We start from the raw sequence: 72,089 nt of genomic DNA, 5'->3' as shown, positions 1-72,089 counted from the left end.
CAGAAAGCAGTGCGAGTCACAGTCATAGACCACTGAAGACAGTTCAGGACACGAGTCTCCTGCAGAATGATGGAACGATGGTGATATAATGGTGAACATATCTGTCTTCCAGGCAATTGACGCAGGTTCCATTTCCGATGATCGTAGTTAATCGACTTTTAATATTCTTTCATCGAAACTATCAGATGTAAACGTCTCATAGAACCCGATCCGTGCGGACTTCTACAGTCCGAGGGGCCTAACCTGCCAACTTGGGTACGAATTCCCCAAATTATTTAAATCGAAGAGAGAGTGTAAAATTATTATTCACACTGGGCTATCAAGTGGATCAAGGGTGGATTTCCTGTCTTTCACATTTTCCCGATGGACCGACCAATGCAGCTTCCTGCTGTCACTATAAACCAGATTCTCACAACAAACTAGGACACACCAAAACACGTCGGATGATGTGTTCACACTGAGTGTTCTCAGTCCACTCACCACTCTGTCTATTTATATCCTAAGCGATCCTTCTCTCCAATACACGATTAAATTAAACCCTTTAATGCGATTAACAAATGTAATCTAGAATCACAGAATCATTCAACCCTGAAACAGGCCTTTCGGCCCGTCACGTCGATGTTGAGAGTCAAGTACTAATCCCACCAGAAAAGAATCTCACTTATCAGCTATTGCCTTCCGTGCCTTGATGATTCAGGTGCTCATCCAGGCAATTCTCTTATATTGTTGGAATACCTGCCTCCACTAGCCACTCCGGCATCGGTTCCAGTTTCCAGCCGCCATCTGCATGAAGTTCTTCCTCTCATGCTGTCTCGGTTTACACACGTCAGGACAGTTTCCTACTATTCTGAACGGCCCCCGTTAATTTGATATGACCTACAAAGACCTCCGTCATCTCCAGCGCTCCATGGAAACGCCCGCAGTCTATCCAGCCCGCAGTCTACCGGAACTCTCCATCTCTGGCAAAATCCTTGCGAACATCCCATGCATTCAACACTCCAGTTAGTTTACAGAATGCCAAAGTTTTCAATTCTCGAATCCGCGGTAAACTTGATGAGTCGGAGCTGGTTTCTACCGACTGGACGACCATGGGCCCAGCGCGCTCCCGCTGCGCCACTCTGCTGTTGGCTGAACGTGGTGCTGAGCTGACGTTTCCCATTCTTTTCCTTCATTTTTATTTGTCGATTCTTTGCTGACGTCACATCGTTCCCCTCGCGAGCTGCTGTTTGGTGGTTTATTTCCTCACGTGTCTCTCTGCCCGTGACTCTGTCTGTCATTCAGTGCTTGCTACCTCCTGCCCCGTCCTGTTATTGCCTCTGCGCTCCGACCCTTCCGGAGGCCTCGTTCACGACATGTCAGCCGTGAATGTGTTGTACGTTATTTAATGAGTCCAGTTTCAGTGGCCCTGCTGTTACACATTCAGTTACTCTTCCACTGTGTCTCTTCCGCGTTCTCTCTTTGCCTCTGGGTTGTTCATTGGGATAGACATCAATGGTTCGAACAATGGACACCAGCTGAGTTGCAGCCGAGATTATCGGAGGACACTGTTATTGGGTATTTTGAACTTTACGATGTGTTGACTCACACCTAGGTGGGTTAATTTATTGTATCCAGAAGTGTCGTTAACATCTCGTGCCGTATAGCTAATTGAATAAATAATAGAATCAAAAGGATCGCAGCAGATCCGGCTGCTGTGCTTTTCTGTCCTGCTGATGTGAAAACTGGGGTTCGAGGATTTCGGCCTACTCCGGATGCTCCGGGAGCAGATCCGTTACCCAGTCTGTTTCGAGATGCTGTTAGCTTGCTTCTCTTGTTTGCATAACGTTTTTTTTTCTTTCTCTTTCTCTGCGCAGTGGTTTTTAGTGTTTTTTTAATTGGGTTATTCGAGTTTCTTGGTTTGTGGCTGCCTGGATGAAGGCAAATCTGAAAATAAATATGTTTTGAATAGTTGAGTCATTACTCATTAATAGAATCTGCCTCTATCTCCCTCTGAGAACGGGACATCCAGACAACTCCGCTCGCTTGCCGGCAGTCAGGGGACCCTACCTGAGGAAGGATACCTTAAATGACCGAGTGGGTGCGGCAAAGGGACACTAGATTTGTCCATTCAGGACACCTTAGGCATTGATCGCCGATACTCTCCAGAACAATCTAATTTCTTCACACACTCAGTGAACCCTGAGATTTGGAATTCTGAGGATGTGCGGCTCAACAGGAAAGCAGTTCAGTCCATGTTGGCGGCAGATGATCTCTCGAATGTCAAGAGTGACTCACCCGATGGAATTTCCAATGAACGCCCTGAATTCATAACAAGACCCTTGAAGCGCAATGCAATAAAGGGTTTTAATTTCCTTATTCCATAGTTTCATCACGAGACGGCGAAGCAAATAATACTTTGGTAGAAGGAATGAAGAAATTTGAAATTACGTGGACAGGGATTACTCTGAGAGGACCCGCCGCTCGCGCAGTGGAACTTGCGCAGTGAAACCTCAATGAACTTCTGGTGTATCGCCTAATCACTCGGCCATGACAACTGCTACCACACAGATAGTGAGGGAGAACGACATTTTCATGGGATCCTATCACTATGTCCCGGGTCGATTGGGCTCAACATCAACGCTGAGGTTCAGAGAATCTGAACTGACATCCTCTCCACATCCACTCTATCCAGGCCGCTCAATATTTGATAGGTTTCCATGAGATGCTCCCTCATTTATCTGAATTCCAATGAGTAGAGGCTCAGAGCCATCAAATGCTCCTTGTATCTTCACCGTTTCATTCCGGGATCATTCTCGTGAGACTCCCCTGGGCCCACTCCAATGCCAGCGCATCCTTTATCAGAAATGGGCCCACAATTGTCTACAATGCTCCAAATGAATCTGATCAATGTCTTACAATTCATCTTCATTATAACCTTGCTTTTAGGTGCTAGTCCTGGCGGAATGAATGCTAAAATTGTATTTGTCTTTCTTACCACCAACTCAACCCGCAACTTATCCTTTAGGGAATCCTGCACGAGAACTCTCCAGCACATTTGCACGTCTGATTTCTGAATTTGCTCCCCATTTGGGAAATAGTCTTTCTGTCAATGTGCCTGACCATACATTATCGTACTCTGTATCCCAGCTTCCACTTAGTTGCCCATTCTCCAAGACCTTCTGCAGACTTCCTGCCTCATCAATATTACCAGCCCCTCCATCTAATTTTCTATCACATACAAAGCCATCAATTTCGTCATCCAGATCATTGACAGATAAGGTACAAGGCAGAGACCCCTCCAGAAGACACCTAGTTACCGACAAACGACTGAAAATGCCATATTTATTCCCAGACTTTACCTCCCAACAGTCGCCAATATATTTTCGATTCTCGTATCTTCCCTGCAATACCATGAGCTCTAGTTTTGTTTAGCAACCTTTTTGCATCACTTGACAAAGGCCTTTTGAAAATCCCAGTTAACAACACCCACTGACTCTCCTTTCTCTATCTTGCCTGCTATTTCTCCAAAGAATTCCAACAGATCTGTGTGGCCAGATTTCTCTAAGAAAACCATGTTGACCGGACTATTTTATCAGACGCCTGAAAGCACATCCTTACGAATGGACTACAGCATTTTCCCAACATAAAATCCATGCCAACCGGTCCGTAATATCTTGTCTTTTGTAAACTTAAAATTATTTTTGCAATTTTCCTATCGTCTGAACCATTCCAGAATCCAGTCATTCCTGAATAATCACTATTAACGCTTCCGTGATATCGTCACCCACTTCTTTCATAAACCCGCGGTGTAGTTCATCTGGTCCAGGTGACATCCGGAATTTCTAACATACTGCTGGTATCAACATAAAATGACAGACGCAAAAAGCGTAAGTTCCTCCGCTAGTTTTGTCCCCTATCCGATTGCCATCGTCTGAAGTTTACTCTTGTATTTTTAAACTTCCTACCTACCTGAAAAACGACTGTCTGTATCCTCTTTCCATCGGGCAGAAAGCAGAAGAGCCTGAAAGAACGTATCACAGGCTCATGGATAGTTTCAATCCCATTGTTTTATCTACTGAATCGTTTCTTAGTACGATAAGGTGTACGTTTGTCCTCACAAGTCACCTCGTTATGATGCAGCACCTTATTATTTACCTGCACTGTGCTTTCCCTGTCGCTGTTACACTTTATTCTGCACTCTGTTGTTGCTTTACCTTGTGCGATCTTAACGCACTGTGCAATGATTTTATCTCCATGGACAGTATGAACGAGAAGGTTTTCACTGTATCTCGGTACATGTGTCTAAAATATAACAGTTTAAATTCCCATCGCGGCCGCAGTAGGGAGCCCGGCCTCCCTTCAGCGCAGCTTTTCCCAGCTGCCAATGAAACACAACAGAAACAAATCTGCCGGATCATTGGCCGCCAGCCTGTCGGTTAACAGCCGGACGCGCTCACCGATGCGCCGCAGAGACAAGTTTTGTGGAAAGTAGGAATAAATGGTTCAATTCTGTGTTGTAGAACGTGACCGACAATCGCTGCTGGGCGGGACTCGGTTTTTCACAATCTACATGACTGGTTTGCATCAGAGAGTCAAACAGAAAATGTTGGAAGTACACCGTAGTCAGGACTCGAAGCTGCGCGAGGAAATCCCAGTGGTTTCAGGGTGCATCGCCAAACAATTCGGCCACGACTACACACTCCCACTGATTTCCCTTCTGGCATTTATCCAAACGGAGGAAGTGCTGCGCCTGGCCGTTCACCTCCTCCCTCACAACATTCAGAGTCCCAAACAGTCCTTCCAGGTGAGGAAACACTTCAGTTGTGAGCTTCTCTGGGTCATATACTGTATCGGATGCTCCAATACGGCCTCATCTACAACTGCAAGACGCAAGATAGATTGGGGAAACATTTTGTGGAACAACTTTGCTCCATCCGCAACGAGTAGGATTTCCCAATGGTCAACCATTTTAATTCTGCTGCGCATTCCCATTCTGACATGTTGGTCGTGGATTCCTCTACTGCCACGATGAAGCCACGCTCGGGATGGAGGAGCAACACTTCATATTCCGTCTGGGTAGCCCTCAATCTGATGGAATGAACGTCGATTTCTCTAACCCGCTAATCTCTCCATTCTCCTCCTTTTGCTTTAATTTTCTGTTCCGGATTCCCTCTTGAGTGTTCACGTTTCCCCACATGTTTACCGCCTCTCTCTAGTCAACCCGCCCCTCCAAACTGATCTCTGCCTTTCAACCCTTTTCCTTTTCCACCAATCACCGCCCAGCCTCTCAAATATTCCTCTTTACCCAGCATATCTAACTTCCATCTTAACCTGGCTTCTCCTATGGCCCCCAGTTTTCAATACTGCACTGTCCCCAATATATCTACCTCTTGTTCTCAACTGGCTCCACCTATCACCTCCCAGTTTTCAATCTCCCCTTTCCCCTACATATCTACATTCTTTCATCAAATTGCTTCACTTATCACCTCCCAGTTTTCAATCTCCCCTTTCCCCAACATATCTACCCTCCTTCCTCACCTGTCACCTCACAGTTTTCAATCTCCCCTTTCCCCAACATATCTACCCTCCTTCCTCACCTGTCACCTCCCAGTTTTCAATACTCCCCTTTTCCCATATCTACCCTCCTTCCTCACCTGTCACCTCCCAGTTTTCAATCTCCTTTCCCCAAGTTATCTACCCTCCTTCCTCATCTGGCTTCACCTATCACTTTGTAGCGTGAACCCCTTCTCTTCCCCGACTCTCTTATTCTGGCTTCTTCCACCTTCCTTTCCAGTACTGATGAAGGAACATGGTTTTTTATTCCTCTCCATAGATGCTGACTGACCTGCTGAGATGCCCCAGTGTTTTGTGTGCGTTACTCTGATTCTTGTGCCAAAAGATACCCATCATTGATCGCCGCCCACCTGGTTTTTGATTCCTTCCCCCCCACCCCCCCACTCCTTTCATTGCCATAGACTGCTGTCCTGGGCATTCCCCACAGTTCTGTTGTACATATAACATAGAAACAAAAGTCCCGATGATAACAGTCAGTCACTCACTTGGTCTCACCAGATCCGCGGCTTTTCTTCTGCCTGATCATGTTCGCCCACTTTGTCTGAAACTGAAAAATACCTTATTTTCTCTCTTTCCTAGTGGTGACGAATGGGGCTCCGCCTGAAACATTATCTGTTTCCCTTTCTACAAATGTGACCGACCCGTGAACTTCGCAGAGGAGCAGCAAGTCGCCGCTTTATTTAACTTGCACGTTGATGTGAACAAGAAGCGAAACGTCCCTGCTCCTGGATTCACAAAACTACCCGGAGAGTCGCAGTGAGATCCGTGAGGCAGTACCAGCGACCGGCCACTGGAGGGAACCGAGGGTCCGGGTCCTGTGTAGCAGCGCAGAACACTTCAGAGTTCAAAGTAAATTCAGTATCAAAGCACAAATATGCTACTATTAGATGCATATTCTCGAGAGGATTCACAGTAAGTGAAAGAAACAAAATATAATCAATGAAAGAGTGCACACAAGACGGACAATCAATGCAGAAAACATAACAGACTGAAAGTACAAAAACGCAAAATAATAATCAAATAAAGTTAACTAATGGAGAAGCAACCCTCCATGGAAAACATCCCCATAATCTGAGCAGACAGGGTGTGAAGGAGACGTGGAACGCTTGGGTCAGAGTTGGAGACATCTTCCCAGAAACAGAGGGGTTCGTTGTGGCATTACAGGGCCAGGTGTTTAACACAAAAATGTTACAAATCCATAATAAAAGCCCAACAAATTAAAGTCGATAATTGCAGAAAATGACAAGAGACACCAGAAACAATCCAACACATTACAGGATGGAGCAGCAGTTTAACTCAATCTGATTGCTTACACAGGGACAGTCAATTGACAAACATCACTGCTTTAAAATGCAAACTCATAAACCTTACTATAAGTACAACCCTGTTCTAGATTAGGGTCAGAGTCGTACAATTATTTTATGACTGATCCATTACAGGACAATCTATAATAACCGTCTGCATATATAATATTACTGGATTAAAAAGCAATTACAACGTACATAATCGATATAGCCATTGCAAGCACACATAACCTACAACAATTAACAAGTGAAAAGCACCAGAACTATACTGAATTGAAAGAAGAAACTGAAAGACGATCGAGCATGAACAGGGTATATATTGTCCCAATGGTAATATCAACAACTATCATCTCAAAGTCACTACACAATAGCATTAAACAGTTAGGCCAGCAAAGCAATATTTCTGTAAATCTGCTGAAAACCACTATACTATACACCAGTAGAATGGCCCGAAGTCCGGAGTTATTGAAGAATGAGTGTGCTTCAGCACCCCCGTACTTCAGGCTAGCGTGAGCTGAGAAAGTAATAACAACAACAACAAAGCAAAAATGTCTCTAGCACGAAATGTCCGGTTTGAAAGTGAGTTGTGGAAACAGTCAGTGTTGGTGTGAGTGAAGTTCAGTGAATTGATCCTTCTGGTTCAAGTGGCGATAACATCAATTTAAACATGAAATACATTGGTGCCCTGTAAGAGTTTCTGTTGGTTTGATCGTCCATGTACAATATATTAAGTTTATGTCAACATGAATGTAAGCAAGACAGGTCGTGGTAGTGTTCTGTTTTCTATATGTGGGTTTTTAATGACTGTATTAGGAACACACGGAGCGTACAGCGAAGGCCAGAGGATCAACAGCGTCCCTGAATAGACTGGAACCACCAGCATTTCGGATACAGTGCCGAACGCGCTGATGGATTGCGTCGTAGAGCCCACCTGAATAAAAGCGGAACTTCAGGTGCACTTCTGGTTTTGGAGGCGGCGAACACAGATCGGTGTTTCGACTGGCTTTTTACAATCTGCATCCGTGAGAGGAATCAAGGCGTCAAAACCGATATAAACACGTAGTCGGCAGGATTCGAACCTGCGCGGGGAAACCCCAATGGATTTCTAGTCCATCGCCTTAACCACTCGGCCACGACTACAAGTTCTTCACAGCTGGATTCAAATCCCGGAGTCAGATAAACAGGGTTGATCCTGAACTAAAAGCGGGGATTGCTGGAAATATTCAGCAGATCTGTTAGCGTCTGAGAAAAGAGAAACCGAATTCACTTTCAGCTCCATGACCTTTCACCAGGAAATCAGTCACTGAATTGGATGGAGTCTCAGTCAGAGCAGAGCAGGATCGGGAGATGTAGAATCCTTCTGTGGGGATTAAGAAACTCCTCGGCTAAGACGACCCTGATGGGAGTATTTTATAGGCTTTCGGATTGTAGCCACGGATCTGGTCTACAATTTACAGTGGGAGACAGAAAAAAACATGTAAGAAAGGTCAGATTACGTCAGAGGGAGTATTTCAAAAAGCATATAGATGGAAAATCAAGTTGACGAATGCATGGAATGCCTCCGAGATATCTGTTTGGTTGAGCCTACTGGGGAATAAACAATTCAGCACTGGGTGTTGTGTATTTTTTGGACTACGTTGTTTTTAAGTTGCCTCTAACTTGGCTGCAGTCTGGACAGCTGTTGTGAACAAGCCAAGGTAGATAATCCATCAATGGATTAAACACACAGTAGTAATTAAAACACGCTGCTGTTCAGAAGCGATTGGTGTTGGAATTCTGCTAATGAGTGGCCTCAGAATGGTCGAAGGCTCCACTGAAGGTTGCATGTAGGACGAAGTGTGTAAAGGAAATGAGGCTAATGTATGTTGGTATTTGCTTGGTGTGGAGAATAATACTCATCGCATTGATACTTCAAGCATATCTGACAAGAAGGGAACTAAGTTGCAAAGTTTTTTTTTGGTTTTTAATGTTTTAAAAATGTTATTAAACTATGGGCTCTGTTATCCAAGACTATTAAATATTATGTGGGTTTAGCTAATGACGTTTTGCAGAATCCATCCCTTTTGGAATAAAGTTTGGAACTGAGGTTTAAAATGGATATGTTTTACTTCCCCTGTTATTATTGCTTTGCTCTTTGTTCTGATGGCTACACAAGGCATTTCCCCCGGTGTTGTTTTTTTTTTGGCCAATTTTAATAAGTTCAGTGTTTGAAAAGCACATGCCATTCTAAATTTTTTTTGTTGATCGTTTAATTTCTTATAGCTATGTTCTATTTTAAAATTATTAATTCCTGTTAAATTCCTTGATATATGGTATGAAATTAGTTACGTTATCATGTTTCTTCACGCTTTTGTTATGACATTATTTTTAAATCCTTATCGGTATTTTTTGATATAGTCATGAATTCTGCTGTTCCTTTTGTGCTATATTCACTGAGACAAAGAGTAATGTGATCCCCAGAATTTTCCGTGGATGGAAAAGGAGGAGATGTTGGCCACGGAAGATTTCAAATATGTAACATAACATAGAACTCGAACGGCTCAAGGACAGTAGAAGCAGACAGAACAAGTATCTTTGTACCAGACATGTACTTGGAAGTGAATATGTAATTTTGTGGAACCGTTTTACATCTTCCATTTTATGAGCTGAAAATTTTGGTATTTTAAAGTAAACACAACGTTGCTTCAGGTAAATTGCGGGTTAAGAAATCTTTTCCAAATTAGAAGTTATTGTGAAGTGTATTTGATATAATATAACATGCAAATGTGTGAATGTTGGGGTCAATCCCTGCCTGGAGTGATTGAAACTGTCACAATGGCGGGGGGAGGGGGGCGGTTGGCGTAGATGGTGGACCCAACAGGAAGACACAGACACTGAAGTACAAGGAACAGGACTTGACTAGGGCAGAGACGTGACAGGATGCAAACGAGCACGAACGAGAACACAGACTTGGGTTAGGACATGGACAAGACAGGGAACCCGGACAAGGAACTAAGCACTAGGAGCCTAGCCTTGGGCTCCGAGCCAGAGACTGGACAAAGAGCCAGAACCTGAGTCTGGACTAGGGCTCGGGCCCTAGAACCAGGCAAGGACAGGACAAAACTACAGGACAAATCGTGGCTGGGGTCTAGAGTCTAGGGGCTTGAGGCTGGGGTCTTGGACTTGGCTCTTGAGGCCTTCAGGCTGGGGTCTTGGCTCTTGGTTCTTGAGGCCTGCAGAGGCTGATAACTCGAAGGCTGAAACTCGGAGACAGACTGCGAACTGTACATAAACATAGAGCCGGGATTTATACTTCGAAAAGCCGGGACTCATCTTTAACACGACACAAACATGAGACAGGACAGTACATAGACAGAGAGCCGGGACTTATCCTCAGACAAGCCAGAACTCAACTTCATCTGCACACCAAGGTGGGACGCGTCCATCTGTCGGGTAACGGCAGAACGGTCAGACGTACCCAACAGAGGCAAAGACAAGACAAGACAAGACCCCATGCAGGGCAACGGCAGAACTGCCTGACTTACCCCACGGAGGCGTGGACAAGACAAGACAGATCTCCCCGCAGGCAACGGAAGAAACGGCTTGACTTACCCCCACGGAGGCAAGGACAAGAAGAGATAAACACCAAAGAACTACAGAAAGCTCCACCTCTGCATCGGGGTTGCTCCGAGTCGCAGTTCGGCCAGCAACCTCAGCTGGCTACAGAAACAACCGGATCCGTACATAGCTCGGAGTGGCTGGCAGCCACTCAGCTGGCCCTGGAAACAGCCGAATCCATACCGCAAAGACAGCTCCGACTACCGACAGCAAGGCTCCATGAAGAGATGGTTCTCCAACGCGACCTTAAGATGGGAAGTGGACGCTCGAGCCTTCCACAGGCAGGTTGCTCCCAGGGGATCATGACAAGACAAACCAACAGCCCGCACTCAACCCCAAGGCTACTTATATTCCAAGCCACAAGATGGGAAACAGGTGCCTATGATTAACTCAATCAAAACAAGGGACATTTGGAAGACCGGGAGTCCTGAGTCCACGGACTGGACTGTGAACCGGAATGCAGACTTCACGGAGCGGACCATGACACAAACTGGTTCCTGAAGGGAACAAAGAGCCATAAATTACCGATTGACGCTTGCTGGGAAGAGGGCAATTAATGGTTACTGACCTGGAGCAGAGTCAACAAACAGGAGAATTCAAGCCAATCAGATGGCCTACAGTCAATGACACTGGAATGGGATAACTGAACTGGAAAATATGAATATAAAAGTGGAAACTTCGAATGTGCTAGCAGCAATAACTCTTTCTAGAAACCCACCATCGCAAGGAAGAACTCCCAAGTCGGTGACTGAGAGAAGAAAGGGTGGATCATTTGGCCAACTGAGATGCCCTAGTTTGGTGATATAGATGAGAAAATTAGTCTGAGTGAGTATTGGTATAGCGGGAACAGCAGAATTCCTGTTCTAAGTTGTTGGCCCGTTGTCGACACAGTTACGTTGGTGTTTATGCAGAGACAATGAAGTGCGAGTTTTGATTACTGTATTTACAGAGTGAATTTCCTAACCTAGTTTGATAGGACTATCGATGGACAGGAACAAAAATACTCTTCAAAAATTCCATTTCTTATCTTGCCTATAAAATGATCTGGTTAATTTTGGAGAAGTTGAAATGTCTGATTGCTGTAATCCTATCTACAAAATGACATTTCTGTGTGATTTGCCAGCAGATCTGCTCCTCAGAATTTTACCAGCTATGGAGAGAATTACAGTATAATCCCAGCAATGTGGTTGTTGGTGGTTATTTTATTTATTCCTAAACTCAACTCATACTTACATATTCATCGGCTTTTCTAAAGAACATGGACAATCAGAATTTTCTTTCCCATTTGCTGATGCGTGAGGCCGGCGCCATTTGCAGGAATAAAACCTGCTGCAGAGTGAGGATTGATCCGACAGAGAGCGGCTCGGGATCTGGTGGAATCACATGGCGCATGGGAGCCGCTTCGCTACTCGAAACTCCCGCAACATGGAGCGACAGTGGTATAGGGATGAGCACAGCTGCCTTTCAATCAGCTCACCCGGGTTCGATTCCCGGCGATCGCCATGAGTTTATACCTGTTTTTCAGCACTTGTCACATAAACGCCTCGGTCTGGAATCACTCAGCCACATCACTTCCTTCTCTATGAAATGACATTTCTGCCCGTCGTTCTTCTGCCATTTTAGACCAGTTTTTCTCTTCCCTATTTGTCTTACCGTCATCGTAAATTGGTGTCGCCCTATCAGAGATGTCCCCCGTTTCACTTCCCACCCATCGTCTCACCTTCTTTGACACAGAAAACTATCTTCTTCTCTCATCATTTCTAATTAAGTGTCAAGATCAGAAAGCGTAATCCTGTTTCATCACTCACAAATGTTTCTTGAGGTGATGAGTGTTTCCAGTATTTTCTGTTCAATCTGTTCAATACCAGACACAGCTTCATGCAGCGGAGAACAAGATGTGTTAGACAAACGCTGAGCACAACAGCAATTGTCGTTTTACCCGCGACGTTCTCAACAAATCTCAGAAAGTGATGAAGTGAGTGGACGGAAATTTCAGTTAGAAGTACAAGTTTTTCTTTTTTAAGTTAAATGTGTGTTCTGTACACAGGTGACGTGACGGCGATTTGCGGTAAAAAAAAATTCTGTTGAAGAATAGCAGACGATGGTTTCGATGTGTCGGCCTCTGCATAACAGGCCCAGCACATTCCCGCTGCGCTATTCTGCTGATAGGTAAATATCTCTGTTCTTCTCCTGTCTTTCTATTTGTTAATTTTGACGCTTTACCCCGATTATCTATTGTTTTGTTTGTTGGATTATTTTCCCTGTCTAATTTCTCTCGTGTCTCTCTCACGCTTTTACCTTCCTCCCCGTCCTCCTTTCCCTTTTCATCACTTCCTGCCCCGTCCGGTTATTATCCGGTCTCTGTGCTCCGACCCAGCCGGATATCTCGACCCGACATTTCAGCAACGGATCTGATTTTCATTATCATTCTGACCCTATTCCTACGGCCCTTCAGTCAGACACGCTGGTTATCTCCCTCTGTGTCTCCTTGCCTTCCTTCTCTCTGTCAGCGGGCTGTTATTTAGGCTATAAACACAGGTGCTGGAAATCCCGAGCACAGAATGCCGGAGCAAATCACCAGGTGAGACAGCATCTCTGGGGAGGAGTAAACAGTCGGTGTTTCCTGTGGAGATGCCGCCTGGCCCGCTGAATTTCTCCTCCATTTGTGTATGCTATTTCGGTCAGTCTCCGACATAACGAACAGCGACCGCAGTCTGAGGTGCAGCGGAGAATACACCCACACTCCAGGATTTATTTTGTCCAAACCCGAGTCTCGTTCACCTCCCAATCCGTCCATATGATCGAATGAAGATCAGAATTCCGTCAGTTTTCAATAGTCCGCAAATCACTGGGTCTGAATGTGAAAGTGAGCTGCTGTCAGCAGTCCTCTCTCTCCTCTGTAGAGTCCTGCCGTCGGATGTCTTGCGATTCTCGTTCCAGACGGTTTACCAACTGGTTAGAGCTCGCTCAATGATACTCCTGTGAAATAAAAACAGATTGAAGAGGGGTTGGGGAGGTCTCACTGAAGCCAGGAAGTGGACACACCGGTGCGCTTTCTTGCTGTTCTTTGTGGCGTTCAGAGCGCAGGTTTGGTGGTCCTCTCTCTCTCTCTTGAGGAGCCGTTTATTTGCAGTAATGAGCGGTCCCTTGGCCTAATGAATCATCTCTTTAGTCTTGTCCACGTTGAGACTCAACGCATCATTGTGCTGACTGCAAACCTGACGATTGGGTTTGAGTTTTTCAATGTTCAAAATTCAATGCTCACCAGCGTGGAGATGCCGGGGATCGAACCCGGGACCTCATACATGCAAAGCATGCGCTCTTCCACTGAGCTACATCCCCACTTAAAATGCAGAAGTGTTCAGGTCCAAACATTCCTGCATATCACAATTGAGCAGTGCGACACAGATAGTGTCTGATGGCCACAGTCATTCGGCGCCGAGTCTGCTGCACCATCCAGTGCGATCATACTTAATCCTTGTTCAGTTCTCTTCTTAAACACCATGATAATTTTTGTGGAATGAAACCAATTAGACTCCAGCAGAATGATCACGAAAAAGGAAACGCGTACCACATTCTGAAGGATAATTTCAATCTCGCTGTTCTGTCTATTGAATGGTTTCCTTGTGAAAAAAGATGGACGCTTGACCTCACAATCTACCTGTTATGACACTTCACCTTATTGTTTACCCGCACTGTGCTTTCTCTGTCGCTGTTGCACTTTATTCTGCATTTTATTATTTATTTTCCTTGTTCTCTCTCAAGGAACTGTGTAATGATATGATGTCTATGAATAGTATGAAAGAGAAGCTTTTGTCGCATATTGTATCTAGGTACGGCAGCAGAAAGGGAGCACGGACACTAAACACGGGGACACAAAGAGACAATTCCAAACTCAACGATAGATAGTTTCTTCCCTTGGCGCAGCAATGCTCCACTCTCACTCCAGCGGTTGAACTTGATGGGGATACTGACGAGGATGCAGGCGAAGGTTTCAGGCAGGAAGGGAACGGAACAGTCCAGCAAACAATCCCTGGTTTGCAGAGGTATTTATGTGCCAGACCGAATTGAGAATCGCCCCTGCTATTTCTGCACTAACCTTCAACAAGGACAAAGGGATACCTTACGAGGCCATGAAGTATTTACACCCCAATTTGCCCCCTCTTTTGCAATCAGAGTATTGCCCATAACCTCACTAATGTTTTACCTTAGTTATATAGATCGTGCGTCCGTTTCCTGAGAAAATTAAAGTAAAACAATATTCTTTTACGTTCTCCCTAATCTCCTTTGGTTCCATTTACAGATGTCCACGCTGACCATCGTGAAGGCCAATGTTGTTCCCTTGCTATCCTTTTGCTCTTAATATATCTGTAGAATCCCTTGGGATTCTCCTTCCAGTTGTCTGCCAAAGCAAACTTATACTTTCCTTTCCTCTCCTAATTTGCCCTTTAAGTGTTGTTTGCATTCTTTGCATGATTAAAGCATCATGCGTCCCTCGTCCCTGGTCTATCAAGGTGAACACTCGTGTCCCAGTCTATCGAAGAGGGCGAAATCCTCAAAACTGTCAAAATATGTAAGCACATCATTCTCATTCCACCGCTGGCTATTGATGTCACTTTCTGCAGAAAGAAGGAGCAGGTCGTTGTTCTCCATGGCCAGAGACACCGCATCTGTATCTGTATCAAACAACCGAGTTAATCATGGGGCGATACATTCCCCAGTCTTTTGAACAATTTTGTCCCGCGTATCCACCTGTTCCTCGCCTCGACGCCCCAGTCACTTTGTGTCGTCCCGTCGCCTCCCATAACTGAACAGGCTGACGCGCTTGGGAAGCGGATTCATCTGTGCCGGATGGACTTCATTGCAGAGATATGAAAGAGGTAGCTGAACAGATGGTGCATCTTTTCAAGAATCACTAGATTCAGAAATGTTTCTGGAAAGTGGAAAATTGAAACTCTCTCTCCACCTTTCGAAGAATGGAAGGGGGCAACAACCATATGGCCTGATTTCAGTGTTTAACATGATGTTGGAGTCCATTAATAAGCATTATTTTACAAATAAATTATTTTCTTGTTAACTGATTTTTCGATAAGGAGACAATTCAGACATTAGGTACAAATGGAGTTAGGTGCCCTTGTGCAGGATTCCCCAAATGCTGACTTGCAGCTTGAGTTGGGAGTCAAGAGGTAAATACAATGTTCGCATTCAGTTTGAGAGGACACAGGTACAGTGTAATCTCATTTTAGAAAGGCAGAGACGAGTCACGATCAAGTGATGCGTGGATTTATTCAAGAGGTAACAAGTAGGCATGGTGCAGGGTTTATCAGTAAATTTGAGTACGTTTCACAAAACAGGCAGGTCAAAAACATTTGTACACATTACTCTCTGTACAGTGTGAGAGTGTGGGTTTCATTTCGTACCTGTCAATCTCTGGTGTAGGTGAGACTGGGGGTTCATTCTGTACCTGTCAGTCTCTGGTACAGTGTGAGAGTGTGGGGTTCAGTCTGTACCTGTCATTCTCTGGTACATTGTGAGAGTGTGGGATTCATTCTGTACCAGTCAGTCTCTGGTACATTGTGAGAATGTGGAGTTCATTTTGTACCCGTCAGTCTCTGGTACAGTGTGAGACTGTGGGCTTCATTCTGTACCTCTCGCTGTCTGGTACAGTGTTAGAGTGTGGGGTTCATTGTGTACCTGTCAGTCTCTGGTACAGTGTGAGTGTGTGGGGTTCATTCTGTACCTGTCAGTCTCTGGCACAAATTGAGAGCGTGGGGGTTCAATCTGTAACTGTCAATTTCTGGTATAGTGCAGAGGTTTAGTGCACAGTTTACCTCGAAGTAATGTTAATTCAGTTTCATTACTACAGTTGATAAATTTGTTTAAATCTTCTTTGAACAATTGGACACAATGATCCGCATGAATACAGTATCTCAGAATCAATGCTATCAGTCAATAACAGCATCAGACACAGGAGCAGTGTTATGCGACTGGGCCCATGGAGTCTGCTCCTCCATTCGATCGTGGCTGATTTATTATCCCTCCCAACCCTATTCTCCTGCCGTCTTCCCATAATGTGTGACACTCTTAATATTTAAGAACTTACCTACGTCCGCTTTAAATAGACCGAGTAACTTTACCACCAGAGCCGTCCGTTTTTAAGATACAAATCACTTGGCTTCCTCAGCAATGAATGCCACAGATTCCTGTCTTCTATTTCCGTAGATAATGCATTCCGTTCGGTGCAGTCCTCTGCCACAATCCTGTCCCAGAGAATAAAGCTGTGGGTCTGCGCCAATCTTTTCACCTCCTGCCCAACAGTGTGAAACAGCATCCGCATCTCACCAAATGCATTCATCTCCCTAAGGTTCAAAGTTGAAAGATTAAACGAAATTTATTACCGAAGTATATACTCGTAACCACATGAGCATCCACTGTAAATACAATGAAACACAATAGAATCAATGAAAGACCGCACTCAAGAAAGACAGCAAACGAGCAACGTGCAAAAGACTATAAACTACGCAAATACAATAAAGAACAAACGAAATATTAATAATAAATAAATAATCAATAAATGCCGAGAACAAGAACAGACTTGAAAGTGAGTCTATGGGTTGTGGGTACAGTTCAGTGTTGGGTAAATGAAGCTATCCATTCTTCTTCAGGAGTCTGATGGTTGCGGGGTGATGGACATGTTGATGTGTTACCTCCTTCCTGATGGAGCTGTGTGAAGAGAGTATGACCTGCATGGCCGCGGCCCTCTATTCCGTGTAGATGCGCTCAGCGGTGGGGAGGGGCATAACTGTGCTGGACTGGGCTCTATCCATTACGCTTTCTGGGCTTTTCCGTACAAGGACACTGGTGGTTCCATGCCAGGTCCTCTTGCCACCAGTCAATATACTCTCCACCACACATCTATTGAAGTCTGTCAAACTTTTAGATGACATGTGGAGCGCTGCCGTGCCTTCTTTGTAACAGGAGGCATGTGCCGGGCCCAGGAGAGAGAAATGAAATGATAACACTGAGGAAGTTATATTTCCTCCTTCATCCTTCCCTCGCTGCTGCTCTCTCGTCCCTCTCCATCCGCACTGCGCTCTCACTTGGCTTTTGGCATAGATTCCCTTCTCACTTCTTTCATTTAATTTCGTGAGCTGAGTTTGTCAACTCACTCCTATAATGCTACTTCCGTGATAGCTCAACTACCTAAAATGTTTCCACTGCTTCTTACGGTGTTGTCTTCCACAGCACCGTCTCTTCAAAGGCATAACACGCTGCCAGGAGGTTATGACCATCGCATATTTATTGATGTCCGCATGCAACGAATATTTAGACAGGTCCTCTGAGGTATTTCCAGACCTGTTTTTTTTATATCCCTCTGTGTTGTCACATTTACACTTTCAGTTTTCCAGCGTAAATGCGCGCGTGTGTGTGTGTGTGTGTGTGTGCGTGTGCGTGTGTGTGTGTGTGTGTGTGTGTTTGCGCGCGCGCGCCTCTGGTGTGTGTGTGTGTGTGTGTGTGTGTGTGTGTGTGTGTGTGTGTATGTTTGTCTGTGTGTGTGTTGTTTGTGTGGGTGTGAGATTCACCAGCAGTTATAATTTCAATTTAATATTTGGGAACTCATTCCCAGACCAGAGAAACAACTCATATCAAGAGTCTGCCTCTGGGAGGGAAAGGGTCATTTTCGTAAATCAAAAAAGGTACTTTAATTACATTTTCTGTGGCTGGTTTTGGTATGTGTTAATAGCTTTTATTGAATTAATCAATCCGAATTTTATTTCTACAACATAAGAACATTTCTCAGAATATCTACTTAAAAAGCTGAGAAGATGGCTGCACGACGCAGCACGCAGTGGCCACTCCGGAATGAATATCTGTAATCTGTCAAGTAGGGTGCCGTGCACAATCCTGATTTGATGGAGGCGGACGTGAGAAACACAGAGGAACATCTGGTGAAACTTCTGAAATGCCAATTTCGCTGTCGCTCTACTGTGCGATCCAGAACCTCCAGAGGGGAGGGCCCCGAATACTCAGCGTTGCCTGTTGCTTGGCGGCTGGGGCCAGGGTCGAAGCTCTCGGCAGAGATGGTGCCCGATGCTCGGTGTCGGAGGGCTGATCGGAGTCTCGAGGTTTTTGGACAGAATCGGCTGTGATCGAATGCTTCCAAGGTGCTGCATCGGCAAGTTTGTGGCGCTGGAGCTTCATGGCAGGTAGAGTTTTTCATCCTTCTACCGTCTGCGTGAGATGATGGGGCTATCAGGACTTTGAGACATTTTTTTTTACAGTGCCCATGGCCTGCTCTGTATCAAATTACGGTATTGCTTTGCACTGTTGTAAATATACATGTATGTTATAATTATGCCTCTTTTTGTCAGTTTTGGTCTTGGTCTGTCTTGTATTTCTGTGATATCATACTGGAGGAACATTGTATCATTTCTTAATGCAGGCATTACTAAATGACAATAAACGAGGACGGAGTATCCTCATAATCTAATCTAATCAAAAATTTGGGGAGATGTTATGAGGAAGCAGATTCAGCGGTTTGCCAAGTGAGATAGAAGACACGGATCAACACACACAAAATGCTGGAAGAACAGGCAGCATCTATGGAAAAGAGAACAGTCGACGTTTCGGGCCGACACCCTTCAGCAGGACTGGAGCAATAAAAAGATGAGTGGTAGAATTAAAATGTGGGGAAAGGAAAGGATGAAGCCAAGTGAGTTGTGAAACCGGGAGGGGCTGGGCGGAACAAACAGTTGGGAAGTTGTTTTGTGAAAGAGATACAGGACGGGAAAAGAGGGAGTCTGATAGGTGAGGACAGAAGGCCGTGGAAGAAAGGAAACGGAGGAGGAGCACCAGGGGAGGCGATGGACAGGCAAGGAATTCAATCCCCGGCATCTCCAGGTTGGTGACTGTGAATTTAAAAAAATCGGTGGGAAATCCCAGATGTTGAAATTCCGAGCAACACACACAAAATGCTGGAGTAACTCAGCAGGCCAGGGGATAAGCAACTGCCTGCCTGTCTTCACACCGTCCCACGTGGAGAGTTAAAACCCGACCCTTACTGTTTCAGTTACAAAGCTGTGGTGGTGAAATGGAAAACCCGCCCTGCGTGGCAGGGAGGTGCGAAGCATCAGCGATACTCCACATCTCCCCATCTGTCACTCACTGGTCCGGCCGTGATGGTCTGAACATGACACCAACAGGTAATCCCGGTGGAGGAGTTGCTGCGTTTGAGGTGAGTGCTTGCAGTACATCAACGTCGCGAGTTCCGCTCACAAGGTGAACTGCGGGTTCAACACTGAAGGAACTCCGACATTCATTCAATCATCAGGACAGGATTAGGAAGTTAATGGCACCTCGGCTGAAAACGTCCTATTTATTAAAAATGAGCTTACCAGTGGGATGAATTGTCCGTCTGACAATTAAGTAAAGTAAAACACATTTCGCGGGTGAAATATCGGGAACGAGGTGCAAGACGGGATAGAACACAAAAGGCACGGAGATAATAACCGGGTGGGCCAGAAAGTGGGGAAGCAAGAAAGAAAGTTGGAGAAAAAGAGAAAGAGGAAAAACAGGGAATGAACAAAAGAAATGAAGTACGTTTGAGTTTGTATACGAGAAAGAGACGGAATGGACCCAGACATATACTGGCACAGACCCAGACCATGACATGTACAGACACAGGCATATACAGACAGAGAATCAGACCCAGACATTTACAGACACAGGCATAAACACATACATACATTCACACAAAACATCGCGCAACATTCACAGTTCTACAATTCTTAATAATCCCTGTAGCAGAGTGGCGCAGCGGAAGCGTGCTGGGCCCATAACCCAGAGGTCGATGGATCGAAACCATCCTCTGCTATATTCTCTGTTGGCGGCAGCAGATATTCATCCTCATGTTTTGAAACACCAATGTGTCACATCATACATCCAGAGAGGAAACCGCATTTCAATTGAAATTCTTCATTTATTCCTACTTGTTTAATTCTTGTCTCTGTGGCGCAATCGGTGAGTTAACCGAAAGGTTGGTGGTTCGAGCCCACCCAGGGACGCTAGTATTCCGGTATTTTTTTCTCTCTCCTTTGTAACCGAGAAAATGTTCAGCAGCATCTATGGAATAAAGTACACAGTCGGTGTTTCAGGCCGAAACCCTTCTTCAAGATCATGAAGCAGCCTAGCCTACTGAGTTCCTCCAGCCTTTTGTGTGTGTTGCTTGGATTTCCAGCATCTGCTGCACATTTTCTCGTTTGTGATTCGACTAGTGCACGACGAAGTCTCTTCCATGGAATTGGATTGGATTGAATTGACTTTAGTAATTACGTCCTTCACATACATGAGGAGTAAAAATATTTACGTTACGTCTCCGTTTAAATGTGCAATGTGCAATTTATAGTAAATATGTAATAGATATTACTATATTTATTACAGTCAATATGACAAAAATACGATTCTATCAGCTTGAATTAATCAGTCTGATGGCCTGGTGGAAGAAGCTGTCCCGGAGCCTGTTGGTCCTGGCTTTTATGCTGCGGGACTGTTTCCCGGATGGTAGCAGCAGAAACAGTTTGAGATTCGGGTCACTCGGATCCTCAACAATCCTTCGGACCATTTTTACAAACTTGTCTCTGTAAATGTCCTGAATAGTGGGAGGTTCACATCTACAGATGCGCTGGGCTGTCGGCACCACTCTCTGCAGAGTCCTGTGATTGAGGGAAGTACAGTTCCCATACCAGGCAGTGATGCAGCCAGTCACGGTGCTCTCAATTCTGTGCCTGTAGAAAGTCCTTAGGATTTGGGGACCCATACCAAATTTCTTCAACCGTCTGGGGTGAAAGAGGCGCTGCTGTGCCTTTTTCACCACGCAGCCGGTATTCACAGACTCGTGAGATCCTCGCTGATGTGTATGCCGAGAACCTTTCACCCTCTCAACCCCAGATCCATTGATGTCAATAGGGCTGCGTACTCTGAAGGAGTTTGAATCTTCCCTTCGACGGGAATTAGTGAAACCCTCTCTCACTGCTCCCCCTTTGTGATCTCAGCTCTTGTTTTTCTGCTGTGTTTCATTACCAGCTGGGAAACTCTGCGCTGTCCGGAGGCCGGCGCTCCCTACTGCTGCCGCAACGGGCTCAGGGGGAATTGAATCTGTTCTACGAGTTTCAGTCATATACTGTACCGTAATACAGTTAAAAGCTTCTTATTCTCACTGTTCAGAGAGATCAAACGATTACACACTGTATTGGGAGAGAACAAGGTGAAGCAATAACAAAATGCAGAATAAAGTGTAACAGCGACAGAGAAAGCACGGCGCAGGTAAATAATAAGGTGAAGCTTCGTACCGAGGTGGATTGTGAGGTCAAACGTCCATCCTACCTTATGGGAAACCATTCAATAGACACAACAGTGGGACTGAAACTATCCCTGAGACTGTGACGCGTGCTTTCAAGCTTTTGTACTTTCTGCCGGATGAAAGAGGGAACGAGAGAATATCTGGGGCAGGTCATGTCTTTGGTTAGGAAAATATATGTTCGATTTGACCAGAAAGTGTGTGTTTCCTACAGCGGAGTCCGTGGAACTAACGGACTTCCCGGGTCTAATGCTGTTTTTCTCATTCAGTTTGGGGTCCTCGATCATCCTACATGAGGGACCACCACCATCGTACATGAGGAATTCATCAGATCCATTAGAGTGAATTTCACTCAGAACAAATTGCTCAGGAATTAGAGTTCTGCGTTCATAGCGCTCGGCGAGGGTTTTTTTTAGACTGAAAGTGTACAACCTGCAATGGCCGGGAATGGAAACCGTGTCAACTGCTTGGGAAGCAGCTATGCTCAACACTATACCACCATCTCCACATGATGCAAACCAGATTCGGTTACTGAATGGTCTCTGGGGCTATAAGATTCTGTAACTCGATTCTCAGTGTCTGAGCTGTTTTCTGAAGGATCGTTCCTCACTCTGTTGCAGTTCCTTTTCCCACCAGTGGGTGTCGCGACGTTCCGACAGACCGGAGAAACACAGCACCTGGGATCCGACTGAAGGGAGAATCGGCCCGAGAGATTCGAAGGGCTACAAATGGTTTCCTGCTTCACGTATCAGTAAAAGGGAAACAAATCCTGATTATAAATATCCGTTCAAACAACACGCAGTTAGACGTTAATGGGATCCCCTCCTTTGCCCAGTCCTTGAACACAGTAAGTGACTGAATCGCTAACGAATCCTGAGACCCGTCCAGTCACACAGTGAGGAGCGGATGGGTAAAATGCACCAGCTCTACACTCAGCAAACAAACATCACAGTGACTCTATGAGTACTCCTACACACTGACATCCGTGTGATAGGTTCCATACTCTTGTTTATTCCTCGCTGGTTCAGTGGTTAGTATCCCCGCCTGTCACGCGGGAGACCAAGGTTCATTTCGCCAACGAGGAGACCGTTTTCCTGCTTCAAATGAAGACGGGATTATAATATGAGACAATCTAGTGTGCAAATAGCCCAAAACTGGAGTGTTTCCCGAGAACAAGGGACATTCATCATTTTGTTTTCACTTTTCCCTCACGACGTCTGTATCTCAAGGCCGTTTGACGTTACACTCAATGACCGAATCCGTCACTCCGAAACATTATACAGAGACTGCTGCCGTGAGATATGAACTCCCGCACTTTCCCAGCACTCGTGCCGACTCTCTCAGTTTGTCTGGTTGACTGTATGGAGAAGACAGGCAAAGGAACAGCTGAAACACTTTGGAGAGAACGATGCCATGGAATGTGTAACGCCGGGTTTAAAGCCACCCTGCCCCTCCCGCAACACTGGACCCTCTGAACAGACGCTCAGAAAATGAACTTGTGGGCGGGGGGAAGGTATGATTGATTTTGTGACGTCATTACAACACGTGAGCATTCGTTTCGTTGCTCCGCCCCTAGACCTGATTGACAGCAAAATACCTGAAAACGGTGCGAGTTGCTGATTGGCTCAGTGGCGTTGGTGGCGCTGGCTGTGAATGTGCGGGGATGATGGGAAATAAAGTAAGTTCAGGTTGGGGGTGGGGGCGAAGAGTGTCTGGAAAAGGAACCGGAAATAAAGGGTCCGGGTGAGTGCGGTAAGAGGTTGGAATGAAGTTGGATCTAGATCTGCAAAATGGAAAAAGGAAAACAATATTGCAATCATTTCAAGGGATTTGAAAGGATACTGAAAAAAGGAAAGAAGACTTCAAGGTATTGTTTAAATTTTACCCGAAACAGATTTATTTTACCAATCCCATTAAATTAACTGCAGCAATACACAAAATGCTGGAGGAATTCAACAGCATCTATAGAAAAGAGTTCAGTCGACATTTCAGACCGAGACCATTCATCAGTCCTCAGTTCCTCCGGCATTTCATTTGTGTAGCTTGGATTTCCAGCATCTGCACGTTTTCTCATTTGAAATTAACTAAATTTGATAACTATTTTAGGGAATATAGATTGTGCTCAAACCTTAAGGGGAGGTGATGTGCTAATCGTTAAGATAAGAAACTGTGAGAAGGCATTACATTTGAAGACTTTATTTGGTATCTGTGTTGCCTAATGAAAATACAGGTATCGGGGTGTTAGGACAGGTGTTCTGGTGGAGATTTCGATAAAGAGATTAAGAATGTAAATAGATTACAAGTGCAAACACGAGGATATCTGCAGATACTGCAAATTCAAGCAACACACACACACAAAAGTGCTGGTGAACGCAGCAGGTCAGGCAGCATCTATAGAAAGAGTTACAGTCGACGTTTCGGACCGAGACCCTTCGTCAGGACTCGCCCGAAACGTCGACTGTGCCCCTTCCTATAGATGCTGCCTGGCCTGCTGCGTTCACCAGCATTTTTTGTGTGTGTTGCAGAGATTACAAGTAGTTTGAAATGGAGAAAACATGGACAGTTTAACTGCATTGATATATTTTGATGAGGTGAAGCTTTCAAGTAAAGTTAGTCTGGGGTATGTTAGTTATAATGCACGAGCACATATTCCACCTCCGCTTAGATGTCACAATGTCAGAGATTTGGGCATGTTGTGGCAGTATCTCCTGGGAAACTAAGGTGTAGTTAGTGTTATGGGAAACTTAATATGAAGATTATGAAGGTGTAAAGTTTGACTGGTGTAATTGTAGAGGAGAACATAGTGCAGTCTAGTCATAGTCATAGTCATACTTTATTGATCCCGAGGGAAATTGGTTTTCATTACAGTTGCACCATAAATAACAAATAGTTATAGAACCATAAATAGTTTAATAGTAATATGTAAATTATGCCAGTAAGTTATGAAATAAGTCCAGGACCAGCCTATTGGCTCAGGGTGTCTGACCCTCCATGGGAGGAGTTGTAAAGTTTGATGGCCACAGGCAGGAATGACTTCCTATGATGCTCAGTGTTGCATCTCGGTGGAATGAGTCTCTGGCTGAATGTACTCCTGTGCCCACCCAGTACATTATGTAGTGGATGGGAGACATTGTCCAAGATGGCATGCAACTTAGACAGCATCCTCCTTTCAGACACCACCGTGAGAGAGTCCAGTTCTATCCCCACAACAAGTGTATGTATCCCCACAACAAGTGAAGTGTATGAGGTGTTTGTAGCAGAAGCATTTGATTCAACAGGTAGGGGTACTAAAGTGGTAAAACTCTTGTGGAGAGCTTTTGATTGATTTGTTGGAAAGCATATGTCACTCTAGATCACTGAGGGTTGTATGGTTGGGGAATTTTGTGCACAGTTCACTGTGGGGTCATTCATGGAACTGTTTGATTGTAGAAGAATGTTTAGGTATTTCCAATCTTGTGTGCTTTAATGATGGGAGGGGTATGAAATGTAATGTTTCTAATCATCTGAAAACTGCTGTAAATTTAACTCCTGTTTCAAACATTCTGGCTGGAGTGACTGAATGAGATGTTATGGGTGAGGAGACAATGGGGAGTGATTATTTTCCTATATTTATAAGCATGGGTTTGGAGTTATATAGGGTGCAGGAGACTGTTCTTAGGAGGTGGAATTTTGATGAAGCAAACTGGGAGAATGTTGAGGATGATATGGGTTTCTGCAATGAATGGTGATGTCACATTATTCATCAAACTGCGGTGGAAGTGATGCCTGTTAAAAATGACATTAATAGGAGGAAGACTGCACCTTGGTGGATGGGGGAGTGTGCAGAGGGAATTAGGGAGAGAAATAAGGTGTTTGGGAGAGTTGAGAATTATCACTCTCTGAGTGACCTTATTAAGTATGAAAGGGTACAAGCTGTGGTGAGGAAAGTGGTGAAGGTTGTGAAAGAGGTTCACTGGAGGTCATCTTGTGATAGTATTGGACAGGATACTAAACTTGGAGGTGTTTGGGGAATGATTCAGAAAATCAGGGGGTGGAGTTCATCGGGTTAATAACATTTCCAGTATTGATTAAAGAAGGTGATTGTTAGAACATAGAACAGTACAGCACAGTACGGGCCCTTCGGCCCACAATGTTGTGCTGACCTTCAAACCCTGCCTCCCATATAAGCCCCCACCTTAAATTCCTCCATATACCTGTCTAGTAGTCCCTTAAACCTCACTAGTGTATCTGCCTCCACCACTGACTCAGGCAGTGCATTCCACGCACCAACCACTCTCTGAGTAAAAAACCTTCCTCTAATATCCCCCTTGAACTTCCAACCCCTCACCTTAAAGCCATGTCCCCTTACATTGAGCAGTGGTGCCCTGGGGAAGAGGTGCTGGCTATCCACTCAATCTATTCCTCTTATTATCTTGTACACCTCTATCATGTCTCCTCTCATCCTCCTTCTCTCCAAAGAGTAAAGCCCTAGCTCCCTTAATCTCTGATCATAATGCATACTCTGTAAACCAGGCAGCATCCTGGTAAATCTCCTCTGTACCCTTTCCAATGCTTCCACATCCTTCCTATAGTGAGGCAACCAGAACTGGACACAGTACTCCAAGTGTGGCCTAACCAGTGTTATATAGAGCTGCATCATTACATCGTGACTCTTAAACTCTATCCCTGGACTTATGAAAGCTAACACTCCATATGCTTTCTTAACTACCCTATCCACCTGTGAGGCAACTTTCAGGGAATCTGTGGACATGTACCCCCAGATCCCTCTGTTCCTCCATGCTACCAAGCATCCTGGCATTTACTTTGTACTCTGCCTTGGAGTTTGTCCTTCCAAAGTGTACCACCTCAGACTTCTCAGGCTTGAACTCCATCTGCCATTTCTCAGCCCACTTCTGCATCCTACCAATGTCTCTCTGCAATCTTTGACAATCCTCTACACTATCTACAACACCACCAACATTTGTGTCATCTGCAAACTTGCCAACCCACCCTTCTACCCCCACATCCAGGTCGTCAATAAAAATCAGGAAAAGTAGAGGTCCCAGAACAGATTCTTGTGGGACACCACTAGTCACGATCCTCCAATCTGAATGTACCCCCTCCACTGAAATAGAGAAGGTTGAGTTACTGGCTTGGTCATTTGCTGCAAGTCACAATCAAGATAATTTAAGTGAAGAGCCTAAATGATGTCAAGATGAGGTTTTAAGTGAATACACTGATGTGTTGAAAGCCAGCTGTAACAATGATAGTGTTAGTTACATAGAGTTTATTTGTGTGAATGTAAGAAAGCTATTAACAGTGCAAGTCAGATGGCTGTAGGATGGTATGTTTAAACATATAGCTTACAACTCTTGAGATAATATTAACAATTTGGAATCATATTTGGAGTTTAGACCATATTTCCTCCTTATAGAAAATGGTAGTACCTGTTCCGAAACCTGGAAATCCCCACAGGATCCTTCTAATTATAGACCAATATCATTAACATCCTATCTCATTTCGGTAAACTTACAGAACGTATGGTAATAGAGTTGTTGAATTATATTTTGGAAAAGAGAGGTGATGGAGCATTTTATCAGCGTGGATTTTGAAAGTGTAGAATGACATTGGATTCAGTTTTATATTTGGAAGATGATATTGGGAAAGCACTTGTAAATAAAGAAGTTGTAATTGCAGTATTTTTGTATTGAAAAAACATCGTATGTTATGAAAGGATTAAATTGTAGAAATGTGGAGTGAGAAGAAGGCGACATTATTTTTTTCTGAGTTTTTTATTTGTATGCTCCAGGCAGTTAAGGATGCGTAAGGTATATTTGGGCTTCTATATGGTGGAGAATGGGACCCCATAAGACAGTATTTGTAGCCTTTATTGTTTAATATTATGATTAGTGATATTTTTTCTGAGATAGGTACTGGGGTGGGGAAATGACTTTTTGCAGATGATGCAGATTTATGGATCAGAGGTAGAAAATTCAATTGAGTTGTATATAGAATGTGATTAGTGATTAATAAGGTCAAACAATGGGAATATAGATGGGGTTTTAAGCTTTCAGTAGCTAAAATACATTTTGTGTTTTACAAAGATGATCAATAGACCTCTTTATTGATCCATATCATCCTCAAAAACAATTGATTTGAAATTATATGGTCAAACTCTTGAATAAGTGTCAGTGGTAAGATTTTATGGCATGTGGCTTGATTACAAGCCAACAGGGAAGCACCATATCAGTAAAATAATTGATAAATGTAAAGGAGCACCGAATATTCTTGGGTGTCTGTGTACGTATTGTTGGGGCACTACTGGCTCATCACTGTGACTCTGTAAATAATTGATAAGTGTAAAGGAGCACTGAATATCCCTGGGTGTCTGTGTGGGTATTCTTGGGGAGCTATCGGCCCATCACCGTGACTCTGACAGGGAACCAATGCTACCAGAAATCCACCGAGCTGCTCATCCGCAAACTTCCCTTCCAGCATCTGGTGCAGAAGATCAGGCAGGACTTCAAAACCGATCTATGCTTCCAGAGCTCGACCATCAAAGGCCTGTAGGAGATTAACGAGGTTTACCCTGTCGGGCTCTTTGCACCATCCACACCGAGCGAGTCACCCTTGTGCCCAAAGACATTCAGTTGGCTCGCGGCATCCGCCGGAAGCAAGACTCAGCCTGGCCTCGGCAGCAAACACAACAAAATGCTCTTTTAAAAGCCACTAACCTGGATGAGGAAAGGGCTGTCGCATTCTCTTCATGACACTGTTGTGGTGTTGACACACATTATCCCTCTGATCTCCCCCATGGGAGTTTTGGAGTTGTTTGATGGGAAATCCCAATTCTCACACCAACTGATCTACTTGTTTTGGTCTCAGCTCATTTCATCAACACATCAATGTCACACTTTAGCCAAAGATGACCATCCACACCAGCAATAACTCCATCATCTCACAGTCAGTGTGAACTTACTGCTCACGGTTCCTACATCCACGCCCAAATCACTCAGTTGTATCACAAATAGCAAGGGTCACAGAACAGATCCATGTGGAACAACACTTGTCACCAGCATCTGATCACAAAACTACTCTCTGCCATCACTCTGTCTCCTATTGCAAAGCCAATTCTTGATCCAATTTCCCAAATGGCCTGACTGAGGCCCATATGAACCGTATCAATAAACTTCGTCAGTGCCGGCAGCCCTGGGTGAGGATGGTCAGGACCCAAGTGCTGGAGTATCAGAGACTAAAATCCAGACACGATAGGAGACGGAAACAACGACAGGGTTCAAAACCTGTCTGTGTCTGGAGGGAAGAGCACTTTGAGTAACTCCTTTGCTCCAAATAGGAGAAAAATAAGTAAATAGAAGAGAAGTAAAACATTACAATAGAAACTGCAGATTCTGTAGTCTGAAGCAAAAGCAGAAAACAGGAAACTCCAGACCTGAGTGTTCTCCACTTGTACCAGGAAAACATTTGGAGCTGTAGCAAAGCAGGAAATTTTTGCCAACTTACAAAACCATCAGGCAAAGTCAGCAGAGTCTGGTGAAAGTGACTCCATGTTTAACAAACGCATTTGAGTGGTTGAAGCTGTAACACCAACTGTGGATAAAGGGACCCAGTGACGCACTGAACCGAGATGTCCAGGACACGTTTGATATGCCGCTCCATCACAGGGGATTGGGGAAAATGAGAGCTGACCGTGATTTCTGAACTTGCTGATCACAAACACTGATGGAATCTGAGTTGTGAAGAGCGGTGAGGAGTCTACAAAGGGGTAGATACAGGTGACGTGATAGGACACAGGTCTGACAGCTGGGATATTGTGGGGGAGGGAGAGTGTGAACTTGTACATGACCCTCTGGCTAAAGAAATGTCTTCTTATCTCTTTCCTGAAGAGACATCCTTCTATTCTGAGTGTGTGCCATCTGGTGCTGGACTAACCCACTACAGGAAACATCCACTCCACGTTCACTCAAGTGGTTATAATGTCATTCTCTCCTCATTCTTATGAACTCCAGCAAGTACAGGCCCAGAGCCATCAAATGCTCCTAATATGTTAACCTTTTCATTCCCGGGGTCATTCTCGTCAACCTGCTCTGCACCCTCTCTGATGCAAACACATCATTCCTTGGATAAAGGGCCCAGCGTTGCTCACAATACTCCTTGCGAACTGACAAATGTCAGTATGGACAAGTGGGCCCCCTGTTTTCACATTTCTGTAAGAAAAGTAACTAATTTTCATTCTTATATTTTGCTGATTTTAATGTAATCTTCTTCCTCAGTTGTAATTTCTATTTCCCTTCATGGTGAAAACTTTGCATTCAAAGTCAACAACATCTCCTCCACAATCACCATCAGCACTGGTGCACCACAAGGTTGTGCTTGGCCCATGACTCTACTCACTTTATACCTGTGATTGTGTGGCTAAGTACAACCCCAGTGACATATTTAAGTTTGCAGATGACACCACTGTTGTTGGATGAATCAAAGGTGGTGACACATTTGCCCTCAGGAGGGAGATGGACGATCTGATTGAATGGTGCCACAACGACAACCTCTCACTCAATATCAGCAAAACCAAAGAGCTGATCACCGACTACAGGGGCAGGAAACCGGAGATCCATGAGCCAGTCATCATTAGGGGACTGGAGGTGGAGAGAGTCAGTAGCATTAAATTTCTGAGCATTATCATTTCAGAGGGTCTGTCCTGGGACTAGCAGTAAGTGTCACTATAAAGCAGGCAGGGCAGTGACTCTACCTGCGTGTAATCAGCATGACATCTCAAACTTTGACATATATAGATGCAGAGTGGAGAGTAACCTGACTGGTTTCATTATGGCCTGATATGGAAACACAATGATCAGGAATGGAAAGGAAAATGTCTACATGAAATTTGTGGAGATGTCAGGTGTAATTTTTTTTACACAGAGCATGGTGAGTGCGTGGAATAGGCTACCGGCAAAGGTAGTGGAGGCGGATACAATAGAGTATTTTCAGAGACTCCTAGATAGGTACATGGAGCTTAGAAAAACAAAGGGCTCTGGGTAATGCCAAGTAATTTCTAAAATAAGTGGGCCGAAGGGCCTGTATTGTGCTGTAGGTTTCCCATGTTTCTAACTGGTGGATGCATCCCAGTACATCACAGGCAAAGCCCTCCCCATCATTCAGTACATTTACAAGCAGCACTTCTACAAGAAAGCTGCATCCATCATCAACAACATCCTTCATCCACCTCATGCTCTCTTCCACTGCTGCCATCGGGAAGGACGTACAGGAGCCTTCGGTCCCACACCAACAGGTTCAGGAAGAGTTATTACCCTACACCAGTCATGCTCTTGAAATGGTGTAGGTATCTTCACTGAACTGATTGCATATCCTGCACACTCACTTTCAAGTACTCCACAATTGAATTGCACAGTAATACTTATGTTTTAGTATTTGCATGATCTGTCTTTTGCACATTGGTTATCTGTCAATCTTTGCTGTTTACAGTTTTTCTAAATTCCACTGTCTTCATTTCCCTGTAAATGCCTGAAAGAAAATGAATCTGAAAGTAGTAACCTGTTGCACCAGATGTCCCAACACAGGGGACCACTGCTACACTACGATAAGGAATGTCTATTGTTTGCTCCCGAGACCACATTTTGTCAAGTTGGATCATTTGACTGCACTCGTTCTACCTGCACACAGACAGAGCCTAAGGAACAAGTCTCCAGAGATCAAGGGGTGGTGTTGAGAGGCAGAGGAACGGTTACAGGATTGCCTTGAGTCAGCAGGCTGAGCCATGTTCAAGAACTCATCTCAGGACCTGAAGGACGACACCGGGGTCACTACAGACTTTACTAAAACAGCTGTGGAGTCGTGTGTCCCCACAAAATCATTCAGGCTTTTCCCAAATCAGTAGGCCTGGATGAGCAATGAGATCCGGAACCTGCTGAGTGCCAGGTCAGAGGCATTGAAGTCTGGAGATCAGGAATGCTACAAGAGGTGCAGGTATGATCTCCAGAAACCATCTCTTTGGCAAAGTGGAGATTCCGGACTAGACTGGAATAAAAGAGAGATGCTTGACAGCGGCAGCAGAGTTTGAATGCCAGAATGTCCTGCAAAGGTAAATAGTGACAAAGGGGACAGATGAGCTCAATGCCTTCTGTACTCACTTTGTCCACCAGAAGAGGGAGGAACCATCGCGCACCCCCGTGTCTCCCGATTGTCATTTGGTCTCAGTATCTGAAGATGACGTGCAGGCTGCCTTCAAGAGAGTGAATCCAAGGAAAGCATCCGGTCTGGATGGAGTACCTGGCCGAGTACTGAAGACCTGTGCTGACCAGCTGGCTGGTGTATTCACGGATACCTTCAACCTCTCGATCTGGCAGTGTGTGGAACCCATCTACTTCAAGGAAGTTTCAATCATATCGGTGGCCAACAGGAGCGTGGTAACCTGTTTAAATGACTATTGCCCAGTGGCACTTACATCCACAGTGATGAAGTGTTTTGAGAGGCTGGTGTTGAAGCATATCAGCTCTTGTCTGAATGGTGACTTGGATCCTCTCCAATTCACCTACTGAAGCAACAGCAGATGCTGTCTCGTTGTCTCTTCACACAACTCTGGAACATCTGGACAGCAAAGATGCAAACATCTGGATGCCCTTTATTGATTACTGCTCAGCATTTAACACCATCATCCCCTCAAAACTGATCAGTAAACTCCCAGACCTGGGCCTCAATACCCCCTTGTGCAATTGGATCCTGGATTTCCTCAGGTGCAGATCCAAGTCAGTTCATATTAGCAAAAACAGCTTCTCCACAATCTCTATCAGCACAGGAGCACCACAAGGAAGTGTGCTTAGCCCCCAGCTCTACTCACTTTACACCTATGACTGTGTGGCTGAGTACAGCTGCAACACCATATACAAGTTTGCTGATTACACGACAATCAAAGGTGGTGATGAATCAGCAAACAGGAGAGAGATTGAAAACTTTGCTGAGTGGTGTAATAACAACGACCCCTCACTCAATGTCAGAAAGACCAAGGGACGCTTTAGTACACTTTAGGAGGGAAAAACCAAAGGTCCATGAGCTAGTAATCAAAGGATGATCAGAGGTGGAGAGAGTCAGTAACTTTAAATTCCTGTGTGTCACTCACTCAGAGGACCTGTCCTGGACCCATCGCATAAATATAATTGTGAAGAAAGCACAACAGCACTCTACTTCCTCAGGACTCTGCCTACGTTCAGCATGTCATTGAAAACCTTGGCAAACTTATATAAATGTGTGGTGGAAGATGTGCTGACTGGCTGCATTTCGGCCTGATACAGGAACACCAATGCCTTTGAGTGGGAAATCCTGCAAAGGGTAGTGGATTCGGCCCGGTATATCACAGGTAAAACCCTCACAACCACTGAGCACATCTACATGAAACATTGCCGTAGGAAAGCAGTGTCCATCAGCAAAGATCCTCACCACCCAGGCAACGATATTTTCTCACTGTTACCATCAGGTAGAAGGTACAGGTATCTAAATTACAATATGAATATTACTGTGTATAACACACTCAATTCCAGGGAATGGGGGAGTGGGTCACTGTCCCTGGAAATCTCCCACTCTCCCCATTCTGTTTACAATGGTCGCAAGTTTTTCAGCCGCTCTGCTGATTGACAGCTCCGTCTGCCCCGCCTCCCCGGCTGCCGGGTCACTGTCACGTGACTCCATGCGATTGTTGACCCGTGGCGCGCTGACGTCACAAAGCCCTACAGTCACCGTCGACGTTTCCGTGGAAACGGTCCAGTGCGGGAAGTCCGAGATGGTGGAGCCGGTCTCCACTTGTTGGGGTTTCGGCTCCGCTGTGGGATCCGCCTCTCCTCTTCCTGCCCGCGGAACAGTGAGTGTCTGTCCGCGCCTCACTGCACCGGCTCTCTGCCTCAGGTACAATATTTAAAACATATTTGCACAGTCACATGGATGGGAAAGGTTGAGAGGGATACGGGCCTAATGCAGGCAGATGGGCCGAGTTCAGGTCGACATCTTGGTCGGCGGGGATGAGTTGTACTGAAGGGACTGTTTCATTTCTGTATAAACCAGTGACTCTGTATTGGGAGGTTAAATCATGGCAGGATGTACACAGGTCTCTGAGGAGTTTCTGCCCCTCCCTCCCCCCCCCCCACACCTCTCTGGTACTGATTTAGATACCAGCTATTCTTTGTGTGAAATATTTACCCCTCAGATCCCCTTTAAATCTGTCTTTAAACAGTTTTGTCCTACTCTCATGGGAGGCAGTTCTTTGATTGTCAAGGCAAGTAGAACACACAACCCTGTCTACCTGTGATGCCACATACAGGGAACTGTGTAACAATATTAGAGGCACATGCACGGGGCTTCTGTGAGCAAGGCCCAGAGGGATATGAAACTAATGCAGGAAAGTGGGATTAGTACAGCTGTGCATGATGGGCCAGAGGGTCTGTTTCTATCCTGTACAACCCTGACCACAGCAGTCCTCCACTGCAGTGGGGTTTGTCACCTTTATTCTCAGCTGTGAGCTTGTTCCACTGAGCCCCTTATCCTCTGAGAAGACATTTGCAACCTCCCACTGTGACCAAGCTGCCAGCCATCTCTCCTAATATCACCCAGAGTACTTCACCAAATTCCCATAGAAAACTGTTGTTACTGGTGCATAGGGAATGGCAGCATTTTGGTAGCCTTTTGAGGGGTTGGTTCAGTATTTGACCATTAATACCTTTGTACAACAACAATCCCATCATACTGGGTACTGAATGTTTTAGGTATGACCATCCTGAAGTTCTGTGTTTCAGGTTCCCATTGCACTTTCACAGTCAGTGGTTTCTGCATGTCCATACTGACCATTGAGAATCTGTCCCCACTAACTCAGCACTTGGTCTGTCTCCTATCCTGCCTTGGTGATTCAAATGCTCATCCAGATGGTCCTTAAATACCAGCCTGCACCACCCCTTCAGACTGTGTTCCAGATTGTAACGTCCCTCTGGGGACAAAGGAAACATAGAAAACCTACAGAATAATGCAGGCCCTTTGGCCCACAAAGTTGTGCCAAACATGTAGCTACCTTTGAAATTACTAGGGTTACCCAGAGCCCTCTATCTTCCTAAGCTCCGTGTATCTATCCAAACGTCTCTTAAAAGACCCTATCGTATCAGCCTCCACCACCATTGCTGGCAGCCCATTCCAAGCACTCACCACTCTCTGCGTAAGTAAGTAAGTATGTAAGTACGTAAGTAAGTAAGTACGTACGTACATACATACATACATACATACCCTGACATCTCCTCTGTACCTACTCTCAAGCACCTTAAACCTGTGCCCTCTTGTGGCAGCCATTTCAGCCCTGGGAAAAAGCCTCTGACTATCCACACAGTCAATGCCTCTCATCATCTTATACACCTCTACCAGGTCACCTCTCATCCTCTGTCGCTCCAAAGAGAAAAGGCCGAGTTCATTCAACTTATTCTCATAAGGCATGCTCCCCAATCCAGGTAACATCCTTGTAATTCTCCTCTGCACCTTTCTGTGGTTTCCACATCCTTCCTGTAGTGAGGTGACCAGAATTGAGCACAGTACTCCAAGTGGGTCTGACCAAGGTCCTATCGAGCTGCAACATTACCTCTCGGCTCCTAAGTTCAATTCCACGATTGATGAAGGCCAATGAACTGAATGCCTTCTTTACCACATAGTCAACCTGCGCAGCTGCTTTGAACGTCTTATGGACTCTGACCCCAAGAGCCCTCAGGTCCTCTACACTGCCTTGGTCTTACCATTAATACTATATGCTGTCATCATATTTGACCTACCAAAATGAACCACTTCACACTTATCGGGGTTGAACTCCATCTGCCACTTCTCAGCCCAGTTTTGCATCCTATCAGTGTCCCGCTGTAACCTCTGACAGCCCTCCACACTATCCACAGCACCCCCAACCTTTGTGTCATCAGCAAAACTTACTAACCCATCCCTCCACTTCCTCATTCAGGTCATTTATAAAAATCACAAAAGTGAGGGTCCCAGAACAGATCCCTGAGGCACACCACTGGCCACCGACCTCCATGCAGAATATGACCCATCTGCAACCACTCTTTGCCTTCTGTGGGCAAGCCAGTTCTGGATCCGCAAAACATTGTCCCCTTGGATCCCATGCCTCCTTACTTTCTCAATAAGCCTTGCATGGGGTACCTTATCAAATACCTCGCTGAAATCCATATGCACTACATCTACTGCTCTCCCTTCATCAATGTGTTCAGTCACATCCTCAAAAAGTTCAATCAGGCTCGTAAGGCACGACCTGCCCTTGACAAAGCCATGCTGACTATCCCTAATCATATTATACTTCTCCAAATGTTCATAAACCCTGCCTCTCAGGATCTTCTCCATCAGCTTACCAACCACTGAAGTAAGACTCACTGGTCAATAATTTCCTGGGCTATCCCTACTCCCTTTCTTGAATGAGGGAACAACATCCGCAATCCTCCGGAACCTCTCCTGTCCCCATTGATGATGCAAAGATCATCGCCAGAGGCTCAGCAATCTCCTCCCTCGCCTCCCGCAGTATCCTGGGGTACATATCATCTGGTCCCGGCCTCTTATCCAACCTGATGCTTTCCAAAAGCTCCAGCACATCCACTTTCTTAATATCTACATGCTCAAGCTTTTCAGTCTGCTGCAAGTCATCACTAAAATCATCAAGATCCTTTTCTGTAGTGAATATTGAAGTAATGTATTCACTAAGTACCTCTGCTATTTCCACCGGTTCCATACACACTTTCCCACTGTCACACTTGATAGGTCCTATTCTTTCACATCTTATCCTCTTGCTCTTTTCACATACTTGTAGAATGCCTTGGGGTTTTCCTTAATCCTGCCCGCCAAGCCCTTCTTATGGCCCCTTCTGGCTCTCCTAATTTCCTTCTTAAGCTCCTTCCTGTTAGCCTGACAATCTTCTAGATCTCTAACAGTACCTAGCTCTCTTAACCTTATGTAAGCTTTTCTTTTCTTCTTGACTAGATTTACTACAGCCTTTGTACACCACGGTTCCTGTACCCGACCATAACTTCCCTGTCTCATTGAAAGGTACCTATGCAAAACTTCACACGAATATCCCCTGAACATTTGCCACATTTCTTCCGTACCTTTCCTTGAGAACATCTGTTCCCAATTTAAGCTTCCAAGTTTCTGCCTGATAGCCTCATAATTCCCCTTACTCCAATTAAACACTTTTCTAACTTGTCTGTTCCTATCTCTCCCAATGCTATTGTAAAAGAAATAGAATTATGATCACTATCTCCAAAATGCTCTCCCACTGAGAGATCTGACACCTGACCAGGTTCATTTCCCAATACCAAATCAAGTACAGTCTCTCCTCTTGTAGGCTTATCTACACATTGTGTCAAGAAACCTTCCTGAACACAGCTAACAAACTCCACCCTATCTAAACCCCTTACTCTGGGGAGGTGCCAATCAATATTTGGGAAATTAAAATCTCCCATCGTGACAACTCTGTTGTTATTACTCGTTTCCAGGATCTGTTTGCCTATCTGCTCCTCGATATCCCTGTTACTATTGGGTGGCCGATGAAAACCACCCAGTAGAGTAATTGACCCCTTCCTGTTCCTAACCTCCACCCACAGAAACTCTATAGACAATCCTCCCATGACGTCCTCCTTTTCTGCAGCCACGACACTATCTCTGATCAACAGTGCCACGCCCCACCTCTTTTGCCTTCCTGTCTGTCCTTCCTGAAACATGTAAAACCCGGCACTTGAAGTAACCATTCCTGTCCCTGAGCCATCCAAGTCTCTGTAATGGCCACCACATCATAGCTCCAAGTAGTGATACATGCTCTAAGCTCATCTGCTTTGTTCACAATACTCCCTGCATTAAAATAGACACATATCAAACCGTTGGTCTGAGCACGTACCTTCTCTATCACTTGCCTGTCCTCCCTCACACGCTGTCTCCAAGCTTTCTCTATTTGTGAGCCAACCGTCTCTTCAATTCGGTCCCCACCCCCCCAACAGTTCTAGTTTAAACTCTACCTGTGGGATTCAAGTGCAACTCGTCCTTTTTGTACAGGTCACACCTGCCCTAAAAGAGGTCCCAATGATCCAGAAATCTGAATCCCTGCCCCCTGCTTCAATCCCTCAGCCATGCATTTATCCTCCAGCTCATTCTAAGGGTCTCGGCCTGAAACGTCGACTGTACCTCTTCCTAGAGATGCTGCCTGGCCTGCTGCGTTCACCAGCAACTTTGATGTGTGTAGCTCATTCTATTCCTATACTCACTGTCACGTGGCACAGGCAGTAATCCTGAGATTACTACCTTTGCTCTCCTGCTTCTCCACTTCCTTCCTAACTCCCTGTAGACTGTTTTGAGGACCTCCTCCCTGTTCCTACCTATGTCAGTGGTACCAATATGTACCACGACCTCTGGCTGTTCTCCATTCCACTGCAGGATGTTTTGGACACGATCTGAAACTTACCAGACCCTGGCATCTGGGAGGCAAACTACCATCGGTCTTTCTTTCCTGCGTCCACAGAATCGCCTAACTGAAGAGTCCCCTATCACTGCTGCCTTTCTCTTACTTTCCCTACCCTTCTGAGCAACAGGGCCGGACTCCCACTGTTGCTTCCCCCAGAAAGGCTATCTCTCCCCTCCCCCCCCGAACAGTACTCAAACAGGAGTACTTATTGTTTAGGGGGACAGCCACAGGGGTACTCTCTGGTACCTGACTCATCCCCTTCCCTCTCCTGACTGTTAACCACTTGTCTGTCTCCTGTGGTCCCGGTGTGACCACCTGCCTATAACTCCCTTCTATCACCTCCTCGCTCTCCCTGACCAGACAAAGGTCAACGAGCTGCAGCACCCGTTCCCTAACGCAGTCCCTTAGGTGTCGCAGCTCAACACACCAGGTGCGGATATTGCCATCCAGGAGGCTGGGAGACTCCAGAACTTTCAACATCTGACACCGAGCACAGAACACCGGTCTCACATACATACTTCCTTTCCACAATTAACGCAGGTAAACCTACCTTGTCTCGTTACCACCTAAGCCCGTTGAGCCAAAGCCCTCTCACTCTGCTGCCCGCTGGATATGGCGGTCCTCTTTTTAACCTTTTCCTGCTCTACTGGCTGATGTCACGTGCCTGTGCAATCTTGCCTCTCTTTACTCCAAGTAGTAAAATACCTTCGCTCGAGAAATCCTGAGCCGTGCCATTCGCAGCCTTCTTGCTTTTCCTCATCGTCTTTAAACCACACATTTCTCTCATTAAATTTTTGTTGCACACACCTCATAATTGTCTGCATTAAATTCCATCTGCCATTTTAACAGCTGGACAACATCCCATGTCAGTATTTGCTAACCTTTCTTGCTGTCCACTGCACCCCTAATCTTGGTGTTATCTGCAAACTTGCTGATCCAGTTTACCACATTCTCATCCAGATCGTTAATACAGATGCAAAACAACCATGGACCCAGCACCGGGAAGTTCAACCAGGGCAGGATGTACACAGTGAATGGGAAGTGTTCATGAACAGAGACTTTGTGCGTTTCTGCCTCCACCACCTCCTCTGGCAGGTCATTCGGGAGACCATCACCGATCCTTATCCCTCTCAAACCCCCCTCCCATCCCACTCACAATCTAGAACATCCGCATTAAATATACCCAATGAATTGGCCACAGCCGTCTGTGGGGATGAATTCAGAGTCAGAACCAGAATCAGGTTTATTACCACTGGCGTTTGTCATGAAATTTGTTAATGTATCAGCAGCAGTTCAATGCTGTACATGATAATATAGAAAGAATAAATAAATTACAGTATGTGTGTGTATGGATATGTTTATTTTGTAGATTGAAAACAGTGCAAAAACAGAAATAACATATATAGAATACATCTAGAGCAGTTTTGTCTGTTTTAAATTGAGAAATCAAATGTCTTCAAACTCCTTATGAAACATATCTGCTGTCATGCCTTCTTTTTACTGTAGCTGCATCGATATGTTGGGACCAGGTTAGATGATCAGAGATATTGATATCCAGGAACTTGAAATTATTCACTCTCTCCACTTCTGATCCCTCTATGAGGATTGGTTTGTGTTCTCTCATCGTACCCTTCCTTCAATCAGCTCTTTTGTCGCACTGACATTAAGCACAAGGTAGTTGCTGCGACACCACTCAGCTAGCTGGTATACCTTGCTCCTGTAAGTCCTCTCCTCTCCATCTGAGATTGTACTAGCCATGGTTGTATCCAGCATATTTATGGACGGCTTTTGAGCTACGCTTAGTCACACAGTCATGGGTAGAGGGGGAGTGGAGCAGTCGGCTGAGCACAATCCCTGAGGTGCACCAGTGTCAGTTTGATCGTCAGCAAGGAGGAGATATTAATTTGAATTTGAATTGACTTTATTTCTTGTGTCCTTCATGTACAGGAGGAGTAAAAATCTATACGTTACATCTCCGTCTAAATGTGCAATTTACAATCATAGTAATTTATATTAATTTATAATAAATAGAACAGCCAGTGTAACATAGAAATACACTCAAATCAGTGTGAGTTAATCAGTCTGCTGGCCTGGTGGAAGAAGCTGTCCCGGAGCCTGTGTGTCCTGGCTTTTATGCTGCGGTCCTGTTTCCCGGATGGTTGCAGCTGGAATAGATTGTGGTTGGGGTGACTCAGGTCCCCAGTGATCCTTCAGGCCCTTTTCTCACACCTTTTGTTGTAAGTGTCCTCAGTCATGGGAAGTTCACAACTACAGATGCGCTGGGCTGTCTGCACCACTCTCTGCAGAGTCCTGCGATTAACGGAGATGCAGTTCCCATACCAGGCAGTGATGCAGCCATTCAGGATGTTCTCAATTTTGCTCCTGTAGAAAGTTCTTAAGATTTGGGGGCCCATAGCAAACTTCCTCACCCGTCTGAGGTGAAAGCGGCGCTGTTGTGCCTTTCTCACCACTCAGCTGGTGTGTGCGGACTGCGTGAGATCCTCGGGTATGCTGATGCTGAGGAACTTAAAGCTGTTTACCGTCTCAACCCCAGATCCACTGATGTCAATAGGGGTTAGCCCGTCTCCATTAATCCGCACAGATTGTGGTCTCCCGGTTAGGAAGTCGAGGATCGAGTTGCAGAGAGACCAGGTTCTGCAGCTTATTAATCAGGACTGTGGGATTGATGATATTAAACACTGAGCTATAGTCAGTGAAAATATCCTGACACAGACTGTGTAGATGCACTACCCCTTGGTATGGAAATTATTCCTGATCTTCGTTCTAACAGGATGTCCTAGTATTCTGAGGCTGTGCCCTGTGATCCCAGACTGCCCCGCTGTCGGAAACATCCTCCCCACTCCATTGTAGGTCTTTCTATTTTTGATAGGTTTCAATGAGATTCCCTCATTCTTCTAAAGTCTAGCAAGTACAGGCCGAGAGCCAGCAAACAATCCTCGTGCATGAACCCTTTTATTGCCAGGATCATTCTTGTGAACCTCCTCTGGACCCTCTCCTATGTGAACACGTACCTTTTTAGAGAAGGGGCCCAAAACAGTTCACAATACCAAGTGTGATCGGACCAATGCCTTATAAACTCTGAGCATTACATCCTTGCTTTTGTGTTGTAGTCTTCTTGAAATGAATGCTGACGTTGCATTTGATTTCCTTACCACCAAATCAACTGGCAAGTTTATCAATAGGAAATCCTGCACATCGGAGACGTGCCTGACCCCAGTACCCAGGAGGCGACACCCCGCTGTGGCATCTCTCTTGCTGCCACAGAATCTCCTGCACATCGCCTGTACTGTGAGTCTGCTGTCATCACTGCTGTGATTGACCTTTCCTCCCGTGGAGCATCGGACCAGGGTGTCAGTATCACTGACATGACGGGCTGCTGTTCTCTGGTTTGTCATCCTCCCAGGGGTATCCAAAGGAGTGTACTTGTTGCTGAGGGTCACAGCCACAGGGAGACATGCACTGTCTGTCTCTTCCCCTTTCCAGTCGTGGCAGTCACCAAACCATTTGCAGCCTGACCTCAGGTTTGACCAACCCACTGAATCTCTGGTCTCAGCATCCTGGAAACTCTGGGTCTGTCCATCTCCAGCACCATTCCCACTTCTAGTGGTCACCCTCGTGCATTAATCCTTTTATTGCCAGGATCATTTGTGGCACCTTGTCAAAGAAAGCCTTTTGAAAGTCCAAATATATGACATCAGTGCATCCCCTTTATCCATCCTGCGTGCAATCTCCTCAAACTCTGCCAACAGGTTCATCAGGCAAGACTTTCCCTTAAGGAAACCGTGCTGACTTTGTCCTTTCTTGTCCTGTGTTTCCAATACTTCTTAATAATTGACTCCAGTTCTTCCCAACCACTGAGGTCAGGCTAACTGGTCTATAATTCCCTTTCTGCTGCCTTGCTTTGTTATATGCCTTCCCTTTTGGTTTTACATTAGCTTTGATTTCCTTGTCAGCCATGGTTGTACTATTTTGCCATTTGAGTATTTATTTGTTTTTAGAATACATTCATCCTGCACCTCCCTCATTCTCCCCAGAAACTGTTGCTGCTCTACTGCCATCCCTGCCAGCATCTCCTTCCAATTTACTTTAGCCAACTCTTGTCTCATACCACTGTAACTACCTTAACTCCAATGAAACACTGATATGTCAGACTGTACTTTCTCCCTATCCAATTTCAGGTTGAACTCAATGATACTGAGATCACTGCCTCCTAAGGATTCTTTTACCTTAAGCTCCCTAATCACCTCCAGTTTATTCAATAACACATAATCCAGTATAGCTGATCTCCTAGTACACTCAATGACAAACTGCTCCAAAAAGCCATCTGTTCAGCATTCAGCAAACTCACGCTCTTGAGATCTATTTCCAACCTGATTTTCCCAATCGACCTGCATGTTAAAATCTCCCCTGACTCCCATGAAATCTTGAATAACATTCCCCTTTTGATATGTCTTTTCTATTTCCTGTTGTAATCTGTGGCCCACATCCCAGCAACTGTTGGAAGGCCTGTATATAGCTACCATCAGCGTCTTTTACCCTTGCAGTTTTTTAACTCAATTCACAAGCATTCAACATCTTCCAATCTTATGTCACATCTTTCTACTGATTTGTTACCATTCTTTATCAGCAGAGCCATGCCATCCCCATTGCCCACCTTCCTGTCCCTCTGATACGTGTAACCTTGGGCACTTAGCTCCCAACTACAAACATTCTTCAGCCGTGATTCAGTGATGGTCATGACAATCCGTAATAGGGCAATAAGATTATCCACCTTATTTCTTATACTCCGTGTATTGAGATATAACAGTTTGCGTACTGTATTTGCTACCCTTATTAATTCTGCATCCCTCAGGCACTGATACTCACCCTGCTGGCTGCAGTTATGTCCTATCATCTGCCTGCCCTTCCTGACAGTGTGACTGCATGCGATCTTTGCTTTCTTTACCATCTGTCCTATCCTGAGTCTTTTCACACCTGTTCCCACACCCCTCCCAAATTAGTTTCAACCCTCCCCAACTGCTCAAACAAACCAGCAGTATGCCCACAAGAAAACTAATCTCAGGGTTGTATATGATGACAGAAATGTATTTTGATAGTACATTTACTTTCAGCTTTGAACTTCATAGTAGAGAGCTGTGTGTTGTACTGGTCTGTGTCCTCACTGGCTGGTGCTGTGCTCTGGCAACTCAGTGTGCTTGGTATACAGTGTCAGTATTTTGACAGAAGTGTGTCCTTATTACACAATTGATCTTGTCCATCCTGGAGCTTGGAAGATTCACTGGCGACCAGAATGATCTTTTCAGACTATTATTGGGCAGAGAATCATTCTGTGATCGTCAAGACTATTTGACCCATCAAGTTAATACCAACTCCTGCTACAACATTTCCACAGTCCCATTCCCCACTCTGTCCCCACAGCTCTGCAGGTCATTTCCCCTGAAAGACCTGTCTAATTCCTCTTTAAACACTGGTTGTTCCTGCCACCACTCTGCTGAGTCCCATATTTCCCAAAGTGAAGTCAAGAATGTCCCCCTCCCTGGTGGACCACATATTGTTTCAGGAAACCTTCCTGAACACAAATAATGCCCCATCCAAGCCTCAGGGTGTAACGGAGTCCCAGTTACTCTGAGGAGATATTCACTCACCAAATCTACTCTGTAGTTTTTGCATCATCGCATAACCTGCTAACATATCTGCTTCTGTCTCTTACTGGCTATTGGGAGGTCTGCAGTATAATCCCATCATGGTGATTGCACCTTTCTTATTCCTGATTTCTACCCACATTGTCTTACTGGATGAGCCTCTGGGATGACCTTGACCTTGTGACATTCTGCCTGATCAGCAGTACAGAGCCCCAACCTCATTCACCTCCCTCTGGACTGTCTGAATCATCTGAATCCTGGAATGTTTATCTGTCAGTGCTGCCCTTCTCTCAGCCAGATCTCTGTAATGGCTGAGTCACCATGCCATGTACTAATCCAGGCTCTAAGTACGTCTGCCGTAACCGTTCTACACTGCACTGATATAAACACACTTCAGGCCCTCAGTGCCACTGTGCTCAGTAACTCGGCCTAACTTCACAGTGGTGTACTGGGCCAATGGCACCAACACGGGTGATGCCATCTGACTCAATAAACTGATTAGGAAGGCTGGCTCTGTTACAGGAGTCAAACTGGACACACTGGGGGCCGTGGTAAAACAAAGGACCCTACGGAAAATCCTGGCAATTCTGGACAATGTTTCTCACCCTCTGCATGCCACCTTGGCTGAACAGAGGAGCACCTTCTGTAACAGAATAAGACAACTCTGCTGCTCCAAGGAGCGCTGTATGAAGTCATTCTTACACTGGGCCATCAGGGTCAATAATGAGTCAACCTATAGCCAGGGAAGTGATGCCCCCCCCCCCACCCCCATGTTAGACTGTTGGAGGTAACTGACTTTTTATTCTTTCTCTTGCTTCTCTTCTGATATTTGTATATCTGTGCACTTGTAATGCTGCTGAGACACTGTAATTTATCCACTTGGACTTACTTCCTGTGTTAATCCACATCCGTCAATGCCAGTTACTGACCTCTTACTCTTCCCATCACCTGTCCTGAAGGAGAGCCCAATGATCCATGTAACTAAAACCCTCCGTCCTGCACCAGCTCGTGAGCCACACATATAACTGTACCACACTTTTATTTCTTCCCTCGCTAGCAGGTGGCACTGGGGTTTCCACCACTGCCGCCCCCCCCCCCTCCCCCGACCACAGAGTTTCCACTTTACTTTTTCCCCAACTCCCTGAGCTCTCCTTGCAGGACTTGGTCTCTTTTGTTAGAGCCAATATGGACCACAACCTCTGGCTGCTCACCCTGCCCTTTCAGAATGGCCTGTACTTGTTCAGTTCCATCCTTGGCCCTGGTACCAGGGAGGTAATGCACCATCCTGCAGTCTCTCTCCTTGCCACAGATACACTTGTCTGTGACCCCGGCTAAAGACTCCCCTGTCACTGAGGCTCACCGAGAACACAGAACAGTACAGCACAGGAACAGACCCTTCTTCCCATGATGTCTGTGCTGAACACGATGCCAAATGAAACTAAGTCTCTTCTGCCTGCTTATAATTCATGTGCTTCAATTCTCTGAATATTCATGTGGTTATCTAAAACCCTGTTAAATGTCATTATCATATCTGCTTCCACCACTCCCCATGGCAGCCCATACCCGGCCCTCACCACTCTCTGTACAGAAACAGAAATCTTACCTGTCCTAATGTCCACCTTTAAATTCTCACCCTGGCATTTTAAAGCTGCGCCTTCTCATATTTGATATTTCTACCCTGGCAAAATGCTGTTGCCTGTTTACCTTGTTTACACCTCTGATAGTTCTATAATCTTCTGTCAGGTCTCCCCTCAGTCTCCTTCACTCCAGGGAAAACAGTCCCAGTCAGTCTGATCTTTCCTTGTAACTCAAGCCCCCAGTCCAGGTAACATTCCTGTGAATCGTTTCTGCACCTTTCCAGTTTAATCACATCCTTCCTCTCATGTGACCAGAACTGCACAGGGTACTCCTGGTGTGGTGTCATTATTGATTTGTACAACTGTAATGTGATGTCCCAACTCCTCTCAGAGCCTTTGCCGATGAAGACAAGCATGTTGTGCTCCTTCTTCACCACCTTGTCTGCCTGTGTTGGCACTTTCAGGGAGTAAGGTACCTGTGCCCCAGGTTTCTCTTTCATCAACACTCCTCAGGACCCTCCATTCACTGGGTATGTCCTGACCTGCTTTAACTTCCCAAAATCCATCATTGTGCACTTGTCTGTCACAGTAACAACACTTCTCTGTTTCTCTGCACCAACACCCCGTCAGTAAATGTCAATGGACCATTCAGCTCTGAACCTTGGTCATATATGGTTTTATGAACCACTCACTGCTCCCGTCTCTATTTTGTTGTGTAGTTCAGCACCTCGACCCCTCTCTATTTCTCTCATTTATAATTTATCTCCACATAAATAATAGTTTGACTTTTGATTCCTTCTACCACTCTACATGCCTTCACACTTCACCACATTAAACTCCATTTACCATGTATTCTGCTCGCCAGCTTCCCATGTCCCACTGAAGAGATGAAATGTCCAATCACAACATGTCCCCCACCACATTCCCTGTCATTGCCACCGTGGATTCCTCACTCTCTGCCGCTCCTCCCGGTCATTAATATCAATAATAGATCATTGACAATCCAGAACTGGTTGCTGGGACACTCCACTAGTTATATCATCCGAGTCTGAAACAGACCTGTTATTCTGTCTCAGTATGATGACCAGTCTTCAGTCAGTATTAACACACTTCCTTCCCAGTACTGAGCTCTGGTCTTGTGCACCAGCCTTACATGTGGCACCTTGGCAAATGGCTCCTGAAAATCCAAAAACACCACTTCTCCAACTTCCCCTGTAAAGTCTCAAATCTCTGGTGTGTTTGTCAAACATGACTTAACATTCAACAACCCAGGTTACAGGGTCCAAGACCAGGTTCCAGATGGACAAGGTGGTGAAGAGGCTTTTGGAACACTGACCTTCACTCAGGGCCCCGAATATAGAAGCTGGGATGAGATGTTGCAGTTGTACAACACATTGGTTTGGCCACATTTTGCAAATAGTGTTTAGTTTTTGTGACCCTGCTGTATGACAGACACCGTTCAGCTGGAAAGAGCACAGAGGAGATTTATGGGGACGTTACTGGATCTCAAAGGATTTGTGGAAAGGTGTTTTGGATAATTTTCCCTGTAATGTTGGAGAATGAGTGCTGATATTGCAGAGGTGTATAAAATCATGAGGGACCTGGAGGCTGGAAATGGAATGAGCTGCTAGGGGGAATGGTTGAGTCAGGTACATTAAAAAGGCACTTGGACAGATAGATGGAAAGGAAAGGTTTTGAAGTGTCTGAGCCAAATGCAGAGTAATGAGACAAGGAGGAGGATAACCTTCTTCATAATGTGGTGGTGAGGGGGTTACAGACCACAAGCTCAGATGGGAACTTTGGTCATCGTGGAATCTGTGTGAACCTGACTGTAGACATTGAACTTTTCCAAATGATTTGTTATTTCTTGATAGATTATCAACTCCAGTACCTGAAGTGAAGTTAACAGGACTACAGTTACCTGCTTTTTATCTTCCACCCTTCTTCAGCAATGGTTTTCAACTCCACTGGGACCTTTCTGTAACAGTGAGTTTTGACAAACTTTAATGTCTCTACTTTCTCTACAGACTTCCTGTGAAACCCTCCAGTGCAGGTCGTTGGGACCTGGTAAAGTTTGCTTTTAGTCCCATTAGTTTCTCCCTTGTGATGCCAATTGTTATACATTATGGCACAATGTTGAAATGTCACCGTTAGATATCTGTGGGATGTTTGCTGTGTCCCACTGTGAACAGTAACGCAAATTATTGAGTTAACTTCTCTGCGTGTTCCTTGTTACTTTTAGCTTTTCACTGGTTCCTAGAAAATCTCTGATTCTCTTGTGCACCACCAGCGCCTCCTTATATGTTCTTTGATTTAATATTTCCTTGAATGCCTTTGACCACACCCCAGGATCTTGAGGCCACTCCTACCAATGTTGTCTTTCCCTCCCCCTTTCACCATCATTGTCCCTACATATAAAGTTCCGATGAAAGTTTACAGCATTGAATCTCAGTGGATTGAATTTGGCTTTTTTTGAAACCAATCAATGGAAAAAGACTCTTTTGTGTCAAAGGGAAAACAAATCTCTACAAAATGCTCTCAACTAATTACAAATCTAAAACACAAAATAATTGTCTGTTTAATTATTCACCCCCTTTAATATGACACACCAAATCATCATTGGTGCAGCCAATTAGTTTTTGAAGTTACATGATCAGTTAAATGGAGATGACCGTGTGCAGTCAAGGTGTTTCAATTGATTGTAGTAATAGTACACCTGTAAGTGGAAGGTTGAACTGCTGGTGAGTCAGTATCCTGGGGAAACTACACCGTGAAGACAAATCAACACTCCGAGCTGCTCTGCAAACAGGTAATTGACGAACACAAGCCAGGAGATGGATACAAGAAAATTTCCAAGTCACTGAATGCCCTTGGAGTATAGTTAAGTCACTCATCCAGAAGTGGGAAGAATATGGCACAGCTGTAAATCTGCCAAGAGCAGGCTATCCTCAAAAACTGAGTGGCCATGCAAGAAAGGGCCGGTGGGGCAGGCCACCAAGAGACCTATGATAACTCTAGAGGAGTTGCAAGCTTCAGTGGTGGGAGAGATTGTGCATACATCAACTGTTGCCCGGGTGTTTCACCAGTCGCAGCTTTACGGGAGAGTGGCAGAGAAAAAGCCACTGTTGAAAAATGCTCTCATGAAATCTTGCCTGGAGTTTGCCAGGATTGTGGGGGACTCTGAAGTTAGTTGGAAGAAGATTCTATGGTCTGATGAAAACAAAATTGAATTTCTTGACCATCACAAACACTAAGTTTGGAGTAAGCTAAACACCGCACAACATCAAAAACACACCATCCCTACCGTGAAGTATGGTGGAGGCTGCATCATCCTGTGGGTATGCTTCACTGCAGCAGGCCCTGAAAGGCACATAAAGGTAGAGGGTAAAATGAATGCAGCAAAATACAGGGAAATCCTGGAGGAAAACCAAATTCAGTCTTCAAGAGAACTGCGACTTAGAGGAGAAAATTAATTTACCAGCAAGACAATGACCGCAAGCATAAAACCAAAGCTGCACAGGAATGCCTTAAAACAACAAAGTTAATGTCCTGGAGTGGCTTTGTGAGAGTCCAGACCTCAATCCAATTGAGAATTTGTGGCTGGACTTGAAAAGATCTGTTCACTCAGCAACCCATGCATTCTGACAGAGCTTCAGCAGTTTTGTAAAGGAGAATGAGGAAAATTGCAGTGTTCAGATGTGCAAAGCTGATAGACGCCGATCCATCCACACAGACTCAACTGTAAACACTGTCAAAGGTGCATCAACTAATTACGGATTTGAAGGAGGTAAATACTAAGGCAATGAATTATTTTGTTTCATATTTACAATTAATTTAGATCTGTTTTCACTGTGACACCGTGGAGTCTTTTCTGTTGATCAGTGTCAAAAAAGCCAAATTAAATCCATTGCAAAACAATAAAACATAAAAACTTCAAAGGAGACTGAACATTTTTTATAGGCACTGTATCCACTCCTTCAGCAGCACGTTATCAACAAATCCACCCTGCTCCTTTCCATTTTGCCGATTCTGTGTGGAACATTGAATACAGTGGAATGTCGAATTCCCAGTCCCAGTCTCTGTAATAGCTGTTAGATCAAACATATTCATCAGTACACAATATGGAACAGATGGCAACCTGCCCTTCGTCCCACAATATCTGCGCCAATCATAATAATGAACAGACTTTATAAAGTACTGGGGAAGTCTGACTGGAGTATTGTGAGCAGTTTTGGGCCATTGATCTTAGGAAGGATGAGCTGAAACTCGATGGGTTTCAAAGGATGTTCTCCAGATTGATTGCAGGATGAAACAGCTTGTCATATGAAGAGCGTTTGATGGCTCTGGGACTGTATTCACTGGAACTTTTGAACAATGAGGGGTGGCCCAATTGAAACCTATCGAATGGTGAAAGGCAGTGATAAAGTGGATGTGCAGAGGATCGGAGTGACTAATATCAGGACACAGCCTCAGAACAGAGGATTGTCCTTGTAGAATGTGGAGATGAGGAATTTCTTTAGCCAGAGTGTGGTGAATCTGTGGAATTCATTGCCACAGGGAGCTGTTAAGCCAGGACTTTATGTATATTTAAGGCGGAGGTTGATAGATTCTTGATTGGTCAGAGTATGAAGGGATACAGGGGAAAGTCAGGAGACTGGGGCTGAGAGGAAAAATGGATCAGCCACAATGAAATGTTGGAGTGGAGTTGATGGGCCAAATGGTTGAATTCTGCTCCTATATCTTAGTCTGTGTCACTTCCTCAAACCTCAATCAATGTTATCAAGCGTGATCTGCCCACACAAAACCATGTTGATTGTCCCTAAGCAGGCCATGCCTTTCTGAATGTGCATAAATCCTGTGCCTCAGTATCCTCCCCAGTAGCTTCTCTACCACTGAAATGAGGCCTATAGATTCCTGGATTCTTGTTATTTCCCTTCTTGATCAAAGCTGCAACATTTCCGACACTCCAGTCCTGTGGGACCTCACATGTTGTGATCGAGGACACACAGATCCTTGTCAAATCCCCAGCAATCTGCTCACTTGCTTCCTTCACTGTTGTAGGATATTTGCCTTCAGGCCCTGGAGTCTTATCCATCTTATTGCTTTTCAGACGTCCCAGCACAACCTGCTCCTTAATCTCAAAATGTCTCTGCACATTCGCATGCCTCATTCTGTTTTCATTGCCATTCAATTCCTTCACTTCAGTAAATACTGACACAACATACTCATTTAGTACCTCAGCCACTTGATCTGACTTCAACCACATCATTCCTCCTTTAATCTTGAGTCGACATTTCTATTCTCTGGTTATCCTCGTCTTATTAATACAAATCACAAGGCCTTGGGATCATCTTTGGTCCTACATTACAAGGACAGTTTGTGGCCCCTTTTGGCCTTTCCTATCACCTGCTTTAGCATTTCCCTGCTACCTTTATATTCCAAAGGTACCCAGTCTGACTTTAGCTTCACAAACTTTCCATAACCTTTTGACTAAATTTAGGATCTCTCTGCTTGTCTAAAGATCCCTTACTTACCATCCTTCTCCTCACTCCTCACCGGAACATGCTGACCCTGAACTCAGAGTTGCTGGTCTTTAAACAACTCCCACACATCAGATGTGGACTTGTCTGACAGTGGCTGCTCCCAATCAATGTTGCCTGGCTCCTGTCTTCCTCCGTCCTGACTTGTCCTCCTGCAAATTAGTACCTTCATACAAGATCTACTTTTATTTTTACTTGTAACTAAGAAAAAAGAAACTCGTGATCACTGTTCCCAAAATGTTCGCTGACTCTCAACTGTCACCTGGCCTGGCTCATTCCCAACTGTTCTCACCTCTGGTTGGGCCCTGTACATAATGTTTCAAACACTCAGATTCACTGAAGAAATCTGGCGCATTTTAGAATTAAGCAAGTTCCAGTCAATTCTAGAGAAGATAATATCCCCCCACTGGTTGTTGCGGGGCCAGTACAAACACCCCAACAGTGTAACTGCAGTTTGCCTCTGTTTGCTGTGACATTCCCAGGGAGGTAACCTCTGCATTTTTAACCCCCCACTCACATGTAAAACAATGAACCCCAGGAATGTTGAGCTGCCAGCCCTGTCCGTCCGATAACATAGTACTCCCAGTGTTGAAATAAACTCATTTCAGCCCATCAGTCCCACCATGTTTATTAGCCTGACATTGGCTCTCGTTCTTTTCAGACTGTGTGTGAGGGAGTTTTGTTTTTCGCTGGAGCGCTTTGTGTCGGATGAATCGTTGGAAATTGGCGGTTGTGGTAAAGTGAAGGCGGAGCTGGACGATGAGAGGCCGCTCTCGGCTCTGTCCGTCACTCTGACTCTGTCTCCTCCCCTCTCCGCCTCTGTCTCTCTGCGCGTTTCTCGGGCAGGAGTGGTGGCAGAGGATTGGAGGATGGGTCATGTTATGCAGTAACTTTGAATCGATGGAAGAGTAAACACAAGACATTTGTGCAGATGCTGATGGGGGGTCTCGGCCTGAAACGTTGGCTGTTTCCAGTTTCTCATAGATGCTGCCTGGCCTGCTGAGTGCCTCCAGCACTGCACGTGTATCGCTGCGAGGAAAAGCCCGGGAGCTGAGTCAGGGCTGCTGCTGTCGTCCATTTATTAAAGACTCGGCTGATAACGTCACTGCCCGGCTCAGCAAATTTATCGATGTCACTAAAGTTGGTGATATGGTGGAGTGTGAAAAATGTAACTAACATTACAACAGGACGGTGATCAATGAGGTCACTGATTTGAGGAATGACAGATAAATGTGAGATGTTCCATTGTCATTGACGAATCAGGGCAGAACTACCGTGGGGAATGGTCTGTCCCTGGGAGTGCTGTAAAACAGAGATATCGGGGTGCAGATATCGAATTCCTTCAGAGTGTAAACACAGGTAGGCAGGACGGTGAAGAAGGAGTTCGCCACACTCGCATTCATCGGTCAGAGTATCGGGCACTGGACTGTGACGTCACATTACAGCTCTACCAGCCTCAGGGAAACTACTCTCGGAGCACGGAGTACAGTTATAGTTGCCCTGGGATCAGAGGGTGCATTAAACTGGAGAGGGTGCAAAAGGGATTTAACAGGAGGCTGGATAGGCCAGGACCAGAGTGTATGTGATATAAGAGAGGTGAGAAAATATTGGCAGTCATTGATACAGTCAATAGTGAATCTGTTATCTCCAGGGTTATAGAGTTGGAAGCGAGAGATTGCAGATATAAAGTGAGAGAGGAAAGATTTAAATGGGACCCTGAGGATCAGGTTTTATACACAGAATGTGCTGTTTACATGGACCAAACTACCCCAAGTGGTGGTATAGGTCAGCACAGTTGCAATATCTCTTGGACTGTGGAGAGGGAAGTTTCACAGGGACATGGGCCAAATGCAGGCAACTGACAATGGTTTTGTTTGGCCACTTGGTCAGCATGGATGTGTTGGGCTGAAGGGCCTGTTTCTGTGCTGCATGACTTAGTGACTACATCTGTGCTGTGGCAGAGCAGGAGGGACAGTGTCAGTAGTGAGAAGGTTTGGGGGATGTAGACAGGAGAGTGAATGGTTGAGAATGTGGCAGATGGAAATGAGTGTGGGGAAATGTGAGATCACCCAACCTCAGGAACAAACTTTCAGAGTCATTTCCACACAGGGATGTTCAGAGGGACCTGGGCATCCTTGTAAACAAATCACTTGAGTTTACATGCAGATACAACAAGTAATGAGAGGGGCAAACAGTATTTTGTCCTGTGGTCCAGGAGGAGTGGAGAAGAGGGTACAGATGTCTCACTGGGATTATATAGGGGCCCTGGTGAGAGCACACCTTGAGTATCGTGTCCAGGTTTAGTCACACTTCTTCAGGAAGGATATCCCTGAAATAGAGGGAGTGCAGTGACTGTTCCCCACACTGACTGGGCTGGTTCCGGGGATGGAAGGTTGGTTATATGAGAGGAGAGTGAGTGGGCTGGGTCTGTATTCCCTGGCGTTCATGAGAAAACGAGGAAATCTGTTAGATTCTTTCAGGATGTGACAGGCAGTCGGCAGGGAGAATCTTTCTGCTGAATGAGAACTCCACAACTGAGGAAAATACCCTCAGAATGAGGCATAAATCACAAACACGAGATAATCTGCTGATGCTGGGAATCAAACACAACACACACAAGATGCTGGAGGAACTCAGCAGGACAGGCAGACCCTAAGGAAAAGAGTAAACAGTCGACACTTTGGGCCGAGACCCTTCATCAGATCTCAGCGTGAACGTTCTCAGCCCGAAGCATCGGCTCGTTACTCTTTTCCATAGGTGCTGCCTGGCCTGCTGACTTCCTCCAGCATTTTGTGTCTGTTGCTCAGAATGAGATGACAAGCATTCAGGATGGAAATGAGATATTTCGTTAATCAAAGAACAAAGCATCTCAGTATTCCTTATATAAGTAATGTGGAGCCTCAGTTGCTGGGTTGAGTCAAAGCTGAGATCAACAGTCTCTGGGAGAGATTTAGTCACTAAGTGAGTCCATAAGACCATAAGATACAGGAGCAGAATTCGGCCATTTTGCCTGTCGAGCCTTCTCTGGCATTTCATCATCACTGATCAATTTTTCCTCTGAGAGACAGTCTCCTGCCTTCCATTGTATCCCTTCATGCCCTGACCAATCAAGAATCTATCAATCTCTGCCTATACCCAGTGATTTGGCCTCCACAGCTGCCTGTAGCAAAAAAATTCACGGATTCACCACTCTCTGGCTGAAGAAATTCCTCCTTATTTCCATTCTAAAAGGATGACCCTCTATTGTGAAGCTGTGTGGTCCAGTTTTAGATATTCCCACCACAGGAGAAACCCTCTCCACGTGCACTCAGTTAAGCCTTTTCACTATTTGTTGGGTTTCAATTTGGTAACCCTTCTTTCTTTGAAGTTCCAGTGAGCTGTAAAACTCTCTTCATTAGACAAGCCATTTAATCCTGAGTAAAATTCTCCATTTGTGATGTCATGTCAGCACAAAAAAATCTGGATTTCAGAGATGTTTGCATTTTGGAATTATGGACCAATCTGCACAGCCCTAATCACTAATTTGTACTGCAGTGAACACTGTTAATTTAACCCATGCAATCCCAGGCATACAGATGCAAAATAAAGACAATTCTAAACTGAAAGTAGGAAAGTTGAACCTTACTTGGAGGTAAAGCCTGATTACTAGGCCTCAGAACATTCTACTCCCCAAATGGTCAAAATAAAGCCAAGTAACAAGGTCTAAAATACCCACAACATGCAGAGTTACATGCCTCTCATTACCTTGATCCATGGGATAAACACAAGCGGGCCTGATTAACCCTGGCTGGGTTGTCTGGGCGAGGATGTCTCATGATTAAAGACCCAAAACACCCAATGACCCCAGGTTGCATTACTGACGATGTGTCTCTTTGCAACACCGGTTCATTAAGCCAAGTGGTGTCAGGCCACGTTAATGAAGGGAATGGGCCAGATTGAAGTGGCTACACTACACTACCCTATCCACCATAGCCCCACCTATCTCACCATACTAAACTCCACAGCATTATCTCTCCCAGCCCCGCATATGCATCCACCAGCCCTACCCTCAAACCTAATCCTGAGGTCCAAGGGGGCACACACCCCACAAACCCGATGACCAGTGTAAGGAGAAGGAAGATGCAATAAAGGCAAGTGTTGGACTTGGTTGATGAAGGCATGGGCCAGATCAAAGTGGCAGCGTTGTGTGACACTGAATCTAGAGTGACAAGATGAAGAAGCACAAGAGGGATGATTCTCCCACTGCCCGCATAATCTGTTTGTTATTTTGATTTTGTTCTGATAGTCTTCTGTCTGTTTGAATATTTTGGTATAATTCATATTTAATTTCAGTGTTTCTTGTCAGTGTTGTGTCTCTGATGCAACGTGTCTGTGATGCTGCTACAAATATTTTGTTCCTTTCACCTGTGCATAAATAAACTCGATTTAAACTTTACACTGAAATGTCCAAATCTCTCCTTCACTCTCCTGCAGCCCTCTGTCATGAACTAAATGTCCTATTGTTTAATTTTACAATATTTCATAGAAACATAGAAAATAGGTGCAGGAGTAGGCCGTTCGGCCCTTCGAGCCTGCACCGCCATTTATTATGATCATGGCTGATCATTCAACTCAGAACACCGCCCCAGCCTTCCCTCCATACCCCCTGACCCCCGTAGCCACAAGGGCCATATCTGACTCCCTCTTAAGTATAGCCAATGAACTGGCCTCAACTGTTTCCTGTGGCAGAGAATTCCACAGATTCACCACTCTCTGTGTGAAGAAGTTTTTCCTAATCTTGGTCCTAAAAGGCTTCCCCTCTATCCTCAAACTGTGACCCCTCGTTCTGGACAACCCCAACATCGGGAACAATCTTCCTGCAGCTAGCCTGTCCAATCCCTTTAGGATCTTATACGTTTCAATCAGATCCCCCCTCAATCTTCTAAATTCCAACGAGTACAAGCCCAGTTCATCCATTCTTTCTTCATATGAAAGTCCTGCCATCCCAAGAATCAATCTGGTGAACCTTCTCTATACTCCCTCTATGGCAAGGATGTCTTTCCTCAGATTAGGGGACCAAAACTGCACACAATACTCCAGGTGCGGTCTCACCAAGGCCTTGTACAACTGCAGTAGTACCTCCCTGCTCCTGTACTCAAATCCTCTCGCTATAAATGCCAGCATACCATTCGCCTTTTTCACCGCCTGCTGTACCTGCATGCCCACTTTCAATGACTGGTGTATAATGACACCCAGGTCACGTTGCACCTCCCCTTTTCCTAATCGGCCACCATTCAGATAATCTGTTTTCCTATTTTTGCCACCAAAGTGGATAACTTCACATTTACCCACATCAAATTTCATCTGATTTTATTTTCATTCAGCTTTTGAAATTTGCCTTTCCCTTTTCAATTTCAGCCCGCAGCCCGGCCTGTCTCTGCCCTTCAGTACTTCCTCCCGCATTAAACGACAGCGGTAAACCCCGCCCATTGGCGCCGCTTCCCATCCCCCAGCGTTCCGATTGGTGATTCATTTCTCCAAACAGCCAATAAAAATGCGCAGCATTTCCATCCTCATTAACATACCGCTTTGGGCGCTGCCTATTTAATCCGCGCTCCGGACAGCTTCTGCTTATTATTGTTTTTGAACCCGACGAGGAAATGCCTGATCCAGCGAAACCCGCTCCCAAGAAGGGCGCCAAGAAAGCTTTGTCCAAACCAGCGAGCAAGACTGGCAAGAAGCGCAAGAGGTCGAGGAAGGAGACTTACGCCATCTACATCTACAAAGTGATGAAGCAGGTTCACCCCGACACCGGCATCTCCTCCAAGGCCATGAGCATCATGAATTCATTCGTCAACGATATTTTCGAGCGCATCGCGGGCGAGGCTTCCCGCCTGGCCCATTACAACAAGCGGTCAACCATCAGCTCCCGGGAGATCCAGACCGCCGTGCGCCTGCTGCTGCCCGGGGAGCTGGCCAAGCACGCCGTGTCCGAAGGGACAAAGGCGGTGACCAAGTACACCAGCTCCAAGTGAAGACAAGTTCACTGACAAAACAAACCGGAAAATCAAAGGCTCTTTTAAGAGCCACTCACAGTTTCATTAAAAGAGTTACACAATGTTGAGACATGGAATTGAGGTAAATTTGGAATTTTTTGTTGAAATGCTGATTCAGAATCTTATCCCCGTTAATCAGAACTTGCTGTCCGCTGCTCAGTATAATCCGAATTTCTCTGTTAATTCCTGCCAACTGCCCAGACACGGAATCGTTACACACCCCGTCGCTTCCTCTCGGTCATCAGATTTCTCTGACATGGACGCTAATGTTTCTGGTTTAATTACCGTGGGTTCATTAAGCTTTGTCCCATTTTGGATACTTCTCTTAACCCCATTCCGACGCAAGAGCTGAATACTGTCACGGGTCGTTCAGATTATTTGTTAAAGCTCCACTTTCTGACGGGCGACCCGTTGCTAAACTGACTTGAGTTTACACAATGACCGACCGCGAACAGCAGCTGAGAATCGGTTTTATTCCAATCGTTTATCAATTGAAAGATATCGGTGAACTAATGTCCCAGACACCATCGCAATATTAACTACACTTTGTTTAAGTGCGTCGGACTCCAGTAACGGGGTAAAGAGCCGACAAACAAACTTTTGGCGGTGTTTTGCAAATTTCAGTTTATTTCGGCGGTTAGACGGTATTTTCCGCGCTTCTACAGTTGCTGTCTCTTGACTGGTGAATAAGGCAGCTCTGTGATTGGAATATTTGATTTTTCCAATCAGATCAGGCACTGTTTCACCAATCATAAACGCCCCACTACATTCCGCACCCCCCCGCCCCGCCTGCATCAGAAGGGCGATTTCCAGAAGCCTGATTTCTAATGGTCAAGACTTCAAGTTTATTTCTGATTTATCAAATCTATGTGATGTTATATGTATTCAGGAAACCCGATTGTTATCGCATTTAAGTTCTTCCTTCCAGTGTTATATTGTAATTAAGCGTGATAGATTAGTTGGTAGAGGAGGTGGTGTTGCAAGTTCTTTTTTAAGAGAGGGAGAGGGCATAGAGTTGTGGATGTAAATGAAATGTATGAGGCATTTGAAGACACATTTGATTCCACAGGTAGGGGCAATAAAGTGGTATATTATTATAATGTCGACTGTACCTCTTCCTAGAGATGCTGCCTGGCCTGCTGCGTTCACCAGCAACTTTTATGCGTGTTGCTTGAAATTCCAGCATCTGCAGATTTCCTCGTGTTTGTGTGTTATTATAACCATTGTGGAAAGCTTCCGATTGATTTGTTGGAGAATATATGTAGCTCTAGCTCACTAAGGGTTGTATGGTGTGGGGATTTTAACACATAGTTAGTTCACTGTGGGGTTGTTCTCAGATTGGTGATATTTTGTTTATAGAAGAGTTTCAGATATTTCATATCCTGTTAGTCTTTATGGTGGGAGAGGTGCGAGATTTGATGTTCATAATAGTTCTGAAAATGCTGTAAATTTAACTTTAGTTTTGAACATTGGAGTGAGTAGTGGGATGTCATGGGAGATGAGGCATTGGGGAGTGATCGTTTTCCTATGTTTATAAGCTTGGGTTTGGATTTCTATAGGGGGCATGAGGCCACTTTTAGGAGGTGGAGCTCTGGTAAAGCAAATTGGGAGAAGTTTGAATGTTTTATGTGCTGAGCGTCTGTCTGGGCTGAATGGTGAGGATGATGTGGATTTCTGCAAAGAAACGTTGTGACATTATTCATCCAATAGCGGGGAAGAGATTCAATTTAAAAAGTGCAGTAGTGGGAGAAAAGCTGTACCGTGGTGGACGGAGGAGTGTGCAGAGGCAGTTACTGAGAGAAACGTGGCATTTCCGAAAGTTAAGTATCACTCTCCGCGTGATCATATTAAGTGTAACAGGTCACAGGCCGTGGTGAGGAAAGTAATGAAGCTTGTGAAAAAGATTTACTGGAGGTCATATTGTGAAAGTATTGGAAGGACTATTAAACTTGAAGATGTTTGGGGAATGACTAAGAAAATGGGGGTGTGGGATTCATAAGGTTCCGAATATTGATTAAAGAAGGTAATACAATTGTTCCTGAAGGAGAGACGGTTGAGTCCTGGCTCGGTCATTTGCTGCAATTCATAATCAAAATAGGTGGAGAGACTAAACAATGTAGGGATAAGGTTTTACAAGAATACCTTAAGGTGTTGGAAACCAGCTGTAGCAATGATAGTATTAGTGATGTAGAGTTTATTTGTGTGAATTTAAGAAAGCTATTTATAGTACAGGTCAGACGGCTCTAGGAAAGGATGATACATGTTATTGCATGTTTAAACATATGGTCAACAACTCTCTTGAGATAATATGACATTTTTAAAATCATAATTGGAGTTCAGGCCATCTTCCCTCCTCATGGAAAATGGCAACTGTACTGTCTATTCTAAAACCTGGGAAACCCCTGATGGAAACCCCTCCTAGTTATAGACCAATATCACTGACGTCCCATTTGTGTAAACTTACGGAATGGATGGTGATAGTGTGGTGAATTATATTTTGGAAAAGGGAGGTGATGTGCTGTTGTTAACAGACTGGATTAATTTGAGGGGCAAGTGCTGGTTCCACGCCACATGTTTCAAAAGCAGTCAATGATTTTATGCAGAAAACTCCGCAGCTACTTGAACACAGCAAGCTTCCACAAACAGTGTACTCAATGGAGACGTCAATCCATGGCCTCCTATACTGTCGCAATGAGGCCACACTCAGGTAGGAGGAACAGCATCTTGTATTCTGTCTGGGCAGCCTCCAATCTGATGGCATTAACATCCACTTCTTGATCTTCCAGTCATGCCTCCCCTCGCTCATCATTCCCAATCCCCCTTTCCCTCTCGTTGCCTGCCCATCGCCTCCCTTTGGTGTTCCTCTCCCCTTTTCTTTCATCCATGGCCTTCTGTTCTCTCCTTTCAGATTCCCCCTTCTCCAGCCCTGTATCTCTTTCACCAAACAACTTCCCAGCTCTTTACTTCATCCCTCCCTCTCCCAGTTCCACCTGTCACTTTGTGTTTCTCTCTCCCCTCCCCCACCTTTAAAATTTACTCCTCATTGTTTTTTCTCCAGTCCTGCTGAAGAATCTCGGCCCAAAACGTCAGCTGTACTTTTATCCACAGATGGTGCCTGGCCTGCAGAGTTTCTCCAGCATTTTGTGTGTGTTCCTTGGATTTCCAGCATCTGCAGATTTTCTCCTGTTTATTACTCAATGTCAACAAGCATTTTGTATGACAACTGTCACAGTCCCACTCATTTAGAAATGCGGATATGAAACTCGAGGTTCAGCAGATGCTGGGAATAAACTGTAAAGTGACACACACAAAGTACTGCGGGAACTCAGCAGGTCAGGCAGCAGCTAAACAGAGGAATAAACAGTCTAGATAGGATGAAGTGTCTTGGCCCATAATATCAACTATTTATTTGTCTGCACAGATGCTGCTGGGGGGCACTGAGTCCCTCCAGTATTTTGCAAACATAAACCTCTTTTTTCAGTCAATCAGTTTCCAAATGTTGCTGAACTTCCATTTGCAGCCTCATCCTCCTGGTCTGATTCCCTCCTTCTACTCTATGTAAACTCGAGCCTCCATCACATCTGGAGCTCCAAAGCCCTCATTTGTGCTGACCCCTCTTCTTTCTGCTCCACCATTCTGCTGTCGTACTTTAGAGGAGAGTGTTGTATTGCAACAGCCCGGCAATGTGAGGCACAGCCCTTCGAAATCAGTGAAAATGACACAAAACAATGAACAGAGCGGGACAGGAAGATTTTAACAACACAAGACTTCAGCCTTGGTCCAGAGCTGTGAGGGATGAGGAATATTTGGGAGAAAACCACAGTAAATTAATCCTCTGCAGTTTACAGAAAGTCATGGAGTGAATTCAAGGTAAACCTCTTCATCCCCAGACCGGTGACCAGTTACATCCTGAACATTATAGGGTGAGTTAGTGGTGAACGGCAGGGATGAGTTTGAAAGCTCTGGTGTGCAATAGGAACACAAGCAGGTACCAGCTGGACTGGGTGGCCTCTCGACTGTTCATTATCAGTGTGACAGGGAGGAAGCACCTGAGACACAGGATTTGAAATGGAATTGATCTATTTGTCTATGACAGATCCACAATATTAAACATCAGTGTATTTTAAGATGGTGGGATGAACCCCCTCAATGCTCAGTGACCAGGGTTCAGTCCTGGGTCTGATGACCAGCCACAATATCTGTGGAATCTGACATTAACAGTCCCATATACAGCTTATTATAACTTCCTCCCTGATGTGAAGTTGCTGGTGTTTCAGCAGGAGGGATGACTTGAGTAAATTTCTTTGCCGACTCAGGACAGAAGTGTGTCCTCTATGAATTGTAAACTCACTGGAGCCTCACACGGTGGGTGAACTGAATGAATCTCCTCCCACAGTCGGAACAGGTGTGAAGCTATACTGAGACACAGAGACAACAGAGCCAAGTCTAGCTGCTCACCAGTGTGAACTGGCTGGTGTTTTAATAGCTCATGTGACTGAATGAATCCCGTCTGCCATGGAGCAGGTGAATGGCCTCTCCCCGTGTGAACTTGCTGGTGTATCTGCAGGTGCAGTGGCCTGGTGAATCCCTTCCAAAATGAGAGGCGGTGAACGCCAACTCACTGGTATCAAATCTATGGCCATTTATCAGGTCAGTCCATGGACAAGTCCACGTATTGGGACTCTGGTGTGCTGTCTTCTCAACCATCTCCCCCTTCATATTCAGTGATTGGTAGCATTCAAATGCTGGGGAACTGACAGACACAGCAGAAGTGACACGCTGTTGCATTTGAGATTCTCAGACAGAAATTCTTTGCCTTTTCTGCCCTGTAAAATGTTTGCAAAGAAGATCAACAGGTGAAAGAGAATATATCTCAGCTGAGATTATTTTGGTTTTCATGTTGATGTCTGATGTCACACTGTTACAGTGAGGCTGAACACTGTGCGGAGGAACAACACTTCTAACTGGGCATAGTTCAGGCATAAGGACACAACATCAAATTCTCTGTTTTCCTCTCTGCCCATCAAGCTGTGACTTGGCTCAGTGTGTCTCTCTCCATTACTATAGCTTCACATTCTGGGTATCTCCCACAGACCTACTAAGCACACAATACAAACAGAGCTGCTTTGTGAGAGTTTCTGCTGATTGTGACCCTGCTGGCATTCAACGGCAGTAAACTCAAAGTAAGCAATGCCATTGATCAGGTTTTCTTGGTGCAGATTGACACTGCCGTATTCTTGCAGTGTGAAGGCTTTTACAAATAAAATGGCATGAGGCATTTTCTGTTTCAGGAAAACCATAACAACTCATTTATTGTCCTCCAAATACAGAAACATAAAGCACAGTTTTAAAAAAAAACTTCACATACTTACATCATAACAGCAGTCCAGCTTCTAAAAGAGAAACACAACAGAATGTCAGTGGTCATTAATTATGCACATTTCCAGCCATGACATTACCCTACAGTGACCCCACCCCCACTGAATCCTCTTACTGCTCCCCCTCTGTGATCTTTAGAGCAGTTTACTTCCTTTCAGTGACACTTGCAAGATAATACAGAGAAACACATCAAGTTCTCTCGTGTATTAGTGCTCCTAAGGGTGCTGCCATTTACTGTGGAGTTTCTTCTGACATTTTACCTGTAAAACTCCTCACACTTGCCCAGATTAAAATCCATTCCCCCATTTCTCCATGCATGATTCCAATTGATCTATATCCACTTCTGTCCATTTGACAACCTTCCTCGCCACCCACAACTGCATCAATATTCATGTCATCAGCGATCTGATCCGCCCATGTGTATTTTGATCCGATCAGACAGAGGTCCCATCACTGATCACTGTGGACACACTGGTTACATATCTACAGTCATAATCATTCTCAATTCCATCAGTTCGAGTGTTGCTCCACACCATTCAAACCTTCCCACACCGAGACTCGAGGAAAGTTACACATTTATCACAAGACCAGGGTTGGGTTGAATGGTCTGGGCTTGTTACTCTGGAGGCTCTGCTCCAAAGTCCATTCAGATTAGTACAATGTAACCAGATACATCATCGCTGTGATACTGATGTACAGCATTGTGTCACAAACAGGAGAAAATCTACAGTTGCTGGAAATCCAAGCCACACACACAAAACACTGAACAAACTCAGCGGGTCAGGCAGCATCTACAGAAAAAAAAAAGTACAGCCACTGTTTTGGGCCAAAACCCTTCGGCAGGATTTAAGGAGAAAATGTGAGGAGTAGATTTAAAAGGTGGGGAAGGGGAGAGAGAAAATAAGGTGAGTGTGAAACGTGTAGGGGGCTGGGAAGTTGATTAGTGAAAGAGACAGGAGGCCATGGAAGAAAGAAAAGGGGAGAGGAGCACCAGAGGGAGATGGTGGGTGGGCAAGATGATGGGAAATGGTGAAGGGGGGGCAGCGGGAGGCATTACCGGAAATGGGAGAGTTCGATGTTCATGCCGTCAGGTTGGAAGCCACCCATAAGGTGTTGTTCCTCCAACAAATGTGTGGCCACATCACATTGTATGATATTGTTTAAAAAGCTAAAAAGAATTCAATTGTGAGGATGAATCTGAAAGAAGTTTCTACATTTACACTGCATGAGAGACTGGCAGACACAGTGCCAAGTACCAACTCCCACACTGTACCGGAAACTGACAGGTACAGAATGAACCCCACACTCTCACACTGTACCGGAGACTGACGGGTACAGAATGAACCCCAAACTCGCACACTGTACCAGAGACTGACAGGTACAGAATGAATCCCTCACTCTCACGCTGTACCAGAGACTGACAGGTACAGAATGAACCCCACACTCTCACACTGTACCAGAGACTGACAGGTACAGAATGAACCCCACACTCTCCCACTGTACCAGAGACTGACAGGTACAGAATGAATCCCTCACTCTCACACTGTACCAGAGACTGACAGGTACAGAATGAATCCCTCACTCTCACACTGTACTGGAAACTGACAGGTACAGGATGAACCCCTCACTTTCACACTGTACCAGAGACTGACGGGTACAGAATGAACCCTGTACGTAATGTACAGACATTACGTACTTTAACAAACCCGAACAACGCTCCTCCCCACCTCAAGACAGCACCACTTTGATCAATTTACACTGCAATGGACTGTCTTGAGACTCGTTCAAATTCTCAAAGTTGCTGATGAACGCAGCAGGCCAGGCAGCATCTCTGGGAAAGAGGTACAGTCGACGTTTTGGGCCGAGACCCTTCGTCAGGACTAACTGCTAATTCTCTTCTCTTTTTACAATTCTGTACAGCAGTTTAGTTCTTGTGGGCACTGTATCGTGGATACTACGTGTTTATGATGCTGCTGCAGTGAATTTATCTTTCACCTGGTCCATTTGACCTTCGGTCTCCTGCTGTCCTGTTTCATTACATAAACGTTTCATATTATCAACTGTGTGTTTTCCTCATTCCATCTGCTTTTCTAGCAGATACGACGGGCCGAATGGCCGAATACTGCCGCTGTAGTTGGTCCATTTTGTATTTTAGATTTCCTTCCTGCGGAATTAACCGGCAGCGGCAACTCACCAGATCGGCGACAGGTCCCTGTCCACGGTGTCACCCAAAACGAACACTGGGTAGTGCAGAACGAGTTCTGATTGGTTGAACGAATTCCATTAGCTATCCAATTAAATTACCTTACTGCATGAACGTTACTTCAAATAGCCATTGAGAATCCTAGGCATCCCATCCCTCATTAGCATACACCTCTGGGCGCTGCCTATTTAATTCGTGCTCCGAGCCCGTTTTGCTTATTTGTGGGTCTGAAGCGGTCAGCTGAAATGCCTGAGACAGCGAAACCTGCTCCGAAGAAGGGCGCCAAGAAAACTCTGCCCAAACCAGCGGGCAAGGCAGGGAAAAAGCGCAAGAGGCTGAGGAAGGAGAGTTACTCCATCTACATCTACAAAGTGATGAAGCAGGTTCACCCCGATACTGGCATCTCCTCCAAGGCCATGAGCATCATGAACTCGTTCGTTAACGATATCTTCGAGCGCATCGGGGGCGAGGCTTCCCGCCTGACCCATTACAACAAGCGGTCAACCATCACCTCACGGGAGATCCAGACCGCTGTGCGCCTGCTGCTGCCCGGGGAGCTGGCCAAGCACGCCGTGTCCGAAGGGACAAAGGCGGTGACCAAGTACACCAGCTCCAAGTAAAGCTTCCCAGTGCGATGATCGAAAACACAACGGCTCTTTTAAGAGCCACTCACGATTTCACTGAGAGAGTTGTACCAGCATTTAGGCAATACATGGCGCACGTTTTTTGTGTGGTGACTTTTACAGGAGCTAAAGAGCGGTTGGAATATCCGCTTCATCTTCCCCCTATAATCCTGGTGTTTAACATTCCTCCCACTCCCGTTGCTGTTTTAGCTGTGGGTTCAGGAGTTTATTAGTTGGAGTTAGGTAACTTCTCTGAATCTTATTTCAATGCGAGGCCGGAACGACTACACGGTTCTTTCATAGAACAGTTTTTTTTTAAAATTGCAGACTAGCCGCTGGTCACAGTTTGAGAAGAACCGTTTGACCATTACCTCATAACGTTTACACAATGACCAGCACCGGGCAGAAGCTGAGTGTCAGTTTTACTCGGTTCCTTTACGAGTTGAAAGAAATTTGAGTTCCCAGACACTCCATTATCAACTACACTTGCATTTAATGTGCCCGGTTTCAGTAACAGGGGAAAATACGAAGACCCAGTCCTCAAACAGATCAGCAATGATTTAATTTCAGATTAAATTTGAACAAAGAGTTTTTTTTGGCGGGCTTTTTTCAATTTTCAGTGTACTTTGGGGAGGAGATGGTTACACTCCGCGCTTCTACCTTTACGGGCTCTTGATTGGTGATTAAGGCAGTTCGTCGATTGGGCCATTTCTTTTCACCAATGAAAACAAGCAGCATTAAACCAATCACGAGCATTAGTTTGCATTCTCAAAGAAAGTATAAAAATGCGAGTTGGGGCGGGGTGAACATTCCCTCACTGTCGTTGGAGCAGTTACTGTGACTTTGAAAATGTCTGGACGTGGAAAAAGCGGCGCAGGCAAAGTTCGGTCCAAGGCCAAATCTCGCTCATCTCGGGCTGGACTGCAGTTCCCGGTCGGCCGGGTTCATCGACTCCTAAGAAAGGGCAACTATGCTGAGCGGGTGGGTGCCGGAGCCCCGGTCTATCTGGCTGCTGTGCTCGAGTATCTGACAGCCGAGATCCTCGAATTGGCCGGCAATGCAGCCCGGGACAATAAGAAGACCCGCATCATCCCCCGACACCTGCAGCTAGCCGTCCGCAACGACGAGGAACTGAACAAGCTGCTGGGAGGGGTGACTATCGCTCAGGGCGGTGTGTTACCCAATATCCAGGCTGTGCTGTTGCCCAAGAAAACCGGCGGTGCCAGTAAGTGAAGCGACGTAAACTGAACCTATTTACCCAAAGGCTCTTTTCAGAGCCACTCACAGTGTCTGTAGAAGAGCTGAATAGCTGGTGATTACCGTTCGGAATAACTCGGCTGTGTATTTGACACGGCCCCGATCGGAGGCATCGCTGGTAACGTTTTCTCTCCTTCTGTCGTGTTTCTTCCGCGAATTAAACCGGTATAAGTCTGCACAGTACGCGGTCTGCTTCGCCCTGACTCATTTCCCCTCTCTGCTGTCTGAATGGAGCTCTCTCCCCTTGCGGGGCGGGGAAATTAACTTTCAGAGTCAGCCCCCGAAGGGTGAATTTAATTTCCGATCATTGAACGATTCCGGTCTTCATGACCTGAAACCGCGTTGTCTGGGTTTCACATTGCGGGTTGACCCCGGACCGTTCCGCTGATCGCTTCATGAGCAATTCCCACCGCCTCACAGAACAATATTGATTTGCAGCTTTACATTTATTTACAAAAGTACATTTACCGTATGGAACTGACAGTATTTACTGAAAATCTCGTCCGCCTGGGTCTCTGAAATATAAATGAACATTTGCAAAGAAAGGGTCAGTTTAGTCAGATCTCCCGAGACACGGCTCCCTCTGTGAGGCGGTGGGTCGCTCTGATACAGACTTTTGTTTGTGCCAGGAAGAAAAGGGAGGGGGTGGGTGGATCGACAAGGAGGTTCAGTGCTGTCCTGTCTCTAGTAGGAACTTCTAAATACTGATTGATAAAACTGGACACACAGAATAAATTCTGCACCACCAGCCCTTTTGCAGTGCGGCGGTCCCAGTATACATGATGCGGCAACCCCCAGGGATGTCTTCTCTAAGTACCACTGAGATGTTCTCTCTGGTCAAACACATCTCTGTCTTCTCTTCTCTCCCCTCCACTCCATCGTACCTGTAGCATTTGTACTGTGAAACTGAGCTGTCGGTCCTGCCCCTCCGACAATCATTTTTTCTGTTGGAGATATAATATCCCAGTCTCCTGCACGGATCCATGCCCGGGGCCATCTGCTGTTCAGAGAACAAAAGACAGCACAGGAGTGGCCCTTTGGCCCTTCTCTACATATTCTTGTGACTGTCTAAGATTTCCTTAAATACTCCTGTGCTCTCTGCCTCTGCCACCACCCCTGGCAGTGCATTCCATGTCTCCATCAATCTGTTGTCTTCACTTTCTTCCTCTGAGCTTAAATACATGCCTTCTGTGAAAAATATTACTGGCTGTCTACACCAACTATGACCACAAAATTCCACAGGTTTCTATCAAATCTCTCCTGAGCCGACGCCACTCCAGAAGAAAAAAGTTTCAGCATGTCGAGCCTCTCCTCAGCGCACACCTCCTCCAGACATCCTGTTCCGAACCCTCCACATGCTTCCTATAATGAGGTGATCAGAACTGAACACGATACTCCCAATGTGGCCTAACCAGCATTTTATAAACCTGTAACATCATGTCCTGGGGCTTGAACTCAGTGCCTTGCCTGATGAAGGTAAACATGCCATACACCGACTTTACCTCCCTGTCAACCTGTGCTCCCAGTTTTAGGGAACCGATGTCTCTGAACCTCGACATCCTTCTCTTTGTCAATACTGTTAATGTTCCTGCCATTAACTGTGTACACACCCTTGATGTTGGATCTCCCAAGGTGCAGCCCTAGGTATCCTTTTCACCACAACGAATGTACAAAATGCAATGGGATTATCTTCAATCCTACTTGCCGGAGATTTTTCATCAGTGTTTCCAGCTCTCCAAACATTCTTGAGTTCCCCTATTTTTTAAATATAGTCCTCAAACACCCTGTTTGATTCTAGCTTCCTAAGCCTTACTTATGCTTCTTCCTCCTCCTCGATTAAATTAACTTCCTGTCTCATCATCCAAGGTTCCTGAACCTTGCCATTCTTGACCCTCCCTCTTACTGGAAAAAACTGGCCCTGAAACACTGCACTGGTCTTTAAACAAACTCCAGGTCAGATGTGGATTTGCCTCAAAATCCATCATTACATATTGCTGTGCCTGGCATCTAACTCAGCTTCAATCTCTCCATTCAGTGACTGGTGTTCTGTTTCACATCCCCCTGTCAATCTCGTTTCAACCCTCATAAGGTGCAGCAATGAACCTCATGATCCTGACCGCCCTCCAGTGAAACTGCAAACCATCCCTCTTGTAAATGTCACCCCAGCACCAGAAGAGGTTCCAATGTTCTGTAATCCTGAAACCCTGTCCCTGTATCAGCTCCTTAGCCACACATTCATCAGCTCTCACTTTCTGTTTGTATCCCTACCATCACAGGGCACTAGGAGTAAACTGGAGATTACAACATTTCAGGTTCTGCTCCATAACTTCTTCCCTAACTCTCTGTGGGACATCATCCCTTTTCTACCTGTCCATTGGTACCGATGTGAATCACCATCTCTGGCTGAATGAACACCATCCCCCTGTTCTGTATCTGCTCCGAGATGTCCCTGACTCTCAGAGTATTTACAACTTTTAAAACCAACAAAAAGCAACAAAAAAACTCATGAAGAGAGGGAAAAGTTGGAATACAAAGGTAAGCTAGCCACTGGTATTAAAGAGGATACCAGAAGTTTCTTCAGATATACAAAGTGTAAAAGAGAGGCAAAAGTAGATATTAGTTCATTGGAAGATGTTACTGGAGAGGTAGTAATGGGGTACAGGAAAATGGCAGACAAACTGAATAAGTATTGTGCATCAGTCTTCACTGGGGACGATATTAGCAGTCTGCTGGAAATTCAAGAGAATCAGGGGGCAGAAATGAGTGATTTTGCCTTTACTAGGGAGATGGTCCTTGGGAAACTGAAAGGTCTGAAGGTAGAAAATTCCCTTGGACCAGATTATCTACACCAATTCTATGAAAGATGTGGCTGAAGAGATTGTGGCAGTTTTAGTAATAATCTTTCCATAATCTCTGGATTCTGGTGTGGTTCCAGAGAACAGGAAAATTGCAAAGGTCATCCACTCTTAAAGAAGAGAGAGAAGCAGAAGAAAGCAAATCATAGGCCAGCTTGTCCGATCTCAGTGGTTGGGAAGATGATGGAGTCAATTGTCAAGGATGTATTTTCGGGTACTTGGCAACACATGAAAAAATAGGCCAAAGTCAGCATGGTTTCCTTTAATCAGTCCTCACCGAAGACTTGTGTATCTGCAACACTTCTTCTCAACTCTTGTACTCAGTGACATGAATGATGAAGGCCAGCAGATCAAACCCCATCTTCACCACCGTATCTAGCTGAGACGTCACTTTCAGTGAATTACACATTCACATGGACATTATTTATATAAATTACAAACAACAAAGGTCCTGTCACCCAGTGGCACACGACTAGACAGACAGCTCCAGTCTGAGACACAACCCTCAACCATCAGCCTCTGCCTCCTGTCACAGAGGCAATTATGGAATCGATCAACCATCTCCCCAGATTCCAGTTTCTAGATCTAACCTTCCAGACTATAGTCAAAGGCCTGGCTAATGTCCATATAAACAACATCCACAGCCCTAACCTCATCTACGTCCTTGTGAAACCCCTCAAAGGGCTGCAAGAAATTACCAGACATAATTTTCCTTGCACAAAACTGTGCTGACTGTCTTGAATCAAACCAAATTTTGGTGGATCCTGTTCATCAGAAATTCCTCCAACAAATTACAGACTGATGGGCCTGTAGTTTCCACTACCCTTTTTGAACAATGGCAGCGCATAAACCATCAGTCCTGAAGTCACAGGAGCAGGATTAGGCCTTTTGGCCCATTCAGTCTGTTCTGCCATTCCATCATATATCCCTCTCAACCCCATTCTCCTGCCTTCTACCCATAAACTTTCATACCCTTAATAATAATTAAAAATCTACTAACCTCTGCTTTAAATAAACCCACTGACTGCCTTTATGGCTGCCTGTGGAAATGAAATCCATTGATTCATCACCTTCTGACTAAAGAAATTACTCATCTCTATTCTAGAGGGGCATCTTTCTATCGAGGGTGTGGTTTGGTTCTAGATTCCTCCATTATTGGAAACATCCTCTCACATCAACGCTATCTAGGCCGTTCAATATTCAATGTGTTTCTATAAGATTCTCCCTCATTCTTCTAGACTCCAGTGACTGCAGGCCCAGATTATCAAATGATTATTACATCCTAACTCTTTCAGTCCTGGGATCATTCTCGTGAATTTCCACTACAGCCTCTGCAATGCCAGCACATCCTTTCTTAGAAAAGTTACCCAACCCTGCTCATGATACTCCAAATAAGGTCTGACCAAAGCCTCAGCATTAGATCCTTGTTTTATTTTCTAGTTCTCTTGAAATGCATGCAAGTATTACATTTGCCTTCCTCACTACCAACTCAATGTGTGCATTAACCTTTCGGGAATCGTGCACTAAGACCCTTCACACAACTGATTTCTGTTCTCTCCCTGTTTAGAAAGAGCCTAGGCTGTTATTCCTCCTACCAGAGTACATGACCACACACTTCATTACACTGTATTTCATCTGGCACTTCCTTGTCCATTCTCCAAATCTGTCCAAGTGCTACTGCAGACTCCCTGCTTCCTCAACACAGCCTGCCTCTGCATATCATCCACAGTCTGGGCCTCAAAACTATCAATTCCACATTATTCACCCTGTCCAATCATGTGCAACCTCAACTGGTGCCTGAGATGAAGCAAAATAATCTCCCCCCTGGCCTCCACAGTGTATTCTCCAGCTTCCCACAAAGTACGAGAATGTACCTGATAAAGCCCTGGAGATTTAACAACCTTAAAGAATTTTTGCAATGGTGAAATAACTGTCAGAAATATTCATGGAAAGCCTCTCCTATTTCATTTGCCTCCACACACAGATGGCCATGTTCACCTCCAAGGGTGATTCTGTGTCTAACTTAACTTTTCCTATGAATATACCAAGAGAATCCCTTGGATTTTGCTCACTTTGCCTTCTGAATCATGATATCCTCCTTTTACCCTCCAAACTTTTATTAGAGATCCTATCTCTAATAATATTCTCGAATAATTTCCCGAACATTGATCCAAGACTCACCAGTCTATAATTTGTCTCTATTGCCTGAGGAACAACATGCCCTGGAATATCAGCATTCCCTTCTCTGATCTCACTATCCTCCATGACCACACTGATGAATACTGATGAGAAGTACTGGTTTAGTCCCTCGCACACTTCAGACATAAACTCTCTCCTCTGTGCTTGTGTTGTCGTACCCTCTCCGCAGTGCCCCTTCTCACCAAAGTTATTTCTTCTTCCCGTTTCACACTTCTGATTCTCTCTCTAACTTCTCTCTTACTTGTTTCATGTTGCCAGAGGCTTTCTCCAATTTCTACTTCTGAAATATTCCTTATCCTTCATTTTCTTTCAGTCTGAATTCATAACATCTCTCACTATGCCCCTCTGCCAGACTTTACCATCCTTGTGTTTCCTCCTCATAGAAACAGTTCTGTCTGAATTCTGACCCGATTGCTTTTAAACATCATTTACATGTTCAATGTAGACAGTTGCAATTAACTG

At 45.2% G+C, this 72,089-nt stretch overlaps 3 protein-coding genes, 1 long non-coding RNA gene and 3 other non-coding genes across 7 annotated transcripts in view; 5 read left to right on the top strand and 2 right to left on the bottom strand.

Annotated features, from left to right (window-relative positions):
* Positions 1-7,915: 7,915 nt before the first annotated feature.
* Positions 7,916-7,997, bottom strand: trnas-aga (transfer RNA serine (anticodon AGA)). Its single transcript has one exon. It is a non-coding gene; the product is annotated as a tRNA-Ser (tRNA).
* Positions 7,998-13,724: 5,727 nt separating this feature from the next.
* trnaa-ugc (transfer RNA alanine (anticodon UGC)) lies at positions 13,725-13,796 on the bottom strand. Its single transcript has one exon. It is a non-coding gene; the product is annotated as a tRNA-Ala (tRNA).
* Positions 13,797-20,256: 6,460 nt separating this feature from the next.
* Positions 20,257-20,328, top strand: trnam-cau (transfer RNA methionine (anticodon CAU)). Its single transcript has one exon. It is a non-coding gene; the product is annotated as a tRNA-Met (tRNA).
* Positions 20,329-33,578: 13,250 nt separating this feature from the next.
* On the top strand, positions 33,579-39,440 carry LOC140189173 (uncharacterized). The gene is made up of 2 exons (XR_011883478.1): positions 33,579-33,720; positions 39,257-39,440. It is a non-coding gene; the product is annotated as an uncharacterized lncRNA (long non-coding RNA).
* Positions 39,441-56,711: 17,271 nt separating this feature from the next.
* LOC140188857 (histone H2B-like) lies at positions 56,712-57,090 on the top strand. Its single transcript, XM_072245514.1, has one exon. The coding sequence runs from the start codon at positions 56,716-56,718 to the stop codon at positions 57,088-57,090; it is 375 nt and encodes a 124-aa protein (XP_072101615.1). The 5' UTR covers positions 56,712-56,715.
* Positions 57,091-64,151: 7,061 nt separating this feature from the next.
* On the top strand, positions 64,152-65,313 carry LOC140189182 (histone H2B 1/2-like). The gene is made up of 2 exons (XM_072245875.1): positions 64,152-64,160; positions 64,858-65,313. The coding sequence occupies exons 1-2, from the start codon at positions 64,152-64,154 to the stop codon at positions 65,311-65,313; spliced, it is 465 nt and encodes a 154-aa protein (XP_072101976.1).
* Positions 65,314-66,141: 828 nt separating this feature from the next.
* The window catches only part of LOC140189013 (uncharacterized), a 1,003,756-nt gene continuing 997,808 nt past the window's right edge, over positions 66,142-72,089 (top strand). The window contains exon 1 of the mRNA XM_072245685.1: positions 66,142-66,532. Coding sequence (XP_072101786.1) covers positions 66,166-66,532 — 367 coding nt within the window. The 5' untranslated portion in view covers positions 66,142-66,165. The remainder of the gene's footprint in view (positions 66,533-72,089) is intronic.

Source organism: Mobula birostris, chromosome 28 (assembly GCF_030028105.1).
Source record: "Mobula birostris isolate sMobBir1 chromosome 28, sMobBir1.hap1, whole genome shotgun sequence".
Lineage (NCBI taxonomy): Eukaryota > Metazoa > Chordata > Chondrichthyes > Myliobatiformes > Myliobatidae > Mobula > Mobula birostris.
The sequence above is the reverse complement of the archived record's forward strand: the minus strand, read 5'-3'. Positions and strand labels throughout refer to the sequence as shown.

Bases quoted from the DNA above. Each gene is read 5' to 3' on its own strand.
- LOC140188857 (XM_072245514.1), top strand. From the start codon at position 56,716: ATGCCTGATCCAGCGAAACCCGCTCCCAAGAAGGGCGCCAAGAAAGCT.